This window comes from Spinacia oleracea, chromosome 1 (genome assembly GCF_020520425.1).
Source record: "Spinacia oleracea cultivar Varoflay chromosome 1, BTI_SOV_V1, whole genome shotgun sequence".
NCBI classification, from domain to species: Eukaryota; Viridiplantae; Streptophyta; class Magnoliopsida; order Caryophyllales; family Amaranthaceae; genus Spinacia; species Spinacia oleracea.
The window spans coordinates 27,545,187-27,617,275 of record NC_079487.1 but is presented as its reverse complement, the minus strand read 5'-3'; the positions used below and the strand labels follow the sequence as shown (position 1 = coordinate 27,617,275).

The 72,089-nt window shown below is 37.5% G+C and overlaps 2 protein-coding genes and 2 long non-coding RNA genes across 4 annotated transcripts; 2 read left to right on the top strand and 2 right to left on the bottom strand.

Moving 5' to 3' along the window:
• Positions 1-35,298: 35,298 nt before the first annotated feature.
• LOC110775886 (uncharacterized) lies at positions 35,299-37,249 on the bottom strand. The gene is made up of 2 exons (XM_021980482.2): positions 35,861-37,249; positions 35,299-35,535 (listed from the first exon to the last, which is right to left on the bottom strand). The coding sequence occupies exons 1-2, from the start codon at positions 36,345-36,347 to the stop codon at positions 35,525-35,527; spliced, it is 498 nt and encodes a 165-aa protein (XP_021836174.1). The 5' UTR covers positions 36,348-37,249; the 3' UTR covers positions 35,299-35,524.
• LOC110775887 (uncharacterized) lies at positions 35,487-42,473 on the top strand. The gene is made up of 4 exons (XR_002529895.2): positions 35,487-35,627; positions 38,474-40,512; positions 42,010-42,095; positions 42,179-42,473. It is a non-coding gene; the product is annotated as an uncharacterized lncRNA (long non-coding RNA).
• Positions 42,474-44,336: 1,863 nt separating this feature from the next.
• On the top strand, positions 44,337-46,291 carry LOC130463460 (uncharacterized). Its single transcript, XM_056832596.1, has 7 exons — positions 44,337-44,660; positions 44,758-45,101; positions 45,176-45,355; positions 45,448-45,552; positions 45,646-45,715; positions 45,816-45,914; positions 46,007-46,291. The coding sequence occupies exons 1-4, from the start codon at positions 44,337-44,339 to the stop codon at positions 45,512-45,514; spliced, it is 915 nt and encodes a 304-aa protein (XP_056688574.1). The 3' UTR covers positions 45,515-45,552; positions 45,646-45,715; positions 45,816-45,914; positions 46,007-46,291.
• A 17,764-nt stretch (positions 46,292-64,055) lies between these two features.
• Positions 64,056-67,782, bottom strand: LOC110775889 (uncharacterized). Its single transcript, XR_002529897.2, has 2 exons — positions 67,349-67,782; positions 64,056-64,496 (listed from the first exon to the last, which is right to left on the bottom strand). It is a non-coding gene; the product is annotated as an uncharacterized lncRNA (long non-coding RNA).
• Positions 67,783-72,089: the final 4,307 nt, after the last annotated feature.

Sequence of the window (72,089 nt, the reverse complement as noted above, 5' to 3'; positions counted from 1 at the left end):
GTCAACCCACTTCTGAATCCGAATGCTTCTACTGCAAGAAGAAGGGGCATTGGAAGAGAGATTGCTTGAAGCTAAAGGAAGATCAGAAGAACGGAACAGTCGTTCCATCTTCAGGTATTTTCGTTATAGACTGTAAACTTGTTAATTCAACTTCTTGGGTATTAGATATAGGTTGTGGCTCACACTTATGTTCCAATTCACAGGGACTAAGAAGAAGTAGAAAGTTAAGCAAGGGTGAAGTCGACCTACGAGTGGGAAATGGAGCACGGATTGCTGCATTAGCTGTAGGAACTTATTATTTGTCGTTGCCCTCTGGCTAGTTTTGGAACTGGAAGAGTGTTTCCATGTTCCAAGCCTTACTAAAAACATCATTTATGTTTCTTGCTTAGATGCTAAGGGATTTTCCTTTTTAATAAAAGACAATAGTTGTTCGTTTTATTTTAAAGAGATGTTTTATGGATCTGCTAGATTAGTCAATGGACTTTATTTATTAGATCACGACAAACAAGTTTATAACATAAATACCAAAAAGGCCAAAAAGGATGATTCAGATCTCACCTATCTGTGGCATTGTCGATTAGGCCATATTAACTTGAAACGCATGGAAAGACTTCAAAAGGAAGGAATTCTAGAACCATTTGACTTAGAGGATTATGGTAAGTGCGAATCATGTTTACTTGGCAAAATGACAAAGCAACCTTTCTCTAAAGTTGGAGAAAGAGCAACCGAACTATTGGGTTTAATCCATACAGATGTATGTGGACCAATGAGTACAAATGCTAGAGGTGGTTTCAGCTACTTTATCACTTTCACTGATGACTTCAGTAGATATGGTTATGTCTACCTAATGAAGCATAAGTCTGAATCCTTTGACAAATTCAAGGAATTTCAAAGTGAAGTAGAGAATCAATTAGGCAAGAAGATTAAAGCACTGCGGTCTGATAGAGGCGGTGAATATCTGAGCTATGAATTTGATGACCATCTGAAAGAATGTGGAATTCTATCAGAATTGACTCCTCCTGGAACACCACAATGGAACGGTGTGTCGGAACGGAGGAACAAAACCTTGCTAGACATGGTTAGGTCAATGATGGGTCAGGCCGAACTTCCAATAGAAATTTGGGGACATGCACTAAATACAGCTGCACTCACTATAAATAGAGCTCCGTCTAAAGCTGTTGAAAAGACTCCATATGAGTTATGGTTTGGAAAGCCTCCAAAAGTGTCTTTTCTTAAGATTTGGGGATGTGAAGTATACGTCAAACGATTAATTTCAGACAAACTTCATCCAAAATCTGACAAATGTATCCTTGTGGGCTATCCAAAGGAAACAAAGGGGTATTACTTCTACAATACATCTGAGAACAAGGTGTTTGTTGCTCGAGATGGTATCTTTTTGGAAAAGGATCACATTTCCAAAATGACAAGTGGGAGAAAAGTAGACCTCGAAGAAATTCGAGTCGAACAACAAACTCTAGAGAATGCTCAAGATGACATTCAAGATGAAACTTAGAGATATATAGAAGTAGCTGGTGAGAATCATGGTCAATCTAGAGATGTAAACCCGCGTAGATCGCAGAGATATAGGTCTCAACCGGAAAGGTACTTAGGTATTTTTACGAACGAGAGCTATGATGTTCTATTACTTGAAAGTGATGAACCTGCGACTTACAAACAAGCTATGACGAGCCCTAGCTTCAAGCAATGGCAAGAAGCCAGGCAATCTGAATTAGACTCCATGTCAGAAAACCAAGTATGGGATTTGGTCGATTTGCCAGATGGCTACCAAGCCATTGGAAGCAAATGGGTTTTCAAACTAAAAAAGGACAAGGATGGGAAACTTGAAGTTTTCAAAGCTAGATTGGTTGCAAAAGGTTACAGGCAAGTCCACGGTGTGGATTACGATGAAACCTTTTCACCAGTTGCAATGCTAAAATCTATTCGGATAATGTTAGCAATCGCTGCATATTACGATTACGAAATATGGCAGATGGATGTCAAACCCGCTTTCTTAAACGGCGTTTTAACAGAAACTGTGTTTATGACACAGCCTGAAGGTTTTGAGGATCCAAAGAATGCTAAAAAGGTATGCAAGCTAAAGAAATCAATCTATGGATTGAAGCTGGCATCCAGGAGCTGGAATATACGTTTTGATGATGCAGTCAGTGACTTTGGTTTCATCAAGAACGCAGACGAATCTTGTGTATACAAGAAGGTCAATGAGAGCAAAATTATCTTCCTAGTATTATATGTCGATGACATATTACTTATCGGAAATGACATTCCTATGTTAAACTCTGTCAAGATTTGGCTTGGGAAATGTTTTTCGATGAAGGATCTAGGAGAAGCACAGTACATATTGGGCATCAAGATTTACAGAGATAGATCTAAAAAGATGATTGGACTTAGTCAGAGCACTTATATCAATAAGGTGCTTGATAGGTTCAAGATGGCAGACTCCAAGGGAGGCTACCTACCCATGTCTCATGGAATAACTCTAAGCAAGACTCAGTGCCCAAAAACACTTGATGAGCGTAGACGAATGAATGGGATTCCATATGCATCATTGATTGGTTCAATAATGTATGCTATGATATGTACACGCCCGGATGTTGCGTACGCACTCAGTGCTACGAGCGGATACCAATCAGACCCAGGAGAGGCACATTGGATTGCTGCCAAGAATATTCTGAAGTACCTGAAAAGGCACAAAGATGACTTCCTGGTCTATGGTGGAGATGATGAATTAATTGTTAAAGGCTATACGGACGCAAGTTTCCAAACCGACAAAGATGATTTCAGATCACAGTCTGGGTTTGTCTTCTGCCTCAACAGAGGTGCAGTAAGCTGGAAAAGTGCTAAGCAAAGCACCATTGCGGATTCTACAACTGAAACGGAGTACATTGCTGCACATGAAGCAGCAAAGGAAGCTATATGGCTAAGGAAGTTCATAGGTGAACTTGGTGTAGTCCCCTCCATTAAAGGACCAATAGCCCTGTATTGTGATAATAACAGAGCTATTGCACAGGCAAAGGAGCCTAGACACCACCAAAGTGTTAGGTTATGATACATATGATATTACATAAATCATGCGGAAACAACCATTAACCCAGGATTACATATTATTTACACATAATCATATAGCATAATTTAGATGCATACTCTTTGTTGCGTGCCCTCCCTAGCTGCGCCCGAACCGAGCAAGAACAAGTCTTTAGGACTCCAAGTGTCGTCCCTCCGTAGATAGTCCACAGCACGTCCGGATCCGCCTTAAGATTGACCAACTAGAATCGCCCTTAAGGTACTAGAATTTTCGGCACTTTTGAGCAAGATGTGTGGCTGAATTTTTCTCTCAAAAACTCACTTTGAATACTTTGAAACTCGTTATAAATTGTGAACCCAGGCCACATATTTATAGGGTTATGGAAAGGGAATTGGAATCCTATTCAGATACAAATTAATTAAACCTAGAATCCTACAAGAACTCTAATTTAATTAATTTATCAAATAGAATTAGGAATTTAATCATTAACCGAACTCTGCACGTTTTAGGAAACGTGCACGAACACAAACACTTACACACGCACACACGGCAGCCACGATGGGCCGCCCATGCGTGCGCACGAGCAGCAGCCCACGCAGCGAGGCCTGCGCGAGCTGCAAGCCCACGCAGCTCCCGCGCGCGCTGCGCGCACTGTGCGCGCTGCCACGGCCTGCTGGGCCTGGCCTTGCGCTGGGCCTGGCGTGGCTGTTTGTGCGGCGCGCTTGGCTTGCTGGGCGATGGCCTGGCTTCGTGCTGGGCCCTCGTCCGGCAGGCCTCGTCCGATGCTTATTCGTACGATACGCTTCCGATTAAATTTCCGATTCCGGAATTCATTTCCGATACGAACAATATTTAACATTTCCGATTCCGGAATTAATTTCCGTTTCGAACAAATATTTAATATTTCCGTTTCCGGAATTATTTTCCGATTCCGGTAATATTTCCGATTCTGACAATATTTCCGTTTCCGGCAATATTTCCGATTCTGGTAATATTTCCATTTCCGATAATATTTTCCGATACGTACCATGTTTCCGTTTCCGGCAACATCTACGACTTGGATAATATTTATATTTCCGATACGATCCATATTTCCGTTTCCGGTAATATCATCGTTTCCGGAGTATTCATTTCTTGCCTGTGACGATCTCAGCTCCCACTGAAACCAAGATCCGTCGATTCCGAATATCCATAGATAGAGTATTTAATGCCATTAAATACTTGATCCGTTTACGTACTATTTGTGTGACCCTACGGGTTCAGTCAAGAGTAAGCTGTGGATTAATATCATTAATTCCACTTGAACTGAAGCGGCCTCTAGCTAGGCATTCAGCTCACTTGATCTCACTGAATTATTAACTTGTTAATTAATACTGAACCGCATTTATTAGACTTAACATAGAATGCATACTTGGACCAAGGGCATTATTTCCTTCAGTCTCCCACTTGTCCTTAGGGACAAGTGTGCATTTCCTAATTCCTTTGTCGCTCGATGCTTGCTCTTGAACATAAGGTAAGAGTTGTCATCCTTATTATGTCCAGAGGTGTTTCTCGGTTTCAGAGTTCAACTGATCAAATAAACAGATAATCATAGCCTATGATTCATCCGAGCACGGCCATGCATTTCACAGTTTCTAGCTCTCCGAGTGGCCTTGTACAACTTTTAAGCATCTCATCCCGATTTATGGGAGGACAATCCCAATCTTGCGATCTTGAGATTAGACTTCGTTTGATAGGTGATTACCTGAGCGTTGCCTTTATAGCCTCCTTTTACGGTGCGACGGTTGGTCAACGTCAAAGCAACCAGTTCTCAAACAAGTAATCTCAAATCACTCAGGTATTGAGGATTTAGTGTCTAATAATTTAATGAAATTTACTTATGACAGATTTTCATCTCTTACAGTAAAGTTTCATAGGTCTTGTCCGATACTAGTCTTCCCAAAGTAAGTATCTATGCAAATGATTATGACATTGCCATGTCCACATAGTTCAAGAAACAGAACTACTAGTCATCTTGCATTCTAATCGTCTAACGTTTTCTATGCGTCCAATTTTATAGAAAACTCCGACTAGGGACCATTTTCAACCTTTGACATTCAAGTTCACTTGATAGACATTTCTTAGTCACAGGACTGGTCCTGACAGTCTATCTTGAATATATCGTCAAATTGAAGGGACTCATCATTTAATAAACCACAAATTAAATGGAAAAAATGAATTCTTTTCATTTATTGTGAATGATTAACCAATAATGTTTTACAAAGATTTAAACTCTAAAACTTTAAAACATTAAACAGAGACATCAAAGCCATTCTCCAATTTGCTTGATTCCCATAGCTGCAGTGTGCGAGTTGTGCTTCGCCTGCGGCAGAGGTTTAGTTAATGGATCTGATATGTTGTCATCAGTTCCAATTTTGCTTATCTCGACTTCTTTTCTTTCAACGAACTCTCGTAGAAGGTGAAATCTACGAAGTACATGCTTGATTCTCTGGTGGTGTCTAGGCTCCTTTGCCTGTGCAATAGCTCCGTTATTGTCACAATACAGGGCTATTGGTCCTTTAATGGAGGGGACTACACCAAGTTCACCTATGAACTTCCTTAGCCATATAGCTTCCTTTGCTGCTTCATGTGCAGCAATGTACTCCGCTTCAGTTGTAGAATCCGCAATGGTGCTTTGCTTAGCACTTTTCCAGCTTACTGCTCCTCCGTTGAGGCAGAAGACAAACCCAGACTGTGATCTGAATTCATCTTTGTCGGTTTGGAAACTTGCGTCCGTATAGCCTTTAACAATTAATTCATCATCTCCACCATAGACCAGGAAGTCATCTTTGTGCCTTTTCAGGAACTTCAGAATGTTCTTGGCAGCAGTCCAATGCGCCTCTCCTGGGTCTGACTGGTATCTGCTCGTAGCACTGAGTGCGTACGCAACATCCGGGCGTGTACATATCATAGCATACATTATTGAACCAATCAATGATGCATATGGAATCCCATTCATTCGTCTACGCTCATCAAGTGTTTTTGGGCACTGAGTCTTGCTTAGAGTCATTCCATGAGACATGGGTAGGTAGCCTCGCTTGGAGTCCACCATCTTGAACCTATCAAGCACCTTATTGATATAAGTGCTTTGACTAAGTCCAATCATCCTTTTAGATCTATCTCTGTAAATCTTGATGCCCAATATGTACTGTGCTTCTCCTAGATCCTTCATCGAAAAACATTTCCCAAGCCAAATCTTGACAGAGTTCAACATAGGAATGTCATTTCCAATAAGTAATATGTCGTCGACATATAATACTAGGAAAGCAATTTTGCTCCCACTGACTTTCTTGTATACACAAGATTCGTCTGCGTTCTTGATGAAACCAAAGTCACTGACTGCTTCATCAAAACGTATATTCCAGCTCCTGGATGCCTGCTTCAATCCGTAGATTGACTTCTTTAGCTTGCATACCTTTTTAGCATTCTTTGGATCCTCAAAACCTTCAGGCTGTGTCATAAACACAGTTTATGTTAAAACGCCGTTTAAGAAAGCAGTTTTGACATCCATCTGCCATATTTCGTAATCGTAATATGCAGCGATTGCTAACATTATCCGAATAGACTTTAGCATTGCAACTGGTGAAAAGGTTTCATCGTAATCCACACCGTGGACTTGCCTGTAACCTTTTGCAACCAATCTAGCTTTGAAAACTTCAAGTTTCCCATCCTTGTCCTTTTTCAGTTTGAAAACCCATTTGCTTCCAATGGCTTGGTAGCCATCTGGCAAATCGACCAAATCCCATACTTGGTTTTCAGACATGGAGTCTAATTCAGATTGCATGGCTTCTTGCCACTGCTTGGAGCTAGGGCTCGTCATAGCTTTTTTTGTAAGTCGCAGGTTCATCACTTTCATGTAATAGAACGTCATAGCTCTCGTTCGTCAAAATACCTAAGTACCTTTCCGGTTGAGATCTATATCTTTGCGATCTACGCGGGGTAACATTTCTAGATTGACCATGATTCTCACCAGATTCTTCTAAAGATCTCTGAGTTTCATCCTGAATGTCATCTTGAGCATTCTCTAGAGTTTGTTGTTTGACTCAAATTTCTTCGAGGTCTACTTTTCTCCCACTTGTCATTTTGGAAATGTGATCCTTCTCCAAAAAGACACCATCTCGAGCAACAAACACTTTGTTCTCAGATGTATTGTAGAAGTAATACCCCTTTGTTTCCTTTGGATAGCCCACAAGGATACATTTGTCAGATTTTGGATGAAGTTTGTCTGAAATTAATCGTTTGACGTATACTTCACATCCCCAAATCTTAAGAAAAGACACATTTGGAGGCTTTCCAAACCATAATTCGTATGGAGTCTTTTCGACAGCTTTAGACGGAGCTCTATTTATAGTGAGTGCAGCTGTATTTAGTGCATGTCCCCAAAATTCTAATGGAAGTTCGGCCTGACCCATCATTGACCTGACCATGTCTAGCAAGGTTCTGTTCCTCCGTTCCGACACACCGTTCCATTGTGGTGTTCCAGGAGGAGTCAACTCTGATAGAATTCCACATTCTTTCAGATGGTCATCAAATTCATAGCTCAGATATTCACCGCCTCTATCAGACCGCAGTGCCTTAATCTTCTTGCCTAATTGATTCTCTACTTCACTCTGAAATTCCTTGAATTTGTCAAAGGATTCAGACTTATGCTTCATTAGGTAGACATAACCATACCTACTGAAGTCATCAGTGAAAGTGATAAAGTAGCTGAAACCACCTCTAGCATTTGTACTCATTGGTCCACATACATCTGTATGGATTAAACCCAATAGTTCATTTGCTCTTTCTCCAACTTTAGAGAAAGGTTGCTTTGTCATTTTGCCAAGTAAACATGATTCGCATTTACCATAATCCTCTAAGTCAAATGGTTCTAGAATTCCTTCCTTTTGAAGTCTTTCTAAGCGTTTCAAGTTTATATGGCCTAATCGACAATGCCACAGATAGGTGAGATCTGAATCATTCTTTTTGGCCTTTTTGGTATTTATGTTATATACTTGTTTGTCGTGATCTAATAAATAAAGTCCATTGACTAATCTAGCAGATCCATAAAACATCTCTTTAAAATAAAACGAACAACTATTGTCTTTTATTAAAAAGGAAAATCCCTTAGCATCTAAGCAAGAAACTGAAATGATGTTTTTAGTCAGACTTGGAACATGGAAACATTCTTCCAGTTCCAAAACTAGCCCGGAGGGCAACGACAAATAGTAAGTTCCTTCAGCTAATGCAGCAATCCGTGCTCCATTTCCCACTCGTAGGTCGACTTCACCCTTGCTTAACTTTCTACTTCTTCTTAGTCCCTGTGGATTGGAACATAAGTGTGAGCCACAACCTGTATCTAATACCCAAGAAGTTGAATTAGCAAGTATACAGTCTATAACGAAAATACCTGAAGATGGAACGACTGTTCCGTTCTTCTGATCTTCCTTTAGCTTCAAGCAATCTCTCTTCCAATGCCCCTTCTTCTTGCAGTAGAAGCATTCGGATTCAGAAGTGGGTTGACTGGCCTTCCTCTTTGCAGATTTGGCGCCAGTTTGCTTAGTTGGGCTGGCCTTGTTGCCACCTTTCTTAGCATTCCTCTTCTTTCCAGATTTCTTGAACTTGCCCCCACGCACCATAAGCACATCCTGCTTATCACTTTTGAGCGTCTTTTCAGCGGTCTTCAGCATACCGTGAAGCTCAGTGAGCGTTTTGTCCAGACTATTCATACTGTAGTTCAGTTTGAACTGATCATACCCGCTATGAAGAGAATGGAGGATGGTGTCTATAGCCATTTCCTGAGAAAATTGCTGATCCAGCCGACTCATATTCTCAATGAGTCCAATCATTTTGAGAACGTGTGGACTTACGGGCTCGCCTTTCTTAAGTTTGGTCTCAAGAATTTGCCTATGAGTCTCGAATCTTTCGACTCGAGCCAGATCTTGGAACATGTTCTTCAACTCACTGATGATTGTGAAAGCATCTGAGTTGATGAACGTTTTCTGCAGATCCGCACTCATGGTGGCGAGCATTAGACATTTCACATCCTTGTTGGCATCAATCCAACGATTGAGGGCTACCTGAGTGACCCCGTCGCCTGCAGCTTCGGGCATCGCCTCATCTAGGACATACTCCTTTTCTTCCTGCATAAGAACTATTTGCAAGTTCCTTTGCCAGTCAAGGAAGTTTTTCCCGTTCAACTTCTCCTTTTCGAGAATTGATCGAATGTTGAATGAATTGTTGTTTGCCATATTAAAAACTACAATTGAAAAGAATAAACAAATAAATAACCATTCACAGTTTCTCTTAATAAACTTAAATTCTAGCATACATGCATAATTCAATATTTATTAAGCATTTTATTCAAATTATGTGTTCCGGCAGGTGTGAATAAAATGATTCCAAGATCCTAAAATCATTGAAGAACTAAGCACAGTTTGTCGACTTAATCCTAGAACATCTTAGGTAAGCAAAAGCCTTTTGCTAATAGTCTAGAAACTATTCTTGGTTGATAGGTACGTCTAAGAACTTATTAGGTAAACCTATCGATTTTGCCACGACATAAAAGGATGTTAGGTTATGATACATATGACATTTACATAGATCATGCGGAAACAACCATTAACCCAGGAAACATATTATTTACACATAATCATATAGCATAATTAGATGCATACTCTTTGTTGCGTGCCTTCCCTAGCTGCGCCCGAACCGAACAAGAACAAGTCTTTTAGGACTCCAAGTGTCGTCCCTCCGTAGAAAGTCCACAGCACGTCCGGATCCGCCTTAAGATTGACCAACTAGAATCGCCCTTAAGGTACTCAGAAAAATTCGGCACTTTTGGGGCAAGATGGGTGTTTGAATTTTCTCTCAAAAAACTCACTTTTGAATACTTTGAAACTTCTGTATAAATTATGACCCCTAGGCCTTTATTTATAGAGTTATGGAAAAGGAATCGTAATCCTAGTAGGATGCGAATTAATTGGAATTAGAATTCTACATGAATTCTACTTAATCAATTTTATCCAATAGGAATAGACATTTAATCATACACTGACTCTTGCAGATTCAGGAATCTCGCATGAGCTCAAACTCACACACACACGGCAGCCACAAGGGCTGCCCACGCATGCGAGCAGCAGCCCACGCAGCGCGGCCCACGCATGCGTGGCCTTGTGCGCGCTGGGCTGTGGCGTGCGTGCTTGCTGGGCGATGGCCTGGCTTCGTGCTGGGCCTTCGTCCGGCAGGCCTCGTCCGATGCTAATTCGTACGATACGCTTCCGATTAAATTTCCATTTCCGGAATCTATTTCCGATACGAACAATATTTAATATTTCCGATTCCGGAATTAATTTCCGTTTCGAACAAATATTTAATATTTCCGTTTTCGGAATTATTTTCCGATTCCGGCAATATTTCCGATTCTGACAATATTTCCGTTTCCGGCAATATTTCCGATTCTGGTAATATTTCCATTTCCAATAATATTTTCCGATACGTACCATGTTTCCGTTTCCGGTAACATCTACGACTTGGATAATATTCATATTTCCGATACGATCCATATTTCCGTTTCCGGCAATATCATCGTTTCCGGAGTATTCATTTCTTGCCTGTGACGATCTTAGCTCCCACTGAAACCAAGATCCGTCGGTTCCGAATATTCATAGATGGAGTATTTAATGCCATTAAATACTTGATCCGTTTACGTACTATTTGTGTGACCCTACGGGTTCAGTCAAGAGTAAGCTGTGGATTAATATCATTAATTCCACTTGAACTGAAGCGGCCTCTAGCTAGGCATTCAGCTCACTTGATCTCACTGAATTATTAACTTGTTAATTAATACTGAACCGCATTTATTAGACTTAACATAGAATGCATACTTGGACCAAGGGCATTATTTCCTTCAGTCTCCCACTTGTCCTTAGGGACAAGTGTGCATTTCCTAATTCCTTTGTCGCTCGATGCTTGCTCTTGAACATAAGGTAAGAGTTGTCATCCTTATTATGTCCAGAGGTGTTCCTCGGTTTCAGAGTTCAACTGATCAAATAAACAGATAATCATAGCCTATGATTCATCCGAGCACGGCCATGCATTTCACAGTTTCTAGCTCTCCGAGTGGCCTTGTACAACTTTTAAGCATCTCATCCCGATTTATGGGAGGACAATCCCAATCTTGCGATCTTGAGATTAGACTTCGTTTGATAGGTGATTACCTGAGCGTTGCCTTTATAGCCTCCTTTTACGGTGCGACGGTTGGTCAACGTCAAAGCAACCAGTTCTCAAACAAGTAATCTCAAATCACTCAGGTATTGAGGATTTAGTGTCTAATAATTTAATGAAATTTACTTATGACAGACTTTCATCTCTTACAGTAAAGTTTCATAGGTCTTGTCCGATACTAGTCTTCCCAAAGTAAGTATCTATGCAAATGATTATGACATTGCCATGTCCACATAGTTCAAGAAACAGAACTACTAGTCATCTTGCACTCTAATCGTCTAACGTTTTCTATGCGTCCAATTTTATAGAAAACTCCAATTAGGGACCATTTTCAACCTTTGACATTCAAGTTCACTTGATAGACATTTCTTAGTCACAGGACTGGTCCTGACAGTCTATCTTGAATATATCGTCAAATTGAAGGGACTCATCATTTAATACTAAACCAAGATTAAATGGAATATGAAAATACATTTCATATATGATAAATGTTCAACCCCAATGTTTTACAAGCATGGGCCTCAAACCCATCATCTAAAACAGTTCATGGAATTCAAAGCTATGCTTGATTTCCAGTGCTACAATGTGAGTGTTGCTTCTCACTTGTTGCATAGGTTTAGTTATCATGCTTTGCCAATCTTAATATCCTTTTCATCGAATGTTCTTCGAGATATGATGATAAGATCTTTTCGAGTTTGTTTATTATGTGATCTAGTCTTTCTTACTTCGATGGTGGTTTTACTCATTTTGCAATGAAGAACCATCAAGTTAGCAGACGTTTTTCTTGCTCCAAGAGTGGTTCTACGCATTTTTCAATGAAGAATCATCAAGCCAGCAGATAGGTGATCTACCCAAGTTCAGTGAAGAACTTTAAACAACCCTGTTTTATTGCTTCTTAGGCAATAATTACTTTTACTTCAACTTTATAGGTTGCTAGTGATGCTTTGTTTGGAATTACTTATCCAAGCAGTTCACAGATATGTGGAATACTCTCAACTATATCTTAGAACATAGAAATCATTATTTTAATTTCCCACGCAACAACTCATGGTCTCCAACCCATGTTGCCATTTCAAAATACGATGCTCTATAGCTCGTCCTTGTCAATGGTTAACTCCAAAGGGGTCTTGCTTGATCCTTTGCCAGTGTTTCTGCGTGTAGCATCAATATTTAGCATATCTTTATTTCCTTGAATCAAGAACTATTCCTATGTACCTTTTCAAGTACCATAAGTATTCTTGATCTCAATCTAGTTGATCTTCACTTAGATCAATAGAGATTGGTATATGTTCGTCATGGCTAAAGTCATACGATACGTTTTTGGCGATCCTCATATTATATCATACATGATAAATTCTTTTGCAGAATAATTCCCAATTGAATTCTATTCATGTAACTTTAGCTTATTCAATTTCAGCAGATACTGAATCCAGCTAAATTCTTTGACATATAATATAGGTTAAGAATCTCATTTAGACTCTTTGATGTTTAACTTAGTAAATGCTTATACATAGTTCAAACATCCTTTACTTAGATTTATTCACATGGGTCGAATATCTCCAATGGAGACTTTCGTGTTTGATTTAGTAAATGCCATTACTTAATCCAAAACAATATCATAAGATTTTTGTAAATAGATCTTAATACCCAGTATGTACTAAGTTTCGCCATGGTCCATCATTGATGAATAATTTCAAATCTAAGTCATTAGCATTTGAATGTTATTTCACAATAGAGAGATATGTGTGTAATACACATAGGACCAATTAAGTTTTAAGTACTCCCACTAAACTTCTTATATATCTATAAGAATCATGTATATTTTATGAAACTAAAATACTTATTAGCTTCACTAAGATACAGTTCTAATTCCCAATTGCTTGCTTAAATCTGGACTTAGATTTTATAAGCTAGCTTTCTCTTTCAAGCATTTATTTGGATCCACAAATCCTATGACATACCATGTACATAGTTTATTCCAACATTTGATTGAGGAATACGTTTTGTCATCCAATTGCTATATGTACCAATATGCAATCATTGCTTGAATTATAGACTTGAGCATTACGATTATGCATGAGGTTTCAACACAATTTACACCATGAATTTGCTTGTAACCTTTAGCAACTAATCTAGCTTTGTGTGTGAACACAATTCCATGTTTGATGGTTTTTATCCTTAAAACAAACTTGCAACCAATAGGTGTGAACCCATTCTTGCAAATCAACAAAATTTCAATTTTGTCATCAAAACATTGAGTATGTTTTATGGCCTCTAACCATTTAAAACATTTGAGTCTATATATGGCCTCTAACCATTTAAGGGAATCTGGGTTTCGTCATAGCTTTCTTACAAGTCATAAACTCATTAATCTACATGATAACAGTTTGACTGCAAGTTGTAGGTTTCTTCACTATCGAATAGAAGAATCTCATAGTTTCATTGACCAGAACTCTATGTTTCCTTACTATCTAATAGAAGAATCTCATAGTTCCAGTGACTTGAACTCTATGCCTACTTGGGTATAGAACATCAAACAATAGAACATCAACAGGCATTTTGAGAGTCCTTTGAATATTCTATTCTCCTTGAAGCACTTGTAAAGTCTTCTAAGAGATGTCTATTCTTTAAAAGCTACTTCTAAAGTCCTTTCAGAATAAGTTCGGATTTTCTGAAGCACTTCGAAAAGCCTCCGGAATGTCCGTTTATGTTTGTTGTTCGCCTCGAAAACTTTCGAGGTCTATTTTCTCCCACTTGTCATTTTGGAAACGAATCTCCAAAAGGACATTATTTCGAGCAAACAAACATTATGTTCTCAAAAATTCGTGGTAGAAACAATACCCTTGTGTCTCATTTGAATAAATCACAATGAAACATATATCTAGACTTGGGCCTTAGTTTGTCGAATGACAAACACTAAGCTCCCACTGCGTTTTGCAACTCTCTAGATATTTTATGAAAAGTTATTCTGAAATTACTTTTCAAAAGCTTTGACGAATTTGGTTTAGTTTGGTGGTAGTTGAGCATTTTGTTTTAGAAATTATAGGAAAAGTCTTTATGATTCATCATTGATCGAATCAAGTACTAATCGACTTCGATCATTCCAACTTAGATATGCCATATCTTATGGACTTAGATTGTGAAATTACAACACACAATCATTGATGATCATATTTGGTCTCAAGTAATCATCAACATGATCTAACCTAGATCTTTATGATTTCTTGCCAAGTGGATTTTATACTTCTGAATCTTTGAACTAGCCAAACAGATTCAACTTATATCACGTTTGAGTAAATAAACCTATATTCACTCAAATCCATGTGAAATAATAAAGTCATAAAACCTTTCTTTAGCTTTGAACTCTATCGTCTAGGCGTTCTAACAATAGTTCATATTCTTTGTTACTTTCAACAAGTAAGACTAGCTTGTCTTAAGTTGATTTAGAAATCAACCAACTTTCAAAAGTCCATCAAAATAGAGCTTATGAATGTTAACTTGTTGATATGGTCTAAGCAACAATGCCAAAGATTTAATGGAACTCAAATCAAGGGTTTGATTTGAACCTAGTAAAGTTCTTTAAAGAGTTGTTTGTTTTAATCAAGCATATTGACTCAACCAGTAATTGACCATTTCATTCAAATAAACAAACAAACAAGCATTGTTTTTTGTTCTTCTGAATGTGAGTCTTTCTGTGTTTGAAGCAGAAATTTAGGTATGCTGATTATGGAACAAAATAGCCATTAAGTTCCAGCCTTTGAAAGGACTTTAAAACAAACTAGGTGACCCTACAACTAATGTAGCATTGCCATGCTTCATTTCCCACTTGTAGGTCATTAGTGTATCCTAGCTTCCATTGTTTGAGTTATTACCGAAGTAAGAACCTCAAGCGGTATATGATACCAAGGAAGTTTGATTGCTAGGTCACTTCTCTTTAAACTTATAGGTAGAACCGGAATCGTAAATTCCTTTCATTTGTTCCTTTGTTTTCCTATTTCTTGTACCCTTTCTTATAGTCTTAAGAATTGAATTCTTTAGTGTTGACTTTTATACTTTGTTAGACATGTCCAATGTCACCAACAAGGTTTTTTACCATTTTAATTTATGTTGAATATTTTGTTTCAACTAGATGATCTTACCAGAAGCTTCTAAAGTTCTCTAAGCATCGATCTATTCGAATGTCTAAGGACTAGACTCATTCGAGAACTAAATGGACAAAGATATTAGGTTGTTAACCATTGGTAAAGCTGAGCGTATTAAACTCAATGCTTTATGATCTCAAAACTACATTGTATTTTGAATTCACAAGCACCAATTGGTTTGCCATTCGATTTTGATATTCGAAAACAACCATAAAAGTCGTTATAAGAAACGTACATTTTAAATTGCTCACTTTCTCTCATTTCCGTGAATCGTTCTTGGATTCACTACCAATCGAGGAAATTTACTGTTACCTTTCTAAAAGGATTTATTGCAATGCAAGATATTTAATTATAAACAATAATTAAAACATACATTGAAGCATGCAAAGTCTAAACATTTATCATGAATAATAACTTGAAATTAAAGCAACCATGCAATTCAAACAAGTTATTAGCATTTTATTCGAATTTATTGTTCCGGCAGGTGTGAATAAAATGATTCCAAGACCCTAAAACCATTGAAGAATTAAGCACAGTTTGTCGACTCAATTCTAAAACATTTTAGGTAAGCAAAAGCCTTTTGCTAATAGTCTAAAAACTACTCTTGGTTGATAGGTACGTCTAAGAACTTGTTAGGTAAACCTATCGATTTTGCCACGACATAAAAGGACTCCTTACTTATATCGTTGAGTTTCACCAAAACTAACATGTACTCACAATTATTTGTGTACCTTGCCCCTTTAGGACCAATAAGTAACACCTCGCTGAGCGAAAACTATTACTAGATTGATGTAAAGGATATCCAAGCAAGTGTATATTTTGGCATGGCACCTTTTAACTCAATTTTTAAGTTTGGAACTTAAGGCTCTTACTATGTTGGTTAGATTTTAAGTGAACTAAAATCCTTAATCATGCAACATAATCAAGCTTTTGATCTCATGCATTTTAAGACATATTTAAAGCAATAAATAACTTAAAACATGCATAAGATATTTGTGATCTAGTATGGCCCGACTTCATCTTGAAGCTTTGACTTCAAAGTCCGTCTTGAAAATCTCCGTGGGAGGCACCATTTTCTTCAAATAGGATAAGCTATAACTAATTACAACTATTTGATGGTACGCAGACCATATTTGAATTGAAAAACAACTTTGGTACTTTAGACCAATTACATTCAAATTAATGGTACGCAGACCATATTTTCTATCCTATTTGGGCCATACTAGTCACTTCATAACCTGCAAAACAGTACATATACAATATATACCATTCACCCATTCATTATCATGAATGGCCCACATAGCTGGTTAGTAAAACACATTATGCATCACGTAAACATTTGCAGCAATTAATCAAGGTCACCAATAATCTACCAATTATTCAGTCCTTATTAATTCTAATCGAGTTGTTTTAACCTTAAGGATTTGTAGACCTAATCAAGAGTTTATGACTAAAAAGTGCTCCCACTCAAACCAATAAATTCATATGCTTTACTAATTTTAAACATAAAATTGTATTTCTAGTCTAACCGGAAACATACAAATTTAATTAAAATTTAAAGCTCATATAAATTTATAATTGAATCCAAAAATTTAATTTAATTTCAGTCGCATTTAAATTAATTCATGATTTTAATTTTAGTAAAATAATTAGAATAAATTCCATTTATTATAATTATAATATTCAAAATTAAAATCCAAGAAATTAATTCAAATTATTAATTTTAAAATTAATTAAAATTACGTGAACTGAAATTTTCAAATTAAACATTCAAAACGATCTAATCGAAACGCAAACACCCTACGCGTTGCACGCCCATGGGCCGTACGCACACAGCCATTGCTGGCCATGTGCGCGCAGCCCATGCGTTCGTAGCATAGCTGCTGTTGTCCCAACGCAAGCCTCCGCACAGCGCCCCATCGCACGCGAGCTATCGCTCGCAGTGCGCGCGCGAGATCGCTCGCTGGGCGCGCTGGCTCGCTCGCTGGCGCGCGAGATCGCTCGCTGGCGCGCGAGATCGCTCGCTGGTGCGCGCGAGCCATCGCTCGCTGGCGCGCGAGATCGCTCGCAGCGCGCGCGCGAGCCATCGCTCGCTGGTGCGCGACATCGCTCGCTGGGCGGGCGACGTCGCGCGCTGTGCGCGCGAGTGATGCTGTGCGCAGCGCTCGTGGCACGCGAGCTTGCGCTCGCTGCGCGCGAGGCTGCGCGCACTTGTGCGAGGCAGCGCGCGTTGTGGCGCAGCTCGCTTGCTGCCCACACGCGACTGCCTTGGCTCGCCCCTCGCCCATGCCCATACGTTCATTGCTCGTGGCACACGACACAAGGCAGGGCTGCTGCCTTGCGCTCGTGCACTACGCCCTTGCTCATTGCATTCGTGCCGCACGGGCGACGAGCTCCCTTGCTCGTCGTCGCATGCCCGCATTATACAACACCCCTTAAGGGTAACACGAAGCGTCCATTGCTTCGTGCGTGCAAGTTATTTGAACGAATCGCATAAAAATTTAAAATTTATATTTAAAATTAATGACAAATTAATAAATATTATTAATTTCATAATTTTAGGGCGAAAAATCGAAAATTTATTATCCAATTGATTTCCGATTGTTATGGATTCAAGTCTAGGTCATAAAAATTTAAAATTTATCGTAAATTTACAATTTTTATGGTGGTTTTTAATCATAGGTTTCTAATTAAATTACAATTAATTATGAAAATCAAATTAATTCTAAATTATTCTAATTTTCAACAAATTAATCATAATTACAAATTAGATTGCATAATTAACAAGACTAGGCATTCAAACTTGTTAAACATATGCAGTAGGTCAATCAAAAATTCAAGATTTATCAACAAGAATCGCAAATATTTAATTTAACATCTTAAATTTACGAAATTTTGCATCCGAAAAACTAAAACCTTCGAAAAGTCATAGTTAGGCTTCGAATTTGAGAATTCTGGGTTCGGCAGAAAAATACTATTTTTGTCAAAATTTTAGAATGCCTTTTACATGCGGAATTGACACAAAAATCACTCAATTCGGATGAGTAATGAAGAAACTGCCGAAAAACTGCGTACATATAATTAAATAAACGCAATTTGCAATTAATTAACAATTACGAAAATTAATCACCCCTTTTAATTCTTGCAAATTTGTAATATTTAACCATGTTCATGCAATTTAGATTATGAAAATAATAAGGGGCTCTGATACCACTGTTAGGTTATGATACATATGACATTTACATAGATCATGCGGAAACAACCATTAACCCAGGAAACATATTATTTACACATAATCATATAGCATAATTAGATGCATACTCTTTGTTGCGTGCCTTCCCTAGCTGCGCCCGAACCGAACAAGAACAAGTCTTTTAGGACTCCAAGTGTCGTCCCTCCGTAGAAAGTCCACAGCACGTCCGGATCCGCCTTAAGATTGACCAACTAGAATCGCCCTTAAGGTACTCAGAAAAATTCGGCACTTTTGGGGCAAGATGGGTGTTTGAATTTTCTCTCAAAAAACTCACTTTTGAATACTTTGAAACTTCTGTATAAATTATGACCCCTAGGCCTTTATTTATAGAGTTATGGAAAAGGAATCGTAATCCTAGTAGGATGCGAATTAATTGGAATTAGAATTCTACATGAATTCTACTTAATCAATTTTATCCAATAGGAATAGACATTTAATCATACACTGACTCTTGCAGATTCAGGAATCTCGCATGAGCTCAAACTCACACACACACGGCAGCCACAAGGGCTGCCCACGCATGCGAGCAGCAGCCCACGCAGCGCGGCCCACGCATGCGTGGCCTTGTGCGCGCTGGGCTGTGGCGTGCGTGCTTGCTGGGCGATGGCCTGGCTTCGTGCTGGGCCTTCGTCCGGCAGGCCTCGTCCGATGCTAATTCGTACGATACGCTTCCGATTAAATTTCCATTTCCGGAATCTATTTCCGATACGAACAATATTTAATATTTCCGATTCCGGAATTAATTTCCGTTTCGAACAAATATTTAATATTTCCGTTTTCGGAATTATTTTCCGATTCCGGCAATATTTCCGATTCTGACAATATTTCCGTTTCCGGCAATATTTCCGATTCTGGTAATATTTCCATTTCCAATAATATTTTCCGATACGTACCATGTTTCCGTTTCCGGTAACATCTACGACTTGGATAATATTCATATTTCCGATACGATCCATATTTCCGTTTCCGGCAATATCATCGTTTCCGGAGTATTCATTTCTTGCCTGTGACGATCTTAGCTCCCACTGAAACCAAGATCCGTCGGTTCCGAATATTCATAGATGGAGTATTTAATGCCATTAAATACTTGATCCGTTTACGTACTATTTGTGTGACCCTACGGGTTCAGTCAAGAGTAAGCTGTGGATTAATATCATTAATTCCACTTGAACTGAAGCGGCCTCTAGCTAGGCATTCAGCTCACTTGATCTCACTGAATTATTAACTTGTTAATTAATACTGAACCGCATTTATTAGACTTAACATAGAATGCATACTTGGACCAAGGGCATTATTTCCTTCAAAGGACTCCTTACTTATATCGTTGAGTTTCACCAAAACTAACATGTACTCACAATTATTTGTGTACCTTGCCCCTTTAGGACCAATAAGTAACACCTCGCTGAGCGAAAACTATTACTAGATTGATGTAAAGGATATCCAAGCAAGTGTATATTTTGGCATGGCACCTTTTAACTCAATTTTTAAGTTTGGAACTTAAGGCTCTTACTATGTTGGTTAGATTTTAAGTGAACTAAAATCCTTAATCATGCAACATAATCAAGCTTTTGATCTCATGCATTTTAAGACATATTTAAAAGCAATAAATAACTTAAAACATGCATAAGATATTTGTGATCTAGTATGGCCCGACTTCATCTTGAAGCTTTAACTTCAAAGTCCGTCTTGAAAATCTCCGTGGGAGGCACCATTTTCTTCAAATAGGATAAGCTATAACTAATTACAACTATTTGATGGTTCGCAGACCATATTTGAATTGAAAAATAACTTTGGTACTTTAGACCAATTACATTCAAATTAATGGTACGCAGACCATATTTTCTATCCTATTTGGGCCATACTAGTCACTTCATAACCTGCAAAACAGTACATATACAATATATACCATTCACCCATTCATTATCATGAATGGCCCACATAGCTGGTTAGTAAAACACATTATGCATCACGTAAACATTTGCAGCAATTAATCAAGGGCACCAATAATCTACCAATTATTCAGTCCTTATTAATTCTAATCAAGTTGTTTTAACCTTAAGGATTTGTAGACCTAATCAAGAGTTTATGACTAAAAAAAAAAACGCTCCCACTTAAACCAATAAATTCATATGCTTTACTAATTTTAAACATAAAAATGTATTTCTAGTCTAACCGGAAACATACAAATTTAATTAAAATTTAAAGCTCATATAAATTTATAATTGAATCCAAAAAGTTTAATTTAATTTCAGTCGTTATTTAAATTAATTCATGATTTTAATTTTAGTAAAATAATTAGAATAAATAACATTTATTATAATTACAATATTCAAAATTAAAATCCAAGAAAATAATTTAAATTATTAATTTTAAAATTAATTAAAATTACGTGAACTGAAATTTTCAAATTAAACATTCAAAACGATCTAATCGTAACGCAAACACCCTACGCATTGCACGCCCATGGGCCGCTCGCACACAGCCATCGCTGGCCATGTGCGCGCAGCCCATGCGCTCGTCGCATAGCTGCTGCATTTCCATCGCAAGCCATCGCACGCTGCGCGCGCGCCAGCGCTCGTCGCACGCGAGCCATCGCTCGCTGTGCGCGCGACATCGCTCGCTGGGCGCGCGACATCGCTCGCTGTGCGTGCGAGCAACGCTGGGCGCAGCGCTCGTGGCACGCGAGCTTGCGCTCGCTGCGCGCGAGGCTGCGCGCTCTTGCGCGAGGCAGTGCGCGTTGTGGCGCAGCTCGCTTGCTGCCCACACGCGACTGCCTTGGCTCGCCCTTCGCCCATGCCCATTCGTCCATTGCTCGTGGCCCACGACACAAGGCAGGGCTGCTGCCTTGTGCTCGTGCACTACGCCCTTGCTCATTGCATTCGTGCCGCACGGGCGACGAGCTCCCTTGCTCGTCGTCGCATGCCCGCATTATACAACACCCCTTAAGGGTATTACGAAGCGTCCATTGCTTTGTGCGTGCAAGTTATATGAACGAATCGCATAAAAAATTTAAAATTTATAAAATTAATGACAAATTAATAAATATTATTAATTTCATAATTTTAGGGCGAAAAATCGAAAATTTATTATCCAATTGATTTCCGATTGTTATGGATTCAAGCCTAGGTCATAAAAATTTAAAATTTATCATAAATTTACAATTTTTATGGTGGTTTTTAATCATAGGTTTCTAATTAAATTACAATTAATTATGAAAATCAAATTAATTCTAAATTATTCTAATTTTCAACAAATTAATCATAATTACAAATAAGATTGCATAATTAACAAGACTAGGCATTCAAACTTGTTAAACATATGCAGTAGGTCAATCAAAAATTCAAGATTTATCAACAAGAATCGCAAATATTTAATTTAACATCTTAAATTTACGAAACTTTGCATTCGAAAAACTAAAACCTTCGAAAAGTCATAGTTAGGCTTCGAATTTGAGAATTCTGGGTTCGGCAGAAAAATATTAATTTTGTCAAAATTTTAGAATGCCTTTTACATGCGGAATTGACACAAAAATCACTCGATTTGGATGAGTAACGAAGAAACTGCCGAAAAACTGCGTACGTATAATTAAATAAACGCAATTTGCAATTAATTAACAATTACGAAAATTAATCACCCCTTTTAATTCTTGCAAATTTGTAATATTTAACCATGTTCATGCAATTTAGATTATGAAAATAATAAGGGGCTCTGATACCACTGTTAGGTTATGATACATATGATATTACATAAATCATGCGGAAACAACCATTAACCCAGGATTACATATTATTTACACATAATCATATAGCATAATTTAGATGCATACTCTTTGTTGCGTGCCCTCCCTAGCTGCGCCCGAACCGAGCAAGAACAAGTCTTTAGGACTCCAAGTGTCGTCCCTCCGTAGATAGTCCACATCACGTCCGGATCCGCCTTAAGATTGACCAACTAGAATCGCCCTTAAGGTACTAGAATTTTCGGCACTTTTGAGCAAGATGTGTGGCTGAATTTTTCTCTCAAAAACTCACTTTGAATACTTTGAAACTCGTTATAAATTGTGAACCCAGGCCACATATTTATAGGGTTATGGAAAGGGAATTGGAATCCTATTCAGATACAAATTAATTAAACCTAGAATCCTACAAGAACTCTAATTTAATTAATTTATCAAATAGAATTAGGAATTTAATCATTAACCGAACTCTGCACGTTTTAGGAAACGTGCACGAACACAAACACTTACACACGCACACACGGCAGCCACGATGGGCCGCCCATGCGTGCGCACGAGCAGCAGCCCACGCAGCGAGGCCTGCGCGAGCTGCAAGCCCACGCAGCTCCCGCGCGCGCTGCGCGCGCTGTGCGCGCTGCCACGGCCTGCTGGGCCTGGCCTTGCGCTGGGCCTGGCGTGGCTGTTTGTGCGGCGCGCTTGGCTTGCTGGGCGATGGCCTGGCTTCGTGCTGGGCCCTCGTCCGGCAGGCCTCGTCCGATGCTTATTCGTACGATACGCTTCCGATTAAATTTCCGATTCCGGAATTCATTTCCGATACGAACAATATTTAACATTTCCGATTCCGGAATTAATTTCCGTTTCGAACAAATATTTAATATTTCCGTTTCCGGAATTATTTTCCGATTCCGGTAATATTTCCGATTCTGACAATATTTCCGTTTCCGGCAATATTTCCGATTCTGGTAATATTTCCATTTCCGATAATATTTTCCGATACGTACCATGTTTCCGTTTCCGGCAACATCTACGACTTGGATAATATTTATATTTCCGATACAATCCATATTTCCGTTTCCGGTAATATCATCGTTTCCGGAGTATTCATTTCTTGACTGTGACGATCTCAGCTCCCACTGAAACCAAGATCCGTCGATTCCGAATATCCATAGATAGAGTATTTAATGCCATTAAATACTTGATCCGTTTACGTACTATTTGTGTGACCCTACGGGTTCAGTCAAGAGTAAGCTGTGGATTAATATCATTAATTCCACTTGAACTGAAGCGGCCTCTAGCTAGGCATTCAGCTCACTTGATCTCACTGAATTATTAACTTGTTAATTAATACTGAACCGCATTTATTAGACTTAACATAGAATGCATACTTGGACCAAGGGCATTATTTCCTTCACAAAGAGTCAAGCATATACTTCGTAGGCCGACTCTCGTCGCCTCTTCCCCTCACTCTCCTTTCCACCTTCTACGAGAGTTCGTTGAAAGAAAAGAAGTCGAGATAAGCAAGATTGGAACTGATGACAACATATCAGATCCATTGACTAAACCTCTGCCGCAGGCGAAGCACAACTCGCACACTGCAGCTATGGGAATCAAGCATATTGGTGGCTTTGATGTCCTTATTTAATGTTTTAAAGTTTTAGAGTTTAATTCTTTGTAAAACATTATTGGTTAATCATTCACAATAAATGAATAGAATTCATGTTTCCATTTAATTTGTGGTTTATTAAATGATGAGTCCCTTCAATTTGACGAAATATTCAAGATAGACTGTCAGGACCAGTCATGTCACTAAGAAATGTCTATCAAGTGAACTTGAATTTCAAAGGTTGAAAATGGTCCCTGATTGGAGTTTTCTATAAAATTGGGCGCATAGAAAACATTAGACGACTAGAATGTAAGATGACTAGTAGTTCTGTTTCTTGAACTATTTGGACATGGCAATGTCGTAATAATTTGCATAGATACTTACTTTGGGAAGACTAGTATCGGACAGACCTATGAAACCTTATTGTAAGACATGAAAATCTGTCATAAGTAAATTTCATTAAAATTATTAGACATTAATCCTCAATACCTGAGTAATTTGAGATTACTTGTTTGAGAACTACTTACTTTGACGTTGTCAACCGTCGCACCGTAAAAGGAGGCTATAAAGGCAACTCTCAGGTAATCACCTATTAAAGGAAGTCTAATCTCAAGATGGCAAGATTGGGATTGTCCTCCCATAATTCGGGATGAGATGCTTAAAAGTTGTACAAGGCCACTCGGAGAGCTAGAAACTGTAAAATGCATGGCCGTGCTCGGATGAATCATAGGCTATGATTATCTGTTTATTTGATCAGTTGAACTCTGAAACCGAGAAACACCTCTGGACATAATAAGGATGACAACTCTTACCTTATGTTCAAGAGCAAGCATCGAGCGACAAAGGAATTAGGTAAATGCACACTTGTCCCTAAGGACAAGTGGGAGACTGAAGGAAATAGTGCCCTTGGTCCAAGTATGCATATAATATTAAGTCTAATAAATGCGGTTCAGTATTAATTAACAAGTTAATAATTCAGTGAGATCAAGTGAGCTGAATGCCTAGCTAGAGGCCGCTTCAGTTCAAGTGGAATTAATGCTATTAATCCACAGCTTACTCTTGACTGAGCCCGTAGGGTCACAAAAATAGTACGTAAACGGATCAATTATTTAATGGCATTAAATACTCCATCTATGGATATTCGGAATTGACGGATCTTGGTTTCAGTGGGAGCTGAGATCGTCACAAGCAAGAAATGAATACTCCGGAAACGATGATATTACCGGAAACGGAAATATGGATCGTATCGGAAATATAAATATCATCCAAGTCGTAAATGTTGCCGGAAACGGAAACATGGTACGTATCGGAAAATATTAAATGGAAATGGAAATATTGCCGGAATCGGAAATATTGCCGGAAACGGAAATATTGTCAGAATCGGAAATATTATCGGAATCGGAAAATAATTCCGGAAACGGAAATATTAAATATTTGTTCGAAACGGAAATTAATTCCGGAATCGGAAATATTAAATATTTTTCGTATAGGAAATAAATTCCGGAATCGGGAATTTAATCGGAAGCGTATCGTACGAATTAGCATCGGACGAGGTCTGCCAGACGAAGGCCCAGCACGAAGCCGGGCCATCGCCCAGCAAGCCAGCGCGCCTCAACGCACCAACCAAGGCTGCGCCAGGCCCACCGCAAGGCAGGCCCAGCGCGCGCCAAGGCTGCGGCAGCGTGTGGGCCTCGTGGCAATGGGCTGCGAGTGCTCGCGGGCTGCGCGCGCGCATGGCACCCCTCGTGGGCTGCTGTGCGTGCGTGTGTGTGTTTGTGTTCATATACAAATCCTAAAGCTATCAGGATTCGGTATATGATTAAATTCCTAATCCTAAAAGGAAAAATTAATTAAATAAGAGTTCTACTAGGATTCTAGTTTAATTAATTCGTATCCTAGTAGGATTCCAGTTCCTTTTCCATACCTCTATAAATAGGTTCCTAGGGTCATAATTTATAGAGACAATTGAAGTATTCTAAAGGTAAGATTTTGAAGAAAAAAATCAGCCATACACTTGCACCTAATAGCCGAAAATCTAAGTAACCTTAAGGGCGATTCTAGTTGGTCAAGCTTAAGGCGGATCCGGACATGCTGTGGACTATCTACGGAGGGACGACACTTGGAGTCCTAAAGACTTGTTCTTGTTTGGTTCGGGCGCAGCTAGGGAGGGCACGCAACAAAGTGTATGCATCTAAACTATGCTAAATCATTATGTGTAAATAATATGCTTTCCTGGCTTTATGGTTTTTCCGCATGATTTATGTTTTATCATATGAATCATAACCTAACATGTATAGCGAAGCTCTTCTATTTGTTCAGACACCTGCTCGAGATAGGACTGGCATGGAGCTAAGATCTCGCTTCTTACTTTCCATTTGCCGGAAATTTGATTGATGATTAGGGAGGAATCCCCGTACACTCGAAGTTTCTGGACGCCTAGTGCTAAGGCGGCTTCCAGGCCCATGATACATGCTTCATATTCTGCCGCATTATTTGTGACGTTGAATTGCAGTTTTGCTGATATAGGAATGTGCGTGCCGTCTGGGGCTACTAGAATCACTGCAACACCACATCCGTTCTGATTGGAAGCACCGTCGAAATGCATTGACCAACTGTCATCACTGGTCATTAAGATTTGCTCATCGGGTAAGTCGTAATCTTCCTCTTCTGCCTCGACAGGACAGTCGGCTAGGAAATCTGAGACTGCTGAACCTTGATAGATTTCTGTGGAATGTATTTGAGGTAGAATTCTGCTAGCATGACCAACCATCTGGACAACCGCCCGTTGAGTGCTGGTTTCTCGAATAGATACTTGAGAGGATCCGCTTTGCTGATCACATGGATTGTATGGGAGAGCATGTAGTGCCGTAGTTTCTTTGTGGCCCAAACCAAGGCGATGCTGAGTTTCTCAAGCTGAGTGTATTTGGTTTCGTACTCGATCAGCTTTTTGCTTATGTAGTATACGACGTTCTCCTTGCCTTCGATTTCCTGGGAAAGCATAGCCCCCACTGCTGAATTTGTGGTTGTGAGGTAGAGCATGAGGGGAATCCCTGGCATTGCTGGTTTTAGTACTAGTGGGTTGGAAAGGTAGCTCTTGATTGTTTCGAATTCATGTTGACAATCGTCATCCCACACCTTGGGCTCGCTTTTACGGAGCATTCGAAATACCGGTTCACAGATCCTTGTGAGTCTTGAAATGAACCTGCTGATATATTGTAGTCTGCCGAGAAAACCCCAAATTTCCTTTTCATTAGTTGGCGGTTTCATCTCGAGAATTGCTTTGATTTTTGAAGGGTCAGCCTCTATGCCTCGAGAGCTGATAACATATCCGAGTAACTTGCCTGACGTTACCCCGAATGCTTACTTTTGAGGATTGAGCCTCGTGTTGTATTGTCTAAGCCTGTTGAAGAACTTTCGAAGTACTGAGGTATGCTCGTGCCGTTCTTTGGATTTGACAATCATGTCGTTGACATATACCTCAATTTCCCTGTGAATCATATCGCTCATGATAGCTGTGGCTGTTCTTTGATAAGTTGCTCCTGCGTTGTTTAGTCCGAATAGCATAACTGTATAGCAATATGTGCCCCACTGAGTGATGAAGGTTGTCTTCTCCATGTCCTCCTCTGCCATGGGAATCTGATTGTAGCCTGCGTACCTTTCCATAAAAGAGAGTAAGGCATGATTTGCGGTGTTGTCGACCAAGATGTCGATGTGAGGCAATGGAAACCCGTCTTTAGGGCTGGCCCTGTTAAGATCTTTGTAGTCCACACACTTTCGTACTTTGCCGTCTTTCTTTGGAACTGGGACGACATTTGCGATCCATTCTGGATATTTTTCTTCTCGAATAAACCCGGCCTCTAACTGCTTGGAGACCTCTTCCTGAATTTTGAGGGAAACGTCCGGTTTCATGCGACGAAGTTTCTGCTTGATGGGTTTTGAACCTGGTATAAGGGGAATTGTATGCTGACCGATGCTTGGATCAACCCCTGGCATATCATGATAGGACCATGCGAAGACGTCTACATACTATGAAAGTAGCTTGATAAGATCGTCCCGCTCTGCTTGAGAAATAGTTAAACCAATCTGAACTAGTTTTGAATCACTGTTGTTAGAAAGGTTGATTTTTTCTGTTTCCTCAATTATGGGCGTCCTGTTTTCATGATTTTCGATAGCTTTTAGAATTTCAAAGTCAATTTCTTGTGAAGCAAGGTTGTGTGGATTAGGATTTGATTTTGAATTAGGACTCAAAGAGTAAGTAGAAATTGAAGTGTTATTGAAATCAGCAATCATTACATCGACTGTTTTGACTTGAAGCTCGGCCTTTAGAGGCTCTTGATTGATGCAAGACTCTAGTTCTATACACTTAGACTCATTGCTAGACTCGGATCCAGACTCATCCTCTGACTCGGACTCGCTCATCATAGATCCTTCGCCCACATTATCTTGATATTTTGCCGTTTTAAGCAGTTATCTTGAGAGATTTTCTCCAGCCATTGACCATCTTCTCACTTGGAGTAATTAGCTTGGATGGGTCGAAGTCTTCGATTTGAGTGATCATTTGGACCATGGCATCTTCGGAAATGGTTGGGGTTATTTCCTGGCCAAATAGCAGACCAAAAGCTGATGAATCGAGGCATTCAGGGGAGGCCTTGTCTTGTATTAGAGGAGCATCCTCTAGAAAATGACAGTCTTGAAAGATCTCGAATCTGGGGTAAAGGACCCCCTTTGAAGAGTCATAGAAAGGTTCTGGGAAGTCAAAGTATAAGTCATCCTCTCCTTCTTTCACGAATTGCCCATTGAGTGTGAGTTGATGAGGAGGTATCTTGAATTGATCATTGCCAGCTCGACGGGCCCTTAGCTTAGCCTTTTGCTGCTTGTCATCAAACTTAGTTGGCTTGTATCCCAGTCCGCAACAGTTAGTCTGTCCTTGGGCCTTGAAAGGAGATTCAGTGGCGGTGGCAGAGTAGTGCCGAAGAAGAGCCCACGCTTGATCATCATGCGCCTTGCCATGGGATTCATTCTGGATTCGATAGCTCCAACTTCAGCACTGAATCCCCAAAGGTCTTCGTCGTTGTCATCATGTTCGATCAATATCAGAGCCTTGTCGGCTATCTTGGTCCTTGGATGGGACGCATGTAGGGTAATGACGTTTCCTTGGACCTCCATTCGAACTTTCTGGTGGAGTGAGGATGCCACTGCTTTGAGGTCATGGATCCAAGGTCTTCCTAATAGGAGATTGAAACTTGCTTTGATGTTGAGCACTTGAAAGCTTACTTTTCGCTCGATTGGCCCTGTGCGGAGTAGTAGAGTGAGAGTTCCCATTGCTTCCCGACGAGTGTTGTCATAGGCACGAACACCCTGGGAGGAACTAGAAAAGTCACTGGGGGTGAAACCCGGATTTTCAGCAGTGCCGAGAGGACACACATTGATGGTCGATCCGTTGTCCACTAGAGTCATGGGGATGATCTTGTCTCTGTATTCGACAATCAGATAGAGAGCCTTGTGATGGCCTACCCCCTCAGGTGGGAGGTCTTCATTAGTAAAGGTGATTCCTTCTTCCAGATTTGTAAGCGACCCGATCAATTCGTCAGGAGTGACTTCTGGGGTGACATTCAGTTTGACCAGAGCATTGATAAGAGCAGTGCGGTGCTCTATAGAGGAAGCCATGAGTTGCCAAATATTAACCTCTGCCTTAATGCGCTTCAGTTGCTTGATTAGAGGGTTCTCCTCGGTGGGTAGGAGAACATTAGTTGCCGGTGCCGTTCTGTTGGCTGGCTCTTTAATTCGACCAGACCTAGTCATGACTTGAACACTGCTTTCTGCCTTGGGTTCCAAGTACCAATCGACGCTCATAATTTCTCGGCATTCATCGTCAGAGTTGTTTTCAATAGGAGGGTCCTGATATGTGTCTTCATCATCGCTGGCCCAGATCCCACAAATCTCTCCTTGAGGTAACCCAGATTCCGAGTTTTCACTTGGCTGCACCAGGGATGGCACAGACCCTTGATTATGAAATATTTCCTCTACCTCGAATGGGCCCACAGCATGGAAAAGAGTTTCTTGATTGTCCTCGAGAGCCCTTATGCGAGCCTCCGCTTCCTCAACACGTTCATAGAGCTCTGCTACAGCTGTTGCTAGTGAAGTCGTCTTGAATAGGATTTTGAGGGGAGGAGTCTGAGCACCTAGTTAGGACATGATTTTGAACTTTAGAACTTGAACTTCCCGACACATGATATGATATGCATGCAATGAATGAGACCTAGACTTGACTCTAAGTGTCACTCCGAAGATTCGGGATTTTGGATTTTGTACTTGTATTCGGGATTTACAACCCGTTGGAAATGTTTGAGAGGAGCGTTCATTCTTTTGTGAAAGTTGGCTCTTGTACTAGAACTTGGGATGTCGAAAAAGAATATTTCGATCCATTGGAAATTGGACTTATTTGAAGGGAATTTCAACCCGCTCACGAATTTGGAAATTGGATTTGTACTAGGAAATTGAATCTTGTATTATTTCAAGGGAATTTCAACCCGTCAATGTTTTAGGGGGATTTCAACCCATTGGACTTTGAATATTTGAAGGGGATTTCAACCCGATTGAAAGGGAATTGATTTTGTATTATTTAAAGGGAATTTCAACCCGTCAATATTTCAGGGGGATTTCAACCCATTGGATCTGGAATATTTGAAGGAAATTTCAACTCGCTTGAGAATTGGAATTATTTGAGGGGAGTTTCAACCCGTTGGAAGATTGGACTTGTATTATTTCTGGGAATTCTCAACCCGTAGAATTCGAACTTGTATTATTTCAGGGGATTTTCAACCCGTTGGAAATATATGGAATGGGGTTTGTATTATTTTAGGGGATTTTCAACCCGTCAATATTTTAGGGGAATCTCAACCCATTGGAATTGGAGTATTTGAAGGGAATTTCAACCCATTAGAATTTGTATTATTTCAGGGGATTTTCAACCCGTTGGAATTTGAATTTGACTCGAAGTTTGAATTTTGAAATGGAAAAGGACGCATTTTGTATGTAGAACATGAAGCTTTGTATTTGGAAAATCCGGCATTATGTCGCCGTGGATTTGAGACATTGAATTTGGGAACTTCAAAGTCCGGCATTATGCCGCCGTGGACTTGGAGTGTAGGATTTGAGATTTGAAGGTTTGGAATTTTTGAACTTCGAGCTTGAGGTTTGAAATATGGAATGGAAAACAATCGGCATTACGACGGCATGGATTTAGAATTTGAAGTTTTGAGCATAGGACTTGAAATTCGAAAGATTGACATGGAATTTGAGGTTTGAAAGTTGGAGTTGAAAAGTTGGCATTATGCCGGTCATGAACTTTGGCATTTGAATTTTGAGGTTTTGAGACTTGGAATTGGCAACTTGACTTCGATGCTTGAAGACTTGAATGTTTGAAATAGGAGATCCGGCATGACGCCGTTGGATTTGTGGTTTTTGACTTTGAAGTTTGAAGCTCGAAATTTGGACTAGAAAATCCGGCATTATGGCGCCGTTGGGATGTATTTAAAAATTGAAGTTTTGGACTAGAAAGTTTGAATTTGAACTTGAATCTTGAAGACTAGGAAATCCGGCATTATGACGCCGTTGGGTTGAATTTGACTTGAAAATCGAAAATTGAGTTTGGAAAATCCGGCATTATGGCGCCGTTGGATTTGAAAATTGAGGTTTTGGATTAGGAAATTTGAACTTGAACTCGAAACTTGAAATTTGGACTGGAAAATCCGGCATTATAACGCCGTTGGATTTGAACTTTGACTTGGAAGCTTGAGGTTTTGAAGTAGGAAATCCGGCATTATGGCACCGTTTGATTGTATTTTGAATTTGAAAATGGGAATTTTGGACTCGAAAATCCGGCATTATGACGCCGTTGGATTGAACTTTGAATTTGGCATTTGGAATTTGGACTCGAAAATCCGGCATTATGACGCCGTTGGATTGAATTTTGACTTTGAAACTTAGAATTTGGACTCGAAAATCCGGCATTATGACGCCGTTGGATTGAATTTTGAATTTGGCATTGTGCGTGAGGCGTGTTTAAGGGTTTTGAATCAAACGGAGTGACACTCCTAAAGACCCTAAAATCGACGATTTAGATGCATGAGGTTTGAATGATGCTCCTAGGGGTTTGGTTTCCTAGTTGGAGGCTAATTGGTTTTGGCAAGCTAGAACTCGAGGTTAGCCATTCACGCATGCAAAGACGCCCACACAATGCACAAGTAGAACGTTGTCACACTAATCATGAATATGAATGCGACATGCAAAGTTCTCAACCTAAGGTCGGTGTAAGTTTTATATGATGCAAGTGGTCGGCTTTGGGTGTCAAAAGGTACTTGGCTAAGAGACGGATCCGGCGACAAGCTTTAACGTTCCGCCTAAGGGAAGTGTGTGTCGGCAGACGGCCTCCATACTTGACATCGGGAATGTCAAGCAAATGCCAAGTTTCGGTAGGCGCGGAAATGGTCACACACTTTGGTCGGGAACCGTATGGAGATTCACCATTTCGTTGCCCCCGGGGCTAGCCCGAATGTAGAACACATTCGTTTGGGCAAGGGTAGAAATTCATTTTATACAATATGGTTTTCGAAAAATGCATGAAATGCCTAGAAATTGAAATTGAAATCGTACTTGAATTTGTATTTGTAAAGCTCGTTTTTCGGCACTCGTTCACGAGGCTTGGGAGCGTCCTTCCAGATAAAAAAATAGACTAACTCCCAACACGAAAAGTTGAGAAAAAGTGGGCGACAAGCCACTGTGAGCCACTGTCCTGGATGCAAGCAGTGGCATTGGGCGCAGGGGCTGCGCCTGGCGCCAATGCTGGCATCCAGTACTTCGGCAAATCAGTGGCCAGTTGCTCGAAATTTGCTCGCACTTTCGAATCGAAACTAGAAAATTCCCCAGTGGAGTCGCCAGAATTGTAGGGGGGTTTTTTGTGTTTTCTCCCGTTTCCTACAAGGTGGGGTGAGCCGGCTCGTTTAGAGAACCGTTTGAAATTTTGCACCTCGAAGGAGTTGCCACCAAACTTTATTTAAGTTCTTGTTTGGAAAGACCGCAAATGACTCTGTTTTTGGATAAGGCCTTGAATCTTTGAAACGGATGGGTGAGATCCGGGCTCGGGAACGAAAATGCTTATTCGGCGAGCTTTAGAAATATTCAAGTACGTTGGCACAACATTAGTTCGAAAATAAACCCTAGATTAGACTATGTGGGTTTGAATTTTAGAGCAAAATAGAATTTCTACTTGTACGGTGGTCACTTTGCTTTAAAGATTGATTTAAGGAACCTAAGGCCGGTTTGTCCAAAAATATCTTTTTTAAGCGTGATGTAACCTTTGTATTTTGTTGTATTTAGCATGTTGGTGATGAAAGCGATAAAGCACATAAAGAAACATCACAATACTAAAAAAAGTGCGGAATTAGTAAATACAAGACCCCCTAGAAAAGTACTAGGGATTAGGTCCACATTGCCTAGAAATTGAAAGTAAAGATGCGGAATTGAAAGTGCGGAATTGAAAGTGCGGAATTGAAATTGCGGAATTGAAATTGCGGTATTGAAATTGCGGTATTGAAAGTGCGATATTGAAAGGTGCGATATTGAAATTGCAATATTGAAAGGTGCATAATTGAAATTTGTACTTGGGCACATGAGATTCGAACGCCAAGCGGCTCCTTAAAAATAAGTGCGCCCGACACGAATTCAAAGCCAAAAATCTCAACTTGGGAGATGTTGCTCAACCCAAGTATCCTAGATTTTGCATATTAAACTTGAAATTGAAAGCTTGAATATTGAAATGTTTGAACTTGAAATGATTGAAATGTTTGAACTTGAAATGATTGAAATTTGAACTTGAAATGATCCTAGTTTAGGGAAATAACTATGAATAACCCTAAACATGGCAAGATCTTTGAAAATTTAAGACTTGAACTTGTATATTGAAAATGGAGTTTTGAATCTCAAAGACTAAACCTTTAATTGTTAAAAGGTGTTTATCTTTGATTACCCCATGTTTGATGGTGATTCTAGCCCAAGTGATGATTGTAAACAACTTGGACATCCTTGAATCTTTGAAAATTGTATTTTGTATTTTGAAAAAGTTTGTATTTTTGGAAAACATGTGTGATTGTTGCAAGTGGTGTTTTTTTATTAATTTAAAACACCAACTTGCTAATCATTTAGAAATCAAAGCAACATAGTTGATTAGAATGGGATTCGGATTTACCTAGTTAGATTTAGGCAAGAGCTCCCAATTGCTTTGGATTTTAGGAATTTTGTATGTGTTTTTGAGGAGTTTTGAGTTGTATTTTGAGGCGTAATGTCGAAATTACGACGTTGTATTGTTGTGCTCCCCCTTTTTTCGATGGAAATGAGGGGTATTTATAGGAGGGAATGGTGCAAAACGCCAGCACACGCCAGCGCATGGCGCCAGGCCAGCGTTGTGTGCTGCTGACGTGGCTTGAATGCCGCTAAAGCAAGGACGGGGAATCGTCCTTGTTTCGTCTTGTAGCATTGTACCTGTTGTACTAATAGTACTTGGTTTGGAGTTTTGTATTTGCTTGGAGGTTAAGGCATTGTTTAGCGTCTAAAACCAAGCCTTTCTCGGGTTTTTGAATTCCGGTTTTACGGGACGGGGCCCGGCATGCTCGATTTTGTGGGTCGGCGCCCGAATTTGACTTGCCTTGTATGATTTTGAGTGGAAAAGGCCTAGTAAAACCAATGGGATGGTCTACTAGTTGAGTTTGTACTTGGATTTTGAAATTGGATTTTGGAAGTTGTATTTTGTACCGAGTTCCGGGAGGGGAACGACCTAGGGGATTGGATTTTGGAGACATTCTTAGCAATTAGGATTTCCGCCTGGAGTTATTCCAATCACCTAACAAGGATAATGGTATCGTCATCATTTCAAAGGGGAGACACAAATTAGGTGTCTACACTTTGCAAAGAATTTTGAGCATTCTTCTTGAAGAATCTCTTTACCATTATCACTTCTCATTGTCTTGACAGTAGCTTTAAAGTGATTTTCAATGTATGCAAAGAAAGAAACTAGAACCTGCTTTACTTGCTATTTGTTGGACAACATATGTGTCCATGTCACTCTTGAGTGATCATCAACAATGATAAGGAAGTATCTACTCCCTGTCACTGTCTGAATTGTGTAAGGACCCTAAAGATCCACATGAATTAAATCAAAAATATTATCTGCAATAGAAGAACTGAGTGGAAAAGGCAATTTGTGGTGCTTAGCCACACAACAGGTATCACAAAAAAACTCTGTCAAACCCTTGCATTCACATATTGATAAATGTTTCATCTTAGAAAGAGATCCATGCCACAACCTTTGATGTATCAAACTTAATTTAGAAGCTTTGCTATTTCTTCTCTACTTTTAACTTCAGGCTCCTTATTTCTTCTTAGGTCTTCATCCGTTATCCCTAGCTTGTAAATTCCTCAATGCTTCATTCCAATCCCAACCGTCTCTCCACTAGAAGGGTCCTGAAAAGAACATCCATCATCAGTAAAGATGACTCTAAGTTTAGTCTGCTCCATCAATCTACTCACAGAGAGCAGATTGTGTTTAAACTCAGGTATGAGTAACACATTTCTGAGCTTTATTTTCGGACTTAAACATATAGTCCCAATTTCTTTCACTACTCTCATTGTTCCATCGGGCATTCCTACATTTACTGGTTTCATAAGTCTCTTTAATTCATTAAAAAGACTCCTACAACTTCCCATATGCTCAGAAGCACCTGAATTATCCAGGAATCCTTTCCAAAAATTTCATAATATGAAGATGAATTATAAGAGGATATTATACCTGCAAAGTTGCTCAAATGCATATTTCCTGTAGATGAACTCCCTGCTTCTACTTGCTTTGCTTTTAACATATTCATTATTTGTTCAACAACAGCATTCATCATATTTGCATAATTTTGTCGTCCGTTCTCCAAAGGTGTATCAATTTCAGCATCATCTCTTCCCATTGATACGTTTGCTGCATAACTTGTAGTTCCCTTCGGTTTTGGATTCTTAAACCATTCAGGATATCCGTTGAGCTTGAAACATCCATCCTTGGTATGTCCCTTCATCTTGCAATGTTCACAAAAATACTTTCTCATCTTTTCTTCCTTGGTCTCTCTTTTCTGAAACCCTTTCTGATTCTGACCAACATTGCTTTTGGAATTTTTGTTGTTGTTATGATAAACATAGTTACTAGTCTGCTTAGTCACAGATAATGCACTTGCTTCAATTCCGGCCTCCATTGCATCAGAAATTTCCTTTTGTTTCTCTGTTTGTTGCACCATATATATGAAAAGCTTTATTAACAGTTGGCAAAGGATCCATTGCCAAAATATTGCCCTTCATACCGTCATAGTTGCCATTTAATCCCATCAGAAAATCGATTACTTTGTTTTTTGCATCTCTATCTGCTAGCTTCTTGATTATGCTACAAGTACATTTTGACATTGCACCACAACTACATTCCGGAAATCCCTCTAGATTGTTTATCTCATCCCAGTATTTTCTCAGCTTTCCATAATATTCTGCTATACTCATGCTATTCTTCTGAAGGCCATTAACTTCATTCTTAAGTAAATATAGTTGTGGTGCATTAGTTTCCCCATATTCTCTACAAGTTCATCCCAAAAATCTTTTGCAGATTCACATATTAGCATTTGTTCAGCAATTTTGGGTGAAACAGAAGCAGACAACCAACATCTTATCATATAATCATTTCTTATCCACTTACTAAGATCATCAGAATCAGAACAAGGTTTTTTTTACCTTACCCTCGATGAATCCCAACTTATTTTAGCTCCAAGAGCCATCTTAACACTTCTGCTCCAGTTGAGATAGTTGCTTCCATTGAAGATTATGCTTCCCAAACTTGACTTTTATTGGTCTGAACTTCCCACGTTGTATGCATCAGCATAAGGAATGATGGATTTTTCACTCATTTTGAACAACAGATTCAGTCAAAAGTCAGAATCTTCAAGCTCCAGTTTTTAAAAGATTCAAACTTTGTAATAAAGATTGTGTTTTTGTGTTTTAGAAAGATCAAATCTTTCTGGTTTTTGTGTTTTGAAACAAGTCTCACAACCTGGTTAGCTCTAATACCATAAAAAGAAACAAGCTTCTGCTTGTATTTTCGGATTAGAAAAATAAGAGAGAAGAATAGAATGGAGGCGCAATCATTGGAGCTCTCAACCCTAGATGGATTGCCTTGATTTCATTATATAGTCACATGTTCACTAGTGTCCAAAACACATCACATGTGACAGCTATTACAGAAACATACAGAAGAATTTGTCTGTAAAATACAGCAATATATCGTGTTGTATATTCTACTTAGTACACTAACTGAAATATAATTTCTACAATGACGCTTTTTTTTGTAAAAGCAAGGGCAACTAAAAATCGTCCTATTAGAACAAATCAAACAGTGCAAACGTATTTCACTTTCTTAGAAAATAACAAAGAGGGCGAAATTTGTCATTTGTCTTCTTTAGTACTAATAAAAAGGGCGACTTTTAAATTTCGCCCTGTTTGATCAATTTATTTTTAAAAATAAATACCAAACTCCGTAATCTAATTTTGTAAACTCCACTCCATCTTCCCCAATTTCTCTTTCAGACCCCTAAAGGCTTTATTTGGTTGGGAGGAATTGGATTGAAACGAAAAGAAAGAAAAGGTAAAATAAGGTTTCCTGTATTTGGTACAAATAATTATATGGGAAGTAGAAGGAAATGAAGGGAATTGGAGGGAAAGCTTTCTTTATAAAATTTTCACCTTCCTTTCCTCCCAAAATTGGAGGAATTTGGAAGGAATGAGAAAATTAAAAGCTGTCATTTATATTTCATTTCTCTTCCCTTCCTTTGTTTCCCATATACCAAACACAGGAAAATCAAATCTATTTCCCTTCCTTTCTTTTCCCTTCCTTTCTTTTCTCTTCCTTTCCTTTACTAATAATGAACCAGATAGGGCCAAAATAAAAAAAAAAACCCCAAATCTCCGATTATCTTTCTCTCTCCCTAAATTTCAATTTAACTTCTCTTCTCCCTTTCTCTCCCCTTAATCTCCAATTTAATTTCTCTCTCCCATTCTTCAATTTCGCTAACCTTAATTTTACATGTTTTGGTTAAAATTTGGTGGAGTTCGTCGGAAAGTTAGTTGAGTTCGCCTGAGATTTGGTCCAATCGCACGTATTTTCTCATATCTGAAGTTCGCCTTGTATCGTTTTTGCTCCACCTCTTCTCTCTTCGCATTTTTTATGTGATCTGGTATTTGAATTTTGAACCTAGGTGACAAATTAGGAGATGTACAAGTAACTGGTGTCATATTAATTTTGATTTTTTTATGGTGAATACTGAAATTTCTTTCTACTAATTGTTGTTACTTCCGATGCTGAATTTGTTAGTGTTAATTTCAGCATGTTGAGGAGAAGAAACCCTAATTAGTTCCTGATGTACTCGGGGAATCAGTTACTCATATTCTGTTGTGTAAAAAGTCTACTTAAATAAGAAACAGAAGTTTGGTTTGCAGTCTTTGCTTCGCGTAGAGATCTGTCGCATGCTCATAATTGTCATCCTGATTTGTATTGATAGTTGTTACATAATTTAACTAATGGTTGATATTACTAGTTATTGTAACTGAACTTGATCAACAAGACTATGTATTGGAGCCTTGATAGTCAATAGAAAATAACAGGAAAGGAGGTTGACCGGAAGTGTTGTTGTGAATGAATCCCAGACATCACACTACTTTGACAACACACTTCAAAGTACAAAATAATCAATTAGCTACAATAGCTTTACACTTTTTTGGTGCAAAATCATAAGTTTTCCTTTTCCAAACCCATATCAAATTATCTATGCAAACAGCTTCAAATTATTTCATTTTGATATTACAAATATGTGTTATATGAACTGAATAACTTGATCTTTTTCTTCATTATTTCGGCTCCATTTTGATTATTGCAAATGGTTTTTGTTAGAAATTGAAATCCCAGTATGATTAATGTAGTTTTGTTTCTTATTTTCTGTATTTTGTACTTAATTATGCTTGTTTAATGAAGTATTTGTTTTCCGAGAGTTTGAATTAATATGAAAAGTCAACGATTTGTGGGGTTTATAGAATCGGTTTACAAAGAAATGGATTACCTTGGACAGAATTTGCAGTTTATGTTTATTTGTAAAGTCGTTTATCCTGATGCTTGATTTATTGGGTTTGTCGGGAATTGTTAATGAAAGAAATTCATGTAGCAAGCAGGAAATGTGTTAAACCATCACCACAACAGTGTAATAGAGGAGGTTGTTTTTTCGCATATCTGATATGTGTGGAAACACACATATCAACTAAAAGACAAATAGCTAAAAGACAAAAAAGGAAGTACCATTCATGTAAAATAAAGTACCATTCTGTAAAAAAAAAGTTTCATTCTGTAAAAAAAAGTACCATTTGTGTTTAAAAAAGTACCATTTAATTTCTTTTTTGTCTTTTTTCCTATTTTGTCTTTTAATCTGATATGTATTTACCCATACATATCTGATATGCGTTTGTACTTCCTCGCAATAGAGGGGCAGCCAATCAATGCCTATTCAATTCCAACCAGTCATATGATGCTTGGGAATTCGCGACCTTTCTTCCCCGTCCCTCTATTCGTCTATTTGAAATCAAATTCTTAGCTGCACAGATTCTCAAACGATGTACCCTTTATAGTAAGTATATGGTTCATATTTAGAGTATATTAGTATATGGTTCATCAGGCCGCAAGTGTTGTTCTGTCAAATTCTTAGGTGCACAAATTCTCAAACGTTGTACCCTTTAGAGTAAGTATATGGTTCATATATTTATGTCAAAAATTTTCACACAAACCAAGTATCAAGTACAACTTTGTCATAACTCATAAATCTCTATTATATAATCCAGCTCCTGGGGTTGTTTTAGTAACTTAACTTTTTGTGTCCACCATGTAAAAGACTAAAATAGCCTCAAATCGTTAACTTTGAACCCTAAGCAGCTTCACTCGTCTTCGCTGCATCACTCATCTTTCTCTCTCCTCCCTTCACTCACCACCCTCTCTCTCCTCCGCCTACTCCTCTTTACTCCCCTCAAGTCGAGAGACTTCTGTGTCTTCTCCGACGATGGCGACGGCGATGGTCAGTATGAAATGGATGATCTCATGATCAAACTTCAGTTCTCTCTCATCTATCTCTCTCCCCTCTTTCGATTGATCTTTCTGCATTTCTCAAGGTTAGTTTTAATTATTCGTCGATCGATCTTCCTTGAATATACGATTCTATTTAACGACTTTTATGATTTCCTGCATCGTTTATTTTACTCAGTTTGTCGATTTTTTTTATCCTTCAATTTCACGATTCAATGATTTTGATAAATGTACTCCATGTTCGGCGATTGGCCTTCACACGACCCTCACAACTCCGCCCTTCTGATCCTGCAAATGCCTCCGTAAGTTGCCCGCTTCATCTTTGAATTTCATCGTTTTTTATTGAAATAATTCATATTTTTGTTACAAATGGAGTTAATCTGATCTGGGTTTTGCTGTAATTTGATTATTGAGTGATGGAAATTTGCCTAATGTGGGATAATTGAAGTTATCTTGAATTTATTTCTTCAAATTTGTCTGGAATTTTACTGAATTTTAGTCAACTGAAGGTTTCGTACAAATGGGTGACTCGATTTTTTGTGCTAATTTAGGAAATTCATGGGTAATTGAAATTATGTCTCATGATTATGCTATGAAAAGTATTAATTTTTCTCCTCAAATTCAATTAGAATTAGTTCGTTTTAGTTAAGCGAAGGTTTTGCATAATTGGGTGACTCAATACAAATTTTGGAATTTAATGGATAACTATGAGTTCTTATTTTCGTCAAACATGGAGTAATCTGATCTGGGGTTGTTGTAATTTGGTTTTTGGATGTGAACATGTTCATTTTTGTTGACGAGTAATCTGATCTGGGGTTTGTTGTAACATGTTCATGTCTGTTCATTTTTAGAGTTTCCTGTCACAGGTAATTGCAAGACTAAGCTGCTATTTATATTTATTTCTTTGAAACTGAAATTTGTGTTTAACAAAATTGTATTTTGGGTTTGGTTTTTGGTATTTTGTTGATTGGTTGTATGGCTGAATTTGGAAATTGAAATGCCTAGGGAGTTTGGTAAAGTATAAAATATTGGGAATGAAGGTTTTGGAATTGTGGAGACCAGTGAATCTTTAGTGGAGCAAGTATTTGTTGTTACTCGATACTTCCACGCATTGAGCACTAACTGCATCATGATGTTTTGACATGTAGTCTTGACAGTACCTACACTTTAAAATTAACTAGATTTTCTCTGTTTATTTTTGAATTAGATCTTAAAATGTTCAAAAACATTTTATACCTAACTCCCACTGCATACATTAAAATTAAGTTCCTTTCCCAACTGTTTAACAGCTCACTTATTCAGTGAAGTTCAATGATAGATGGTAATGTGTTGAATTGCAATATACAAAACATAGTTACAACCCAATGGTGTTTTTATCCAATTGAAGAAAAGGTGATATAGTTAGGTGAAATTTGTTGTTAAATTCATATTTTTTGCCGTTAATTGGTGTAGTTTTGAGTAATATTTTCTAGGTTTGGTTAGTTTGTTAAAATTTCAGCACTGTATTAATTGTTTCCAATAGTCTATGAACCCTGTTGTTATTAATTCTTCCATCAACATAATTGTGTGTTTTACTGTGTCTGTTTCCTAGAAAAGAGTAAGTGATTTCTTAAAAAAGTAATATTTTCTAGGTTTGGTTAGTTTGTTAAAATTTCAGCACTGTATTAATTGTTTCCTATAGTCTATGAACCCTGTTGTTATTAATTCTTCCATCAACATAATTGTGTGTTTTTCTGTGTCTGTTTCCTAGAAAAGAGTAAGTGATTTCTTAAAAACCTTGCTTTCGGCCATTTTCTCAGTTTGGTAGAGATCCAAGACAGGTGATGTGTCAAGCCTACGAATTGTTCAGACACAGAGGGAGAGAAAGAAATACAGAGGGAGATAGGTATATTTGAAAATATTTTATTCCTTAATTTATTATGTTCAAAAACTGGTTCACTAGATTCGCTCTGTTTATTTTGGAATTAGATCTTACTTTGGAGCTTAATGTGTACTACGACGAAGCGAGTTGCGGTCGGTTTGTTGCTTGGGTCGTGCTCATGGAACTGATAACTTACTATTGACTAGAGTTTTCGACCTTATGGTTGAAGAAAAAACTCTTGGCTCTCTAAGTAAACCTTTGAAAACTATTGTTTCAGCTTAATTTTTCTTGAAAATTATGTTTTTATCTGAATAATTTGTGGGTTGTTATAGTTGATGATGATAATTTACTTAATCTTAGCGGATTTCAGTGAGATCAATGATCTGATTGTTACAAACTGAAGTTCTTATATCTCTCTTTCATTGAATAACTATGATAGTGTTGCGTAATGTTGGTTGTTTAGATTTTGTTTACATGTGCATGAAGTATGTTGTTTCTTGCTACGATGAGATAAAGAACAATAGGCAGCGGACAACAACTATTGGTCTTGCCATGGGCCTTTCAAATAAACTACTTTTCAGAACCCTCTTGATATCGAAAATGAGAGAGGAGTACCAGACCGAATGTGGCCGAGCTTTCCGGTCTTCCCATCCTCTAAGGTGTCCTAATTATGCATAATTTTTTATTTTCCTACCTAAAATTTATAGGGATAAATCTAATAGCACAGTTTTTTAATACACTCGCATGCATCGCGTGCATATAAGACTACACTAGTGGAAAAACAATCATTTGCATCACCATATTTGCCTCGCACATTTAAACATGTGACGCAATTAACAGTTATTAGCATTAAAATTAGCAATTTGCGTCGCATAATTACTAACCAGCGACGCAAATGACTCTAATATGTTTTCAGAGTCATTTGCGTCGCAGATTAATAGTAATGCGACGCAAAATTTTACCTCAAGTGCGTCGCAGAATTAGTAAACTGCGACGCAAATGACTCTAAGAGTCATTTGCGTCGCAGTTTACTAATTCTGCGACGCACTTGAGGTAAAAAAATTTCGGATTTTTAATTTTGGTTTCCCTCCTCCATCCCGCAATTCTCTACATACTGACCTAAGCCTTCTACAATTCCCTCCTAAACCAAATTAAGCCCAAACACTGAACCTCACTGGCGCTGCACCGCCGTCGGACCTCACTGCCGTCGTTCATTGTTGTCGTCGTTCCATCTCCGGCAGGCCTGCGCCGTTCTCGTCGTTCCATCCCCGTCGTTCACTGCTGAAAAACGCAAGTCTCCCGGGTTTTTTCGTGTTGAAAACGCAGCCCAGCCACCACGGCAGCTGCTGCTTGTATCGCCGCCGACCACCTCAGCCTGTCGTTGTGACGCCGCCGACCACGCCACCGCCCACTCCGTCGGCGCCCCTGCTCAGTTCTTCCCTCCTCTCTTAGGTACGATTTAAATTGTTTTTAAATATTAAAACTTTCAATAATTAGGTTTAAATTGAGTGTTGTGGATTTTATTTAGTTGTTTACATTTAAGATTGAATTTAAATTTTGATATTAAGATTGAAAGTTTGTGGATATTATTTAGTTAAATTTAAAATGAATTTTGAGGGTGCATTTTGATTTGAATTGTGGATATTATGATTGAATTTTAGTTGTACATGCATTTGAATTGAAATTTAAGATTGAATTTTAATTGTGGATATTATTTAGTTGAATTTTAATTGGGTACATTTTAGGATTTAGGTTTTGTTGAATTTTAATTGTAGTTTTTGATGAATTGGAATATGTTATTATAATAGTTGGTTTTGTTGAATTTTAATTGTTTATTACATTTAGGATTTGTTGAATTAAAAGTTATGAAATGAAGTTTTGGGTTTGTGTAGGTTTATGAGATGGTTTGTGTAGGTTATGAAATGAATTTAGGTTATGAAATGAATTTAGGTGATACATGAAATCATGTTTTGGGTTTGCTACAAAATTTGGGTTTGTGAATTTGTGATGTGAAATGAATTGTACGTTATGGGAACTTGTTATTAGTTATGGTAGGTTTAGTTGGAAGCTATAAAGCCATGGATTTAAAATGATATGAATATCCTAGTTTATATTCAAACCTTCGACAAAATTTGGTCATATTATTTTTTCTTTAGTGGTTGAAAATGGATTGAAGTTGGATGTATGGTAGTAAACGATTTTCTACAAGGTTCTTACAAGGGATTCAAGAGTTCAGTAAGGTTGCCTTGAAACATCAATCAGAACATGGTTATAAATGGTTGCGAAAATGGCATTTTTCTAACATGTTGTTTTTTTCAAATAAAGGAACCTACCTCCTGCCGGCTATACTTGTTGATAAACTCAGAGAAAGTCTTTGTTGCCTTTGGTACTATACATCCGGAATTGACTCTTGATCACCATAACAACCTCGTTGCCGATAACGTGAAGGTGAGCGTTGATGAATTTGAGCCCGCGTATAAAGAAGCTTCAGTCCCCGTGCCTTCTCAATTTATAAAGAAACTTGGACAAGCTCTTGGTACTTTCACTCAGTGGCCAACAAATTTGGTTTCGCTTGTGACGAGTCCTGAGGTAACTTATCATTATGCATCAAATTTGACTCGAAAATATTATATCATACACTTATGTTCACTAATATGTATATGGTTATTTGAAATTCATAACTCAGGTAAATGAGCCTGCAAGAAAAGAGCCTAACGAGAAAAGGGCTACAAGCAAAGAGCCTAAAGGGAAAGAGGTAAGTGTTGAAAGTCAACGCGAGACAAAAGGGTCCAACACTAAGGCAAACAAACAATTTCTTCCCAAATTTAGCTCGCAAAAATTGGGAGTTCAGTGCAATTGTATGAAAACTATGGTTTCTAAATTAAAAGAAGGGGAGGATGTTAAGTTGCAAGCTAGTAAAAGGGCATTCAATTTTGACAACGACCGTGAACTTATTATCGCCGTTGAAGACATCAATCAACTTCTCTCGGGAGCATGGCTCAATATATCGATATTGCAAGTTCTTATACTGTGAGTTTCCTAAATTAAATTTTCTCTCCTAATTATTATATTTTCAATTGTCTTAACGTTATTGAGCTATGTAGGGCTTTATATGAGTCGTGGGATGAATTTGATCATTCTACCAATGCTTTGGGATTCATGTGCCCGGAGATGATCTCGGAAACCATGTTGTATAGTGATATAAATCGTGTTCTATTATACATGTCGCAATCCATGGCAACACTCAGTTCTAAGTCATTCATCTTATGTCCATACTTCGAAAAGTAAGAACATTTTAAATTTATTTTTCATATTATATTGTTGATTGTTGTTAATATTTTTTTTCTAATGACATAATTTTATTGTTTGTACGTAGGAGGCATTGGATACTTTTAGTTATTTGCTTGGCTAAATCTCAGGTCTACATATTTGATTCTATGTAGAAGAAGAGAAATTTGATGATTAAGAACCAATTGAACCTGTAAGTAAAGTATTTTATGAATTCTTTGCATTTACATGATACAAAAATATAATAAAGTATATAGCTATAAGTCCCCTTTTGTCAAACGTGTAGGGCTTTTCGGACTTACAAGGCACAAAATGGAAAATCTAAAGGAACTAAATTGAATTGGATTGCGGCACAGGTATAATTAGTTTAATACTTACCTAAAGATCAAGTTTTTCAAAATTACTACGTATAATTTCATATAAAATTTACTTGTGTTGTTTTTTTTAATCATGTAGTGTCCTCAACAACCGGGATCACTAGAGTGTGGCTACTACGTCATGCGTTTTATGTACGATATATTTACAAAGCATCGTGATAGTCAAGATCTTACTACGGTATGTGATATACTTTAATAAATTGAAGTAGCTCTAGGCATAACTATTGATTGTTGACCTAATTATTTATATACTTGCATGTGTATTTTTAGGATTATTCAAGAACAAAGCCTTTTTCATTCGAGGAGATTAATGAGGTTAAAGAATTTTGGGTTGATTACTTTTTGACCAATTCCGATGTAAATCTAGCTAGCTAGTTTGTTGTAATATTGGTTTGTTAGGTTCGTTATCAACATGTTGGTTGAACGATATGATATGATGGATTGCCTTTTAATGGGGTTGTAAAACTATATTTGACAGGTGCATGTATTATAATTCCCGATTATTGGGAAGTGTTATATTACAAAGGAGATTCTGTCAAAATTTTCAACTATATTCCACTATTTTTTTTATGCATGTATATATAATACTGTGATCCAGATACATGAAATATGAAGTTGTTCAATAAAAAAAATGAAAAAAAAAAGAAGAAATAAGGTCATTTGCGTCGCAGTTTAGTAAAACTGCGACACAAATGACCTTATTATTTTGAGTCATTTGCGTCGCAGTTTTACAAAACAGCGACACAAATGACTTTTTTTTTGACATCCTGGATAGTCATTTGCGTCGCAGTTTAGTAAAACAGCGACACAAATGACTTTTTCTGGATGTCAAAAAAAAAGTCATTTGCGTCGCTGTTTAGTAAAACTGCGACGCAAATGACTCAAATTTTCGTCGCACAAAAGTGCGACGCAAATGACTTTTTCATTTGCGTCGCGGCCAGTTGCGTCGCACCAATATGCGACGCAAATGGGCTTAAATGACCGACGCAAATGACTGTTTTTCCACTAGTGCTAGTTAACTAGTAGTCTGAGCCTTGTAGCCATTCCTAAATGTTACTTACAACTGTGATGACAGAGTCGTGCATCAGAGTGTAGTGTAAGTGAAATACAAAGGGGCAAAATATTCAACTGTGAATTTCTGCCTTCTCTTTTCTGTGTAGTCTCTTGGTAATCTTGTGAACTTGTGGATTATTAATTTGTCTACAATATGATATATGGCATTAAGATTTACATGTATGTCTCTCTAAATCCATTCCCATATCCTCTTTTTTCAGCCAGTTGTGCTTTATCTTGAGCTTGAATTGTGAACCTTTTCCCCCCTCTAGTTCGGTACAGGTATTATTACAGGAAGCCTTCAGGGTAGTGTAGGGGTTTATTTTTTCTCTCCCGTACATGGTTGTTTTTCCTCTACGGGTTTTATAGATTTTGAATTTCGAAGGAGTCGCCACCAAACAATATTTAAGGGTCCGGTTTGGAAAGACCTTAGTATGACTCTTTGATGGATAAGGCATTGAATCTTAGAATCCGAATGGGTGAGATTCGGGCAAAGGGAACAAATTGCTTATTTTGCGAGCTTTGCAAATACATTCGAGTGCAAGACAAGGATCGTTTTCGAATAATCCTAATCATGACGCTAGGTTGGTTGGAGCATGCATTTTAGAACATAGAAATTGCTACTTGTATGTGGTCACTTTGCTTTAAAGTTAATTAAAGGAACCTAAGGCCGATTTGTCCCAGAATTATCTATGTTAAGCGTGATGTAACCTTTTGTATGTTGTTGAATCTAGCATGTGAGGTGATGAAAGCAATAAACATGTAAAGCATCATCACAAGAAAAGTAATTATTGAAATGCGTACAAAACCACATCACCTTAAAACAGGTGAGTAAAGAATGCGGAATTGAAATTGCAAGAATAAAGGTGCGATATTGAAAGTGCGTTATTGAAATTGCGATAATGAAATTGCGGTATTGAAAGTGCGAATGAAATGCAATATTGAAAGTGCAATATTGAAAATGCGATATTGAAATTGTATTATTGTATTTGAGATTCGAACTCCAAACAACTACTTAATAATAAGTATGCCCGACACGGATTCAATTTCCTAAAAATCTCAACTTTAGATGAGTTGCTCATCATGAAGTGTCATTGAGTTTGACTATTGAAATAGGACTAGAATATTGAACTTAAATATTGAAATTGAATATTGAAATTAGAAGACTAAATTCTTAAAGTTTAAACCTTTTAATGTTGAAAAGGTCTCACCTTTAATGTGCTCCGTAACTTTGAAGTTGATTCTACTTTAAGGAAGTGATTACAAACAACCTTAAACATCATAGAATCTTGAAAATGGGACTTGTATTTGAACATAAAAGATGGATGTTCATATGTTCTAGTTTAGAAAAGGAATTTCACTTTTCATAAACATCCTTGAAATTTTGAAAAGGTTTGGATTTTGTAAAATTGCGTGATTGTTGTAAGGAATAATTTTAAGAATAAAAGCATCAACTTGAAGGAAATAATGCCCTTGGTCCAAGTATGCATTCTATGTTAAAGTCTAATAAATGCGGTTCAGTATTAATTAACAAGTTAATAATTCAGTGAGATCAAGTGAGCTGAATGCCTAGCTAGAGGCCGCTTCAGTTCAAGTGGAATTAATGATATTAATCCACAGCTTACTCTTGACTGAACCCGTAGGGTCACACAAATAGTACGTAAACGGATCAAGTATTTAATAGCATTAAATACTCCATCTATGAATATTCGGAACCGACGGATCTTGGTTTCAGTGGGAGCTAAGATCGTCACAGGCAAGAAATGAATACTCCGGAAACGATGATATTGCCGGAAACGGAAATATGGATCGTATCGGAAATATGAATATTATCCAAGTCGTAGATGTTGCCGGAAACGGAAACATGGTACGTATCGGAAAATATTATTGGAAATGGAAATATTACCAGAATCGGAAATATTGCCGGAAACGGAAATATTGTCAGAATCGGAAATATTACCGGAATCGGAAAATAATTCCGGAAACGGAAATATTAAATATTTGTTCGAAACGAAAATTAATTCCGGAATCGGAAATATTAAATATTGTTCGTATCGGAAATAGATTCCGGAAATGGAAATTTAAACGGAAGCGTATCGTACGAATTAGCATCGGACGAGGCTTGCCGGACGAAGGCCCAGCACGAAGCTGGGGCCATCGCCCAGCAAGCATGCGCGCCACAAGCCCAGCCAAGGCAGCGCCCAGGCCTACCGCACGGCAGGCCCAGCGCGCGCCAAGGGCCACGGATGCGTGGGCCGTGCTGCGCGGGGCTGCTGCTCGCACGCGCATGGGCAGCCCTTGTGGCTGCCGTGTGTGTGTGAGTTTGTGCTCATGCGTGATTCCTGAATCTACAAGAGTCAGTGTATGATTAAATTTCTATTCCTAATTGGATAAATTAATTAAATAGAATTCATGTAGGATTCTAATTTCAATTAATTCGTATCCTACTAGGATTACGATTCCTTTTCCATAACTCTATAAATAAAGGCCTAGGGGTCATAATTTATACACAAGTTTCAAAGTATTCAAAAAGTGAGTTTTTGAGAGAAAATTAAAACACACATCTTGCTCATAAAGTGCCGAAATTTTCTAGTACCTTAAGGGCGATCCTAGTTGGTCAATCTTAAGGCGGATCCGGACGTGCTGTGGACTATCTACGGAGGGACGACACTTGGAGTCCTAAAAAGACTTGTTCTTGTTCGGTTCGGGCGCAGCTAGGGAGGGCACGCAACAAAGAGTATGCATCTAAATTATGCTATATGATTATGTGTAAATAATATGTTGTCCTGGGTTAATGGTTGTTTCCGCATGATCTATGTAATGTCATATGTATCATAACCTAACAGTGGTATCACGAGCCCCTTATTATTTTCATAATCTAAATTGCATGAACATGGTTAAATATTACAAATTTGCAAGAATTAAAAGGGGTGATTAATTTTCGTAATTGTTAATTAATTGCAAATTGCGTTTATTTAATTATACGTACGCAGTTTTTCGGCAGTTTCTTCATTACTCATCCGAATTGAATGATTTTTGTGTCAATTCCGCATGTAAAAGGCATTCTAAAATTTTGACAAAAATAATATTTTTCTGCCGAACCCAGAATTCTCAAATTCGAAGCCTAACTATGACTTTTCGAAGGTTTTAGTTTTTCGAATGCAAAATTTCGTAAATTTAAGATGTTAAATTAAATATTTGCGATTCTTGTTGATAAATCTTGAATTTTTGATTGACCTACTGCATATGTTTAACAAGTTTGAATGCCTAGTCTTGTTAATTATGCAATCTAATTTGTAATTATGATTAATTTGTTGAAAATTAGAATAATTTAGAATTAATTTGATTTTCATAATTAATTGTAATTTAATTAGAAACCTATGATTAAAAACCACCATAAAAATTGTAAATTTACGATAAATTTTAAATTTTTATGACCTAGACTTGAATCCATAACAATCGGAAATCAATTGGATAATAAATTTTCGATTTTTCGCCCTAAAATTATGAAATTAATAATATTTATTAATTTGTCATTAATTTTAAATATAAATTTTAAATTTATATGCGATTCGTTCATATAACTTGCACGCACGAAGCAATGGACGCTTCGTGTTACCCTTAAGGGGTGTTGTATAATGCGGGCATGCACGAGCAAGGGAGCTCGTCGCCCGTGCGGCACGAATGCAATGAGCAAGGGCGTAGTGCACGAGCACAAGGCAGCAGCCCTGCCTTGTGTCGTGTGCCACGAGCAATGAACGAATGGGCATGGGCGAGGGGCGAGCCAAGGCAGTCGCGTGTGGGCAGCAAGCGAGCTGCGCCACAACGCGCGCTGCCTCGCACAAGAGCGCGCAGCCTCGCGCGCAGCGAGCGCAAGCTCGCGTGCCACGAGCGCTGCGCCCAGCATCACTCGCGCGCGCCAGCGAGCGATGGCTCGCGCCAGCGAGCGATGGCTCGCCCCAGCGAGCGATGGCTCGCGCGCACAGCGCGCGATGTCGCCCGCCCAGCGAGCGATGTCGCGCCCCAGCGAGCGATGTCTCACGCGCACAGCGAGCGAGCCAGCGCGCCCAGCGAGCGATGTCGCGCGCCCAGCGAGCGATCTCGCGCGCGCGCACTGCGAGCGATAGCTCGCGTGCGATGGGGCGCTGTGCGGAGGCTTGCGATAGGACAGCAGCAGCTATGCGACGAGCGCATGGGCTGCGCGCACATGGCCAGCAATGGCTGTGTGCGTACGGCCCATGGGCGTGCAACGCGTAGGGTGTTTGCGTTACGATTAGATCGTTTTGAATGTTTAATTTGAAAATTTCAGTTCACGTAATTTTAATTAATTTTAAAATTAATAATTTGAATTAATTTTTGGATTTTAATTTTGAATATTATAATTATAATAAATGGAATTTATTCTAATTATTTTACTAAAATTAAAATCATGAATTAATTTAAATACGACTGAAATTAAATTAAATTTTGGATTCAATTATAAATTGATATGAGCTTTAAATTTTAATTAAATTTGTATGTTTCCGGTTGGACTAGAAATACATTTTTATGTTTAAAATTGGTAAAGCATATGAATTTATTGGTTTAAGTGGGAGCGCTTTTTAGTCATAAACTCTTGATTAGGTCTACAAATCCTTAAGGTTAAAACAACTTGATTAGAATTAATAAGGACTGAATAATTGGTAGATTATTGGTGCCCTTGATTAATTGCTGCAAATGTTTACGTGATGCATAATGTGTTTTACTAACCAGCTATGTGGGCCATTCATGATAATGAATGGGTGAATGGTATATATTGTATATGTACTGTTTTGCAGGTTATGAAGTGACTAGTATGGCCCAAATAGGATAGAAAATATGGTCTGCGTACCATTAATTTGAATGTAATTGGTCTAAAGTACCAAAGTTATTTTTCAATTCAAATATGGTCTGCGAACCATCAAATAGTTGTAATTAGTTATAGCTTATCCTATTTGAAGAAAATGGTGCCTCCCACGGAGATTTTCAAGACGGACTTTGAAGTCAAAGCTTCAAGATGAAGTCGGGCCATACTAGATCACAAATATCTTATGCATGTTTTAAGTTATTTACTGTTTTAAATATGTCTTAAAATGCATGAGATCAAAAGCTTGATTATGTTGCATGATTAAGGATTTTAGTTCACTTAAAATCTAACCAACATAGTAAGAGCCTTAAGTTCCAAACTTAAAAATTGAGTTAAAAGGTGCCATGCCAAAATATACACTTGCTTGGATATCCTTTACATCAATCTAGTAATAGTTTTCGCTCAGCGAGGTGTTACTTATTGGTCCTAAAGGGGCAAGGTACACAAATAATTGTGAGTACATGTTAGTTTTGGTGAAACTCAACGATATAAGTAAGGAGTCCTTTTATGTCGTGGCAAATTCGATAGGTTTACCTAATAAGTTCTTAGACGTACCTATCAACCAAGAATAGTTTCTAGACTATTAGCAAAAGGCTTTTGCTTACCTAAGATGTTCTAGGATTAAGTCGACAAACTGTGCTTAGTTCTTCAATGATTTTAGGATCTTGGAATCATTTTATTCACACCTGCCGGAACACATAACTTGAATAAAATGCTTAATAAACATTGAATTATGCATGAATGCTAGAATTTAAGTTTATTAAGAGAAACTGTGAATGGTTATTTATTTGTTTATTCTTTTCAATTGTAGTTTTTAATATGGCAAACAACAATTCATTCAACATTCGATCAATTCTCGAAAAGGAGAAGTTGAACGGGAAAAACTTCCTTGACTGGCAAAGGAACTTGCAAATAGTTCTTATGCAGGAAGAAAAGGAGTATGTCCTAGATGAGGCGATGCCCGAAGCTCCTGGCGACGGGGTCACTCAGGCTGCCCTCAATCGTTGGATTGATGCCAACAAGGATGTGAAATGTCTAATGCTCGCCACCATGAGTGCGGATCTGCAGAAAACGTTCATCAACTCAGATGCTTTCACAATCATCAGTGAGTTGAAGAACATGTTCCAAGATCTGGCTCGAGTCGAAAGATTCGAGACTCATAGGCAAATTCTTGAGACCAAGCTTAAGAAAGGCGAGCCCGTAAGTCCACATGTTCTCAAAATGATTGGACTCATTGAGAATATGAGTCGGCTGGATCAGCAATTTTCTCAGGAAATGGCTATAGACACCATCCTCCATTCTCTTCATAGCGGGTATGATCAGTTCAAACTGAACTACAGTATGAATAGTCTGGACAAAACGCTCACTGAGCTTCACGGTATGCTGAAGACCGCTGAAAAGACGCTCAAAAGTGATAAGCAGGATGTGCTTATGGTGCGTGGGGGCAAGTTCAAGAAATCTGGAAAGAAGAGGAATGCTAAGAAAGGTGGCAACAAGGCCAGCCCAACTAAGCAAACTGGCGCCAAATCTGCAAAGAGGAAGGTCAGTCAACCCACTTCTGAATCCGAATGCTTCTACTGCAAGAAGAAGGGGCATTGGAAGAGAGATTGCTTGAAGCTAAAGGAAGATCAGAAGAACGGAACAGTCGTTCCATCTTCAGGTATTTTCGTTATAGACTGTATACTTGCTAATTCAACTTCTTGGGTATTAGATACAGGTTGTGGCTCACACTTATGTTCCAATCCACAGGGACTAAGAAGAAGTAGAAAGTTAAGCAAGGGTGAAGTCGACCTACGAGTAGGAAATGGAGCACGGATTGCTGCATTAGCCGTAGGAACTTACTATTTGTCGTTGCCCTCCGGGCTAGTTTTGGAACTGGAAGAATGTTTCCATGTTCCAAGTCTTACTAAAAACATCATTTCAGTTTCTTGCTTAGATGCTAAGGGATTTTCCTTTATAATAAAAGACAATAGTTGTTCGTTTTATTTTAAAGAGATGTTTTATGGATCTGCTAGATTAGTCAATGGACTTTATTTATTAGATCACGACAAACAAGTATATAACATAAATACCAAAAAGGCCAAAAAGGATGATTCAGATCTCACCTATCTGTGGCATTGTCGATTAGGCCATATAAACTTGAAACGCTTAGAAAGACTTCAAAGAGAAGGAATTCTAGAACCATTTGACTTAGAGGATTATGGTAAATGCGAATCATGTTTACTTGGCAAAATGACAAAGCAACCTTTCTCTAAAGTTGGAGAAAGAGCAAATGAACTATTGGGTTTAATCCATACAGATGTATGTGGACCAATGAGTACAAATGCTAGAGGTGGTTTCAGCTACTTTATCACTTTCACTGATGACTTCAGTAGGTATGGTTATGTCTACCTAATGAAGCATAAGTCTGAATCCTTTGACAAATTCAAGGAATTTCAGAGTGAAGTAGAGAATCAATTAGGCAAGAAGATCAAGGCACTGCGGTCTGATAGAGGCGGTGAATATCTGAGCTATGAATTTGATGACCATCTGAAAGAATGTGGAATTCTATCAGAATTGACTCCTCCTGGAACACCACAATGGAACGGTGTGTCAGAACGGAGGAACAGAACCTTGCTAGACATGGTCAGGTCAATGATGGGTCAGGCCGAACTTCCATTAGAATTTTGGGGACATGCACTAAATACAGCTGCACTCACTATAAATAGAGCTCCGTCTAAAGCTGTCGAAAAGACTCCATACGAATTATGGTTTGGAAAGCCTCCAAATGTGTCTTTTCTTAAGATTTGGGGATGTGAAGTATACGTCAAACGATTAATTTCAGACAAACTTCATCCAAAATCTGACAAATGTATCCTTGTGGGCTATCCAAAGGAAACAAAGGGGTATTACTTCTACAATACATCTGAGAACAAAGTGTTTGTTGCTCGAGATGGTGTCTTTTTGGAGAAAGATCACATTTCCAAAATGACAAGTGGGAGAAAAGTAGACCTCGAAGAAATTCGAGTCGAACAACAAACTCTAGAGAATGCTCAAGATGACATTCAGGATGAAACTCAGAGATCTTTAGAAGAATCTGGTGAGAATCATGGTCAATCTAGAAATGTTACCCCGCGTAGATCGCAAAGATATAGATCTCAACCGGAAAGGTACTTAGGTATTTTGACGAACGAGAGCTATGACGTTCTATTACTTGAAAGTGATGAACCTGCGACTTACAAGCAAGCTATGACGAGCCCTAGCTCCAAGCAATGGCAAGAAGCCATGCAATCTGAATTAGACTCCATGTCTGAAAACCAAGTATGGGATTTGGTCGATTTGCCAGATGGCTACCAAGCCATTGGAAGCAAATGGGTTTTCAAACTGAAAAAGGACAAGGATGGGAAACTTGAAGTTTTCAAAGCTAGATTGGTTGCAAAAGGTTACAGGCAAGTCCACGGTGTGGATTACGATGAAACCTTTTCACCAGTTGCAATGCTAAAGTCTATTCGAATAATGTTAGCAATCGCTGCATATTACGATTACGAAATATGGCAGATGGATGTCAAAACTGCTTTCTTAAACGGCGTTTTAACAGAAACTGTGTTTATGACACAGCCTGAAGGTTTTGAGGATCCAAAGAATGCTAAAAAGGTATGCAAGCTAAAGAAGTCAATCTACGGATTGAAGCAGGCATCCAGGAGCTGGAATATACGTTTTGATGAAGCAGTCAGTGACTTTGGTTTCATCAAGAACGCGGACGAATCTTGTGTATACAAGAAGGTCAGTGGGAGCAAAATTGCTTTCCTAGTATTATATGTCGACGACATATTGCTTATCGGAAATGACATTCCTATGTTGAACTCTGTCAAGATTTGGCTTGGGAAATGTTTTTCGATGAAGGATCTAGGAGAAGCACAGTACATATTGGGCATCAAGATTTACAGGGATAGATCTAAAAAGATGATTGGACTTAGTCAAAGCACTTATATCAATAAGGTGCTTGATAGGTTCAAGATGGCGGACTCCAAGCGAGGCTACCTACCCATGTCTCATGGAATGACTCTAAGCAAGACTCAGTGCCCAAAAACACTTGATGAGCGTAGACGAATGAATGGGATTCCATATGCATCATTGATTGGTTCAATAATGTATGCTATGATATGTACACGCCCGGATGTTGCGTACGCACTCAGTGCTACGAGCAGATACCAGTCAGACCCAGGAGAGGCGCATTGGACTGCTGCCAAGAACATTCTGAAATACCTGAAAAGGCACAAAGATGACTTCCTGGTCTATGGTGGAGATGATGAATTAATTGTTAAAGGCTATACGGACGCAAGTTTCCAAACCGACAAAGATGATTTCAGATCACAGTCTGGGTTTGTCTTCTGCCTCAACGGAGGAGCAGTAAGCTGGAAAAGTGCTAAGCAAAGCACCATTGCGGATTCTACAACTGAAGCGGAGTACATTGCTGCACATGAAGCAGCAAAGGAAGCTATATGGCTAAGGAAGTTCATAGGAGAACTTGGTGTAGTCCCCTCCATTAAAGGACCAATAGCCCTGTATTGTGATAATAACGGAGCTATTGCACAGGCAAAAGAGCCTAGACACCACCAGAGAGTCAAGCATGTACTTCGTAGATTTCACCTTCTACGAGAGTTCGTTGAAAGAAAAGAAGTCGAGATAAGCAAAATTGGAACTGATGACAACATATCAGATCCATTAACTAAACCTCTGCCGCAAGCGAAGCACAACTCGCACACTGCAGCTATGGGAATCAAGCATATTGGAGAATGGCTTTGATGTCTCTGTTTAATGTTTTAAAGTTTTAGAGTTTAAATCTTTGTAAAACATTATTGGTTAATCATTCACAATAAATGAAAGAAATTCATTTTTCCATTTAATTTGTGGTTTATTAAATGATGAGTCCCTTCAACTTGACGATATATTCAAGATAGACTGTCAGGACCAGTCCTGTGACTAAGAAATGTCTATCAAGTGAACTTGAATGTCAAAGGTTGAAAATGGTCCCTAATCGGAGTTTTCTATAAAATTGGACGCATAGAAAACGTTAGACGATTAGAATGCAAGATGACTAGTAGTTCTGTTTCTTGAACTATGTGGACATGGCAATGTCATAATCATTTGCATAGATACTTACTTTGGGAAGACTAGTATCGGACAAGACCTATGAAACTTTACTGTAAGAGATGAAAATCTGTCATGAGTAAATTTCATTAAATTATTAGACACTAAATCCTCAATACCTGAGTGATTTGAGATTACTTGTTTGAGAACTGGTTGCTTTGACGTTGACCAACCGTCGCACCGTAAAAGGAGGCTATAAAGGCAACGCTCAGGTAATCACCTATCAAACGAAGTCTAATCTCAAGATCGCAAGATTGGGATTGTCCTCCCATAAATCGGGATGAGATGCTTAAAAGTTGTACAAGGCCACTCGGAGAGCTAGAAACTGTGAAATGCATGGCCGTGCTCGGATGAATCATAGGCTATGATTATCTGTTTATTTGATCAGTTGAACTCTGAAACCGAGGAACACCTCTGGACATAATAAGGATGACAACTCTTACCTTATGTTCAAGAGCAAGCATCGAGCGACAAAGGAATTAGGAAATGCACACTTGTCCCTAAGGACAAGTGGGAGACTGAAGGAAATAATGCCCTTGGTCCAAGTATGCATTCTATGTTAAAGTCTAATAAATGCGGTTCAGTATTAATTAACAAGTTAATAATTCAGTGAGATCAAGTGAGCTGAATGCCTAGCTAGAGGCCGCTTCAGTTCAAGTGGAATTAATGATATTAATCCACAGCTTACTCTTGACTGAACCCGTAGGGTCACACAAATAGTACGTAAACGGATCAAGTATTTAATAGCATTAAATACTCCATCTATGAATATTCGGAACCGACGGATCTTGGTTTCAGTGGGAGCTAAGATCGTCACAGGCAAGAAATGAATACTCCGGAAACGATGATATTGCCGGAAACGGAAATATGGATCGTATCGGAAATATGAATATTATCCAAGTCGTAGATGTTGCCGGAAACGGAAACATGGTACGTATCGGAAAATATTATTGGAAATGGAAATATTACCAGAATCGGAAATATTGCCGGAAACGGAAATATTGTCAGAATCGGAAATATTACCGGAATCGGAAAATAATTCCGGAAACGGAAATATTAAATATTTGTTCGAAACGAAAATTAATTCCGGAATCGGAAATATTAAATATTGTTCGTATCGGAAATAGATTCCGGAAATGGAAATTTAAACGGAAGCGTATCGTACGAATTAGCATCGGACGAGGCTTGCCGGACGAAGGCCCAGCACGAAGCTGGGGCCATCGCCCAGCAAGCATGCGCGCCACAAGCCCAGCCAAGGCAGCGCCCAGGCCTACCGCACGGCAGGCCCAGCGCGCGCCAAGGGCCACGGATGCGTGGGCCGTGCTGCGCGGGGCTGCTGCTCGCACGCGCATGGGCAGCCCTTGTGGCTGCCGTGTGTGTGTGAGTTTGTGCTCATGCGTGATTCCTGAATCTACAAGAGTCAGTGTATGATTAAATTTCTATTCCTAATTGGATAAATTAATTAAATAGAATTCATGTAGGATTCTAATTTCAATTAATTCGTATCCTACTAGGATTACGATTCCTTTTCCATAACTCTATAAATAAAGGCCTAGGGGTCATAATTTATACACAAGTTTCAAAGTATTCAAAAAGTGAGTTTTTGAGAGAAAATTAAAACACACATCTTGCTCATAAAGTGCCGAAATTTTCTAGTACCTTAAGGGCGATCCTAGTTGGTCAATCTTAAGGCGGATCCGGACGTGCTGTGGACTATCTACGGAGGGACGACACTTGGAGTCCTAAAAAGACTTGTTCTTGTTCGGTTCGGGCGCAGCTAGGGAGGGCACGCAACAAAGAGTATGCATCTAAATTATGCTATATGATTATGTGTAAATAATATGTTGTCCTGGGTTAATGGTTGTTTCCGCATGATCTATGTAATGTCATATGTATCATAACCTAACACAACTTACTAATCATTTTTGAAATCAAAGCTTGAATCTTGTATGGAATTATTGAAAAGGTGCTTGGACAATCATTTGGGAAAAATTTAAGAATGAAATCTCCCCAAAGATGGCACTTTTGACATGTTTTTCCTAGTTAGTCATGAGCATGAACTCAAATGACAACATCCTTGGAATTGTATTTAGAAATGTAGAAGAGTAGAAAGCATCATAATGATTAATTAGGGATTCGGAATTACTTATTTAGGACTAGGTTAGCTTTCCGGTTAGTACTCCCAATTGCTTAAATGTTTTGGAATTATGATGGAAATTGTAGATTTGAACTTGTATTTTGTATTTGATTTTGAGAGGAAATTTCGATATTAATTACGACGATGTCTTATGAATCTGCCTCCTCAAATGCTTAGGAAATGAGGGTTTAAATAGGGGATTAAGCGGCTAAAATCCAAAAGCCACATGCGCCTGGCGCAGGCCTAGCACCTGGCGCTGGTGACGTGGCCCAGAATCCGCCAAAACAAGGACGATGACGCCGTCCTTGCTTTTGTCTTGTATTGCTGTACCTTTATACGGTTTGTACGAATTTGGCACGTAGTGTTTTCTAGGGGATTAAGGCTTGGTTTGCGTCTAAAAACAAGTCGCTTTTGAATTTTGATTTCGTGTTTGGACTCGGTTTTACGGGACGGGGCCCGGCATGCTCGGTTTCGAGGGTCGGTGCCCGAATTTGGATCGCTTTATGTCATTTTGACTGGAAAAGGCCTTGTAAAACCAATGGAGAGGTCCATTTGGTGAGGTTGTGTTTGGATTTTGAAATTGATTTTTGAAAATTGAATTTTGTACCGAGTTCCGTAATGGGAACGGGCTCGGGAATTAGACTTTGGATTTTGGATTTTGAAATTGATTTTTGAAAATTGAATTTTGTACCGAGTTTGGTAATGGGAACGGGCTCGGGAATTGGACTTTGGACTTTGGATTTTGGATTTTGGATTTTGGATTTTGGAGTACATTTTAGTAATTGGGACTTCCGCATGGAGTTGCATCAACCACCTAGCAAGGATAATAGTATCGTCATCATCCCATTAGGGGAGAAACAAATTAGGTGTCTACGGGTAGTGAAATATATCGAGGAATATAACAACAACAACAGAGAGGGTTTTTCTTGGTCGTTGTCTGTTTAAGATTTCATGTACTCACTCATTATCTATAGCCTTTCTAGTATGGATCAATCACTTTTGCACATAATTGGCATTACTTTCTGTTGCTATGGTTTGGTAACCATACTTATTTGGACTTGATGGCCTGTAACTCTACATTCATTCATCAATATGCTGCCTAATTATTTCATTTTATTTTACTCGGTTTGAATTTTTGGTGTTCATGTCTCGTCTCATGTCAAATTCTGAAGTAACTACTTCTCTCATTGCAATTTGTTAGGTTTAACTTTTTCTTATCTATATTTCTCCCGAGTTTTCGACTCCAGACATGATATATCTGTTGTGTTGGCAGGTCTTCCATTTTTTCAGGTGAAAAGAAAAAGCAAGAGAGATTGGCAACAATTTTACAGGTTTACCATTTTTCACAACAATTTTACATTATTTTCAAGGTAAGGCATATTCTAACAAATGTTTTCTCAATTTGTAGGAGAAAGAACAATGAATCCGTAGACTCAATCATCGTTATCGCAATTAGAATCTAACAACAGTAATCATCTCGTAGAGTCTACCACTCAACAACCAAAGAAAAAAAGACAAGGTAGAAATACGGCAAGATATCAAGGCATAACTAATACATACTACACACAACCTTGCTTGTTTTGTTTATATTCTTTTGTTTTTTCAGGTCCCTTTCGAGGTCCAAGCAGAGCACTTAAATATAAAAAGTTGAGAAGTGTGCAACCAGGAAGGTCAAAGTACGTATTCCATCAGCTTTGGGAGCTATTGTGGGAGATCAGACAACTTATGACGGAGCTGATAGGGTACATTTGTATCAGGTTATAATTTAAAATTGTTTCATGGTATCTCTAATTGTATGTCTCTCAGACTCTCACCAAGTCACCATTCACTATTCTCATTAACTTCAACTTTTGCTCATGGTTTCTACTAAGAATTGTAGTATGTTTATTAGATTTGTTAAAAGAGGCAAGGAATGCTGTAATTTACTTAGAAAGCGTATGTGAAGAGCTGTAGACTGTGGTGGTTAGGATCTTAGTAAAAAAAAAATTACTGAGTGTGAAGAGCTAGTTGATTTAAAAGGGTTTCAGATTTTTGCTAGATTTTGAAGAATGTAGTGCAAGGCCGGTGAGGTGGTTTTTTGAAGTGTTTCAGACCAAGTTTCGGTAACATGAGTATGGGTGTTAGCTTTCTCAGCCCGAAACATGTTTACGTTTGCACTGTATATAAGTGTGATGCTTACTTTTGGACCTAAAATTGATAAGTAACTTCCAAGATGGGTTACTTCTTCTGACCCCTGTATTTTACTGTTGAAAATCAAATCCTAGTGACTGTTATGTTAGTATTCTGCCAATATTGTGTATTCGGCTATTAACTATGAATCGTTTGCAGGAAATTGAAGAAGCCATTTCAAGATTGCCATCAGCATTTGCTGGCCGGGTTTTTGCTCTCACTGAATGGATATGAATCATATGACGGTGTTGTTAAATCTTTAACCTTCTCTTTTGATATTAGCATGTAATAGATATAGATTAGTTAATTGTTCCTTGTATTATCATATTGATTCAAAGGCGTGTTCCCTTATACAGTTGTTTGTTGCCATATACAATTACTTGTTGCCATATAATCTATGTTTTTGTGTTGCCTCAACCGGAATTTTTTTTATTAAATAGAAAATAGAACAAAGAGGGCAACATTATCAAGTTTCCCTGTTTGGTTTTGAACAAACAAGGCAAACACAATTGCCCTATTTAAGCTATTTTAGAGGGCAAAAAGTAACCAAAAAGTGCGAGATATCAGTTGCCTTCCTTGTTTTCAACCAAAGAAGGCGAAAAATATTTTAGGGTGAAAAATTAGAGTTATCTTGGAAAGCTAATAGGACGAATCTAACAGGGCGAGTTAAGGGCGATTAATGTATCGCCCTTAAAAGTTAAAAGGACAAATTTTTTATCAAAGAGGGCGACTTTTTTCACCCTCTTTGATCTTCTATGTTGTAGTGATATCTCATAATCTAATCATTAGATTGAGTTAATTTAAGTTGGAAGTGAAAGCTTGGTTCAATAGCTTTCCAACGCATGGTTATAAGCTCATTTTGAATGAGAAACGAGTGAATTATAACTATTTTACGATGAGCGGTCCAGAAGCAGGGGAGGTTCGGCCGAACCTGTTAAAGGTTCGACCAAACCTGTGAGAAGTTCGGCCGAACCTTTTGATGGTTCGACCATAGTCAGTAGCTTGTAGATTTTAGAGGTTCGGCCAAACTTTGGATAGGTTCGGCCAAACATGACCTTGGTTCGTCCAAACCTGTTATTGGTTCCACCGAACCCTGCGGGTGAACTATTTTCTTCTCCGCAAGCTTCAATCGACGTGATCTTTTCTTGTCTAGTAGATTGTTTTGATGCTAATACTATAAATACCAAATGTAATGAGATTTTCAGTATTAAGAGAGAGAAAGACAAGTGAGGTTGAAGCCCTATATCTAAGCATACATAAGATTCTCTCTTCTTTACCTTTGAGAATTCCACTTTGTAATCCTTTCTCCATTGAATAGTAATACAAGCTCAAAAACCTCCCCCATGGTGGATGTAGCTCATTGAAGAGTGAACTACCTTAAATATTTGTGTATGTTTTATTTTCTTTATTTATGTTCTTTTCATCATTATTTCAACATCAAATTGTCATACAAATCAACATTCAAGCCCACAAAAATCTTTCACTCATAACAACCTACAGTAGATGTATGTATTTGTCATGTGCAATTTTTCAAAATGGTGCCCTCAATTCTTTACTTTAATCAAAATTCCAATTTTTATTAAACGCAAAACCTAAGTATAATCCATTAATCTACCTCTATAAAAAAAACCAAAATTTCAAACATGTTATGAAAATAGAGAGAAACAGAGAAAAAGGAAGAGTGAAACCGACGGTTATGATCTTATTTCAATCGACAAAATATACACATACATATATTATATAGGATAAGGATGTCAGGGATATAATGGGCATCTACAATACAATATATTAATAACACTCCCCCTTGGATGTCCATTATCTAAAACAATACAATGGCTCTATAATGTACATGAAATGATGCCTCGTTAAAAACCTTACTAAAAAAACCCTGTGTGATAAAAACTTAGTGAATGAAAAGAGTACAACACTCATCATAATACGCTTGGGATGTTGCCTCATTAATAATCTTACCAGGAAAACCCAATGGGACAAAACCATGGTTAAGGGAAAAAGAGTGCAACGCGTATTTTCTCCCCAGATGAATACATCACTTGAGATCTTGTAGTTCAATGAATCTAATATTGTTGATAACTTTTCAAATATAGCAACACGAGGCTCCTTAAAAATTGATTCTCCACAATTTGACTTGAATTTTCAAATGATTCACTTGTATGCACTAGGTGAGTATTTATATCACCAAACTTTTGAAAACAATACCTGAAATAAATATATTTTCTTGTACATAATATTACAAAATGTATCTTTTCATATTGGACATTTATGAACCTTCTTCTGGAGGTTAGAAATAGTAGTAATCATCAATAAAATTTCTCTGGTCATACATTCATGGCAATGCATGATAAATAACAATATCATCGTCCAACTTAAGGTATAATATAACTAAATAATCATGTAATTTATTGTTCTTCAGGACCATAAAATAAAACTCAATGTAAGGACATTACATACTCTTATCATCTCTATTCTATAAGCCAGCTCCTGAGGGCTTTTTAGTAAAGTAACTTTTCGTGTCCCCCAAGCAATTTACAATAATACCCTTCCTAGTTTCACCCAACGCCCAAAAACGTGAATTAGCCCCATTAATTGTACTGTTTACTGCCGAAAGAAAAAAAATATTATATATGACAATTACTAGTTTACTACAATTAGGGTTGATTGACATTTTAAATCAGGAAAGAAGCAAAAAAAATCAGCGGCCCTCAATAAAATAGGCAAAATGTCAGACGTAAAAAAGGGAAACTGCGAACAATTATTGTACTTAATATCACCACAAATCACGCAGCTAAACAGCATGGTAAAAAGTCAAAATTTAAAAAGGAAAATTGTGAACAATTACTTAGAAAAGCAAATATCACGCCAGCAATGAATCAACATGGACAAAAGTAAAAAATTTTAAAAAGGAATTACAGCCAAAATCACGCTAATTAAGCAAAACATTAAAGATAAAAAAAAAAGGAAATTCACACCAAAATGCAGCTACTTATTATAAATTTACAATTATAAAAATTCACAAATTTTTGTGTTAGCAAAGTCACAAAATTACAACGAAATTTTCCAATACTAAAATTGACAAATTTGTCAATGAGCTCAAAATGGAAAACCTAAAACTGACGCCAGTAGAATATTTCAGCGAAAACTAAAACACACAAACATCAACAGAAACTCCATCACGGTTTCTCCTCCTAAGATTGCGGTCGCGCCGATTCAAGTAAGTACATTCTTTGCCCTGAATCCATAGAAATCAATTTGTGGTTTCAAGGAATAAGGGAAAAAAGTTATGAAAAAAAATTACCTGACTTGCCTTTGAAAAAATTAACCTTCGACTACGATTTCTTCTGTTCCATTATCTGATGTTTGTTTCTTTTCTGATCAGGTACATAGAACTATTATTTGTCAATAAATTAAACAAGATCACATTGCATATAAATATGTGGACTAAAACACTTGAGTCGAATTTTATGCAGGTTTAATAGGTTGTCATTGCTTTGGAGGTAATAATTTTCATAAACAAAGTTATGTTAACTGTCACGCCTTAAACAACAAATGTAATATGCATACTTTTATTGACTTTTATTCTTTGTTATAGATTGTATTTTTATGTCATTATACGAATAACTTATTAGAGGAAAAAATTAACATCAGTAGGCTGAAACCACTGAATAAGAAGATGCAATCAGTAGTACAATAAAAAAAATAGTCTAGCATGTCATATGACTTGATGACCATAAATCAACAAGGTAAGAAACCCTTGCAAATCGAATGCGCAATAAGCGCACAATGACATTGACATACTAGAAATTTACGCACCCACATACAATAAGTCAATAACCAATACAATAAGAATCATCAAGATTAGTATGTAAATGTGGCGTGCGATTAGGTGATAAAAGAAAATCATGGTACTCCGTAATAAATATAGTCTGTAACAAATAAGGTTATACAAAAGATCTAATAAAATTAAATTAGACTACATGAAAAAGAGTTAGACAAAAATAATAAAAAGTTCAGAAAATAAGTGAAGTGTATACAAAATTACAAAGTAATACATGCAATAGGCATGAAACAAGATGAACAAGCCCACGAACGTTGTTCCAAATCGAAACCCACGAAGGCACAAAAACTAAACATTGTATTTAGGTTGGACATGTTTGTTTCATGGAAAATAGTGATTCTTAAGTTGCTCATTCAGGTGTTAGACTACAACCCTACAACCCTACCATTTAAGAGACATCACATGTTCATGAAAACATGCGAAGATGGGTACAAGATTGATTAGTGGTGTTTGAAAGACCATCATATTGGTAACTTGGTTAATGATATATGCAATGGGTCTAAAACTGTACTTGAATGTCGTTTCTCATACTAATCAGAACTCAGAAGTTTATAACTACTTCGTATTAAAATAACATTGAGTTCATTTTAGTTCAAAAAAAAAAAGGTGTGTTCACTGTTCAATATACACATCTCAGAAATCATAACTATTCATAAAATTGGGTTCGTGTCTCATTCGGGTCATACTTATCAAAACTATTAAAATTAACGGTTTTTTCATGAAATGCCCCTAAGGTTTAACGAAATGCACCAAATACACCTGCGTGTTTCAAATTACATATTATACCCCTATTTAAACTTATTGTGCACCAAATACCCTTCTTACTAACGGAAGTCTAACGACGTTAGTCATTAGTGCTAATTAACTTATTTAACCCCCTAATTAAACCTAATCGAACATGATTATTTATGGAAATTAGAATGACATTGAAGCTGATAGCTCTATCCTCTGATCCTCTCTTATTTCCCAGGAGAGGCGGCCGCACAACCACTCTGATAGCTCTATCCACCACCAAGCCCACAGAGAAGCTGCACCACCTCCATCACAAAAATCCGCACCGGCTCCACTGTCAAAGTGCACAGCACCACCTCCATCATCAAATTCCCGCACCGCCGGCCTCCAACCTCAAAGCGCACACCGCCTCCACCACTACAACTCCTTCTCTCTCTCCCAAGTCCGAATGAAGTCCCACATCCACCACCAAAACCACCAACGACTGCCCCAATAACGAGAATTACTCTATCCTCTCCATTCCCCCATCCTTGCTCTCCTCTCATCCTCTTCTCTCTCCTCTTCAATTCGCAACTCAAACTCCCAAATTTTCGATTAAATTCATGCAACCCCAACTCCATTGAAGAAGCAACGAAGCTTAAAAATCGTTTTCAGAAACCCAACTCCATTGAAGAAGCAACGAAGCTCTCGATTAAATTCATATTTTCGAACCCAGAATTTTCCTCTTTTCCTCTCCCCTTCCCTGATTTTCGAACCCAGAAGTTACATTAATCGGATCAAAACATAAAGAAATCAATTCTGAATTTAGGGTTTGGCAAATCAAATTGGGGATTTTAGCACGAATTGTGGAGCTAATTGATGAGATAATTGAGTGAAGTAGAAGCATTATTGCTCGATTAATTTTATCACAAGTTTGATTTAAATTGGGCAAATTTCGAACCCAGATTTTCGAGAAGTTTGATTGAATTTTGAGTGAGCTTTTTTGTGGTTGCTAAATCTTTAGGTTTGTTATGTATTAATCAGGTTTATTTGGAAGTTAATTGTTAATAATTAAGATAAATAGGTAAATTAGCACTAATGACTAACGGCGTTAGACTTCCGTTAGTAAGAAGGGTATTTGGTGCACAATAAGTTTAAATAGGGGTATAATATGTAATTTGAAACACGCGGGTGTATTTGATGCATTTCGTTAAACCTCAAGGGTATTTCATGAAAAAACCGTAAAATTAAGTATCAAAAAAGTTCCAGAAAATACGATGAATAACCAAAAACAGGATTTTCCTCTACTAAGATTCAAAGCATTATCTCGAAAATTTATAAATTCCACTTTAACCAAAAAAATCGAAAACTTGGCAACATGATTCAGAGACAATCACCGGCATGCAAGCCCAAGAAATGCAATATCAACAAATTTATTAAATTTTAAGTCTTAAAAATAATTAAACCACAAATCTCCACTGAGCTCACTTTTTCAATCAAAGAAATGGGTAATACACAAATTGACATTCATCTTCTAATTGGGAAAAAGAACAATTTAATGTGTGAAAAGGAAAAAAAGTAGTACAATTCAACACCACCGCCAACATCTCGCCGAAACGGCGGCAGAACCTTAATAATTTGTTAAAAACAACTAAGAAAAACAAAGAGGTATACCTGGGCTTCCCAATTTCTCTTTCAAATTCCAGATCTGCTGCAAATCCCCCACTATAATCAACAGAAAATCCTTCACTTTGATGGGGGACGCAAAATAAAATGGTTATTGTATTGGTTGCCGGCGATGATTTCTCAGCAAGGGGAGGAGAGAGGGTAAAAGAAATTTTGGAGGAGAGAGATTGAGAACCTGGATGAAACGAGGTTGAGAACTACTGAACTAGCTACTCTGGTAGTACAGTAAAAATTACCCCCAGAAAGATGAAAAATATAGATGTATAAATTTTCAACTCTTTTTAAAGGAAAATATCTCAATTTTTCAAAATAAAGAGTATAGCAAACTTGCGTTAAAAAAAAAAAAAGTATAAGCAAATCATATTTATTACTTTTTTTTTTGAGGGAATCATATTTATTACTTATACACTCATGATGTAGGAAAAAAAAAGGTAAGCTATTCATATATGTTCAGAAACATTAAGGCTAACAATTTAAATCTAAAATAAGTTTTGATAGTTTTAATAAATTTATATTTTGTATAAGATAAATTCAAATATAAAAAAAAAACAATAAGTGAATATCAAGTGAATAGAACACACCCTTACTCCGTATAAGATTATTAAAATTCATTTTTTTTAATTAAAATTTAAGTAACGAGAAAAAATGATATTATAAAAATATTCAAACTCCAACCTAAAGTATATATCGACATGTGCAAATTGTTAACTTAGGGACAAAATTAAATTTATTCATCTACATAACTTATTTTTATGTGATATTCATATATTGTGTATTTCATATTATGTAATTCTATTTTTATTTTGTAATACTTTTACAGGATCACAAAGTACCATGACGCAAGTACATTGCAAGCAAAATAAGCAAGTCAAAAAATATTACATTAATTTATGGATTTTTTTTCATTTAACACCTTAAAAAAACTAGCTTTTGTAATGTAACACCTTACTTATCTTTTATTGTTTTTAAACACCTTAAAAAACAAAAAAATTTAGAAATCAACACCACTTGACAATTTTTTTTAGAAAAAACATTAGTTTTTAACTATGCTAAAGTTCCCAAGGCATGATATGGTGGTAAACAACTCCTTCTACCATCAAATTATGCTTTGGAAGTTATAGCATGATTAAAAATCAACGTTTTTTTCTTATGGAAATCGTTAAACGGTGTTGATTTATAAATTTTTAGATTTTTAAAGTGTTTAAATATAATAAAAAATAAGTAAGGTGTTTAATTACAAAAACTAATTTTTTTAAGGTGTTAAATGACAAAAAATCCTTAATTTATTTACCTTAGTATTGTAAATTTTTAATTATTTCATTATGTAAAGGGATGTGTATTACATTGTTACACTATTTACATGTTTTTTTTAAAATATAGGCGATGCTTAATTTTTCTTTAGATGGGCTTTGTGAAATTTTCCTACCTATTATTTGTGGTAATTAAATCTAACAACAAAATTTTTATTTTATATACTCTCGCACGCATCGCGTGCATAGAAGACTAGTATATTTTGAATCAACTCATATTTGTACAAGAATTCTTCTCTGAATAAATTAATATTTATATTTCGTAATTCTCAAGTACTGATACTACTGGTTGAGAACTTGAGATGACATTTCAAAAACACTCTTTTAGAGTTTTGATGATATCTCATCAATGTTGCGACATTCATATGCAAAACTTAAAGGGCTAGATGTTTAAGAACATCATGTATAAGTTCTTCAGGAACTCTTCTTACTTGCATGATTCATAACATTCTATTAAATCAATGTTGCATATATACTTCTGTCATAACTATTAGCCCAATGGAGTAAGAATCTCCTCTTATAAATTTCCATAAAGTTGCAAATCCGTCTTACCATTCTTTGGATACATATTCATATACGGAAACATAATAATTTTAAAACATGTAATATGAAATTATAACTAGATCGATAATTCAAGATCATACCATGATAAAAACATAAAACAAACTAAATGTATGATGAATAATGCATTTACCTGTTAACTACGTGTCTATACATGTATATGAATGTAAGACTCAAATGCAAACATTGTACAGTGTGGATATTTCAAATCCATAACTTGTTGGATTTCAGGTCCATGAGCTCATTTGATCATTATAGTTATATCTACATCGAAATAGACATAGATTTACGTTCCCCTATTCAAATTCCATTATTTTTCGCATATGCATTATATTTTGGTTCCATCATCTACCGGTATAATCAAAAAATTGCAACATATAATTTTCATGTTATTCATCAATGATATCTGAATACTTATTCAATAGGTACCATTCATCTTTTCTCACGGGCCATCTATTATAATTTAGATATCTACACCACTTCAAGGGTATTTCATACACTATATATTTATTATCTTTCAATTTTTCCAACTTATTCTAGCTCGTCTCCCCCTAATTTGGGAAAATATTTTCAATATATTATGGGGCATAAAATCCTTCACCAACTAATAATACACTCTTTGACGTGTATTTTAATAAATGTTTCATACTTTCGTTCTCTTCTGGAGATTAACATTGATTATGTGGAGTAGATGCAATATATATGCAGTTGTTTTTCTTCATATTTTCTCTTTTCGTGCTGAAGTGTGATTTCCCCAATCAAGAGATTTACGGTACTTAAATCAATCACAAAAAACTTGTAAACTTCTTGGTGATCTTCAAGTCACACCTACTATCATTCTGGTGAACTTCGGGTCACTTACTATCACGGTGAACTTCAAATCACCTATCATATCATTATACAAGTTTTCAAAATCATTAATATCTCTTGTATTTATTTTCTCAATCGATTCATTATAACTATTCGATTGAAATACAACTCAACCTCGTCATTATGTCTTATCTTTGAATATATACAACATATGAGTGAATGTCAGCACATGAACTTTTATTTGACAAGAATTTTCAAATTCTCATGACGGGTGTTCTTAAACCTAGATGACCTGAGTTATCACATCGTACGTATTTAATATCATATAAAATATTTCATTCGATAGATGCTGGTTATCTTCCAAAAGTGATCACTTTAATTATAAAATACTATGATTTAAACATATTGTGATGTGATGTAACGACAGAAATTGGTGTCTCATTTGTAATAGCAAGACGATCCTACAGACTTATGGAAAAATAGTTTGTATTCTTTTGGAGTATGCGTTGTAATTATGGTACATGTCAATTTAAATAAACATATTCATCTTTTTTCATCTTCAGGATGATATCAATATCATAAATTTACTTGTGTTCATAATTTATGAACAAAACCTGTACCACATTTAACATCCATGTATCATTTTAATCCATATACCACTATTTTGTAAAGTTAAAAGCTATCTCCCCCTGATTTTTGTATACATTCCATCTTAACTATTGTAAAAGAAATTGTTCTACCCAATAAATACATCTCTTTGTAATATATTCTCATTGATGTATGAAGGGCATCCTTAGAGTTTAATAACCCGTTACTTCCTTTATGAGTGGTGATCAAGAAAACAACCATGTTCAAATGGTTTTCCAAAACCAATTTATCCAAATTCACAAACAAGACTTTTCATAATAGAAATCAACCAAAATAATACAATGTCTAAAGCATATAAAAACATAAATTATAATATAACCCTAAGGTCACAACATAAAACACCATTAACATAAGTAAACCATCAGATTTTCATAATTAAAATCAGTATAAATCATGAATTTAAAATAAATACCGGTGTCATCTCCAAAAGGGTAACTACCTTGTCCTCGCATAGTCGCATAAAAAACCTACAATTACTTTCTGATTTTATGTGCATGTACCATGTCCAATGAGTCAATGACTATTCTAGTTATTGAACGAGTACGTTTTGTAATCTAGGAAAAACAAAGTAGAAAAACAAATAAAAAAAATCCAATATCGGCAAGGTGAATTATTTATCATAAGTAAGTAGTAACCATAAGAAATAAATCAAATCTTGCCGCCGCAAAGAAACTAATATCATGAAGATACTCGATAACAAATATTATCGCATACATGGTATCAACAAATAAATTTAAAGAATATTTTATACACTATGCATACAGGCATCATCATCGATAATATCCAGGCATCATCAACAACCAATGTATAAAGAAATTCAAAACATATAGGCATCATCATCAACTTATGCAATATCATTTTCATACCAAACCGTGAAGTATCGATTGCGGCGATTAAATAAATATATATATACATAGGGTCCCCCTCTAATGAGAAGATCCTTAAAATAAGAAGTATGAGAAACAATCTCGACCGTACAATAGAAACCGATCCAACGAATCTCAATTTGCGAGTGTTACAACAACGAAATAACCCCAATTACCCAAACAGTTTCGCGGAAGCTTAAAAAAAAAGTTGAATATTAAACATTTTGATTTTTGAACCCAATAAAACAAAACCCCACTTGCCACACCCAATTTTCTCACTCCTCGATTTTTCCATCTCCTCCATCTCTCATTTAGCAAACATCTTCTTTCACTCTCCTCCATTAAAAATAAACCCCACCTCCCTTTTTCTCTCTCTCTTTCATTTTTACCTCCTCTCTGGTAAATCAATTAAGTAACATGAGATATTCCCTTTTTAATTTCTTGCTATATCCATTGATATTTCTTTCCATTTTGACCTGCTCTTTTTCAACATTTAGGTTTTTTTTAATTCTAGATGTTATTTTATTTGAGTTA

Excerpts from the sequence above, each read along its gene's own strand:
- LOC110775886 (XM_021980482.2), bottom strand. The coding sequence starts at position 36,347 with ATGGTGCAACAAACAGAGAAACAAAAGGAAATTTCTGATGCAATGGAG.
- LOC130463460 (XM_056832596.1), top strand. The coding sequence starts at position 44,337 with ATGGTTATAAATGGTTGCGAAAATGGCATTTTTCTAACATGTTGTTTT. Across the intron at positions 44,661-44,757 it reads CGCTTGTGACGAGTCCTGAG|GTAAATGAGCCTGCAAGAAA; the intron begins GTAACTTATCAT and ends TTCATAACTCAG. Across the intron at positions 45,102-45,175 it reads ATATTGCAAGTTCTTATACT|GGCTTTATATGAGTCGTGGG; the intron begins GTGAGTTTCCTA and ends TGAGCTATGTAG.